The sequence below is a fragment of the Staurois parvus genome, unplaced genomic scaffold, assembly GCF_062004578.1.
Source record: "Staurois parvus isolate SC_StPar_1 unplaced genomic scaffold, SC_StPar_1.0 ptg000124l, whole genome shotgun sequence".
NCBI classification, from domain to species: domain Eukaryota; kingdom Metazoa; phylum Chordata; class Amphibia; order Anura; family Ranidae; genus Staurois; species Staurois parvus.
In genome coordinates, this window is record NW_028317920.1 from 1763043 (window position 1) to 1835131 (window position 72089).

Here is a 72089-nt window from a genome sequence, read left to right on the forward strand (position 1 = left end):
TATAATCACCAGTCCTCTGACTGTAGAATAAAATATAGAAAAGTGATTCTAGTATATAAACAGTAGCTTTTCATAAGTCCAACATGTGAATAACTCAGGCAGTGGGCAAACATACAGTCCATGAAGCAATTAGGCACTATAGTTGATACAAAAAGCTTTAGCAGACATCAGTTATAATGTCTGTTCAAGATATTTGCTTATACACACAAACAGGAAGATCCAATGCATCTGCAGACCATGAGAGGCAAACAATATATATAACACCAGGTTAAATGCAAGAGATGGTAATGCATAAGACAAGGAAACCTCAGCAGGAAAAGGAGAGAGTAACTTAGTTGGAAGCAGTTGTGAAGAGATATCAAAAGAGTCCCGTGTGGACTTTAAGCATGGCTACCATCTCTAGACTCCAGTGTGCGTTCAGTCTCTCATATGCATATCCTTGTTAGTTTCCTGGCAGATCCATCAATACAATACTGCGTTGATAGGGATAGCTTGTTATAGCATATGATTCTATTGGCCAATTCTATATAGCATATGCCTCTATTGGACACTTCCGGATGTTACTTCCGGCCGTGATGATGCCATTACATTGACACGTTTCGTCCACCAAGCAATGTGGACTTCTTAGGTTCTTCTGTTTTGAAGAAGTCCGTATTGTGTGGCGGACAAAATGCGTCAACATAATGATGTCATTACGCTTCTTTTTAGCAGCCTGGTCTTTCCAGCTGCGCTATTTTTTTGCTCTATGGGATTGAGATCTGGACATATTGCTGGCCAGTTTACTACTCTCCAGTGCTTTTTCTGAAACCTTTTCTTTTTGATGGGTACTTTGGGTCATTGTCCTTCTGTAAGACCCATGACCTCTGGCGGCGACCCAACTTTCTGACACTAGGCTCTACATTGCACCCCAGAATTCTTTGGTAGTCTTTGGATTTCATAATGCCATGGACACAGTCAAGACATCCAGTGCTTTAAGCAGCAGAGCAACCCCAAAACATCAGTGAACCTCCACCATGTTTGACTGTAGGGACTGTGTTCTTTTCTTTAAAGGCCTCATTGCTTTTTCTGATAACAGTAGAATGATGGGCTTTACCAAAACGCTGTAATTTTGTTTCGTCTGTCCACAGCACATTCTCCCAAAAGGATTTTGGCTTCCTCAGATAAGTTTTGGCAAACTCCAATCTGGATTTTTATCTTTCTGTGTCAGCAGTGGGGTCCTCCTAGGTGTCCTACCATAGCATCCCTTTTCAATCAGATTGCGACGTAGATTTTGAGCTGACACAGTTGTACCCTGTGCCTGAAAACCAGCTTGAATTTGTCTGGAAGCTGACCGAGGTTCTTTATCCACCATTCGAACAATCCTTTGTTGCAACCTTTGCTCAAGTTTTTCTCCGTCTTCTTCCACGTCCAGGGAGATTAGCTACAGTGCCATAGGCTGTAAATTTCTTGACAATGTTGTGCACAGTGGACATAGGAACATTACAATCTGTTACTTGATACAGGTAAGTTTAAATACAAATTACAGGAGCATCACAAACTTGGAATGCATTTATTTTTTACAATTTTAAGAAGGTGCCAGTCATTTTGTTCAGTTCATTTTTGGGATTTTACGTGGAATATGTCAAATTTGGCTTTTTGTTTCTCTTTTTTTTTGTGTCATACAAATACAAACAAAAGAAATAAACATGAGAATGTCCAAACATTTGTAGAGCAGTATCATATTATTTTCGGGTGTGTTGCACTGATTGAATAATAATATGTACAATACATATATATATATACATATAAACTATTGCCACCAAAATAGCCCAGATCCATCGAGGCATGGACTCCACTAGACAGAGCATTACACTTGCCTTTTTCCTGGTGTCATCTCTTCCCTAGATAAGCAACGCAGGCCACTTTCTACCATTGCTCCGGGGTCCAATTCTGATGCTCACATGTCCATTGTAGGCACTTTTGGCTGTAGACAGCATGGGCACCCCAACTGGTCTGTGATTACTCAACCCCATACACAAAAAACTGCGATGCACTTTGTGTTTTGATACCTTTTCTATCAGAAGCAGCATTCATTTTTTTCAGCAATTTGAGCTACAGTAGCTCTTCTATTGAATCAGACTACATGGGCCATCAGTGAGCCTTAGCCACCTATGACCCTGTCGACGGTCCTCCGGTGCTCCTTATTTTGTAAATTTTACAAAATTGCAGTTGATTTACATCAAACTACTCAACACCCTCAGCTGTCAGTAGATCTATTGCATATCCCAATAAACCTTAGTCCAGAGCCTATAGAAGAGAGGAGCAGAAAGGTAGAATGTAATGCTTGTGGGATGTCAGCCTAGACAAATAGAGCAACAGGGGCAAAGCTAGGCCCAACACAGAATTGAATCAACAGTGATTTCTTCTTCAATGGGTAATCCAAAGCAGCCAGTGGCTTCTGATGAACATCCTGACTAGAGATACGGACAACGAAAAAATTGGTTTAGCTTTGGATTCATTTGTTAAGTAAATAATTTTGTTTTATTCATTATGTTAAAATAATTTGTTTTCGGAATTCGTTTCGTATATTCAGATTTGTTTCTTATATTTGTTCTGATGCGAATCACATTTTCGGAAGTTATTTCTGAATATTGACTATACTCATTTTAACGTGGTAATTCGTTATTTTGGGAGATTACTTATGCATTCTGAGTCATCCCTGCTAGTCCAACCCGCAAAGAGAAACGGAATGAGCTAATTGGATATTGAGGGAAATAATGAATGGAACAATAGGAATTAATTTGTTATGTTGTGATTTGGAGTTTCTCATGGATCCACCTCCATCCAAACCAAACACAATACATATGAATCATCTTATTTCACTTTTATAAAGAAAATAATAATTGGCTCTGGAGGGGTGTTAGTTATGTTTTAAGTCCATATATTAGTCCATGTGGGAGACCATTGAAAATCCAAGAGGGAGAACAATAAGCGGCATCAGCGGCAGCACCCTTAGAGCAAAGCTGAAACTCTGGAAGTAGAAGGAAGCAGATGGTCACCAGACTAAGTGCAGGATTAATAGTGGAGTTTATTAAAAAACATACAATTTCCAACTCACTGAAAAGTATACAAAGACAGGCATATCAATGTTATGTCTAGATTCCCTATGGGTACTCAATATCAGGTGCATAGTTGAGTTGTGGAGCAGGAAGAGCATCCTGGTGGCCAACCACCACATTAACCAGCGTGGAATGCAAGATGGTTCCAAACCGGATGTGATGTCAGCAGAGAACGTGATAAAACCGAGTTTCTTGTCTTCCCCCCAGCCCAGACCCCACCCCCTATTGACTTCTCCATCACATCCAACAACGCCAATATCAAACCCGCCCTGCAGGCCAGAGTACTTGGTGTCATTCTGGACTCCAACCTATCCTTCCAGCCCCAAGTCCAATCTTTAACAAACTCGTGCAGACTCCACCTCCGCAACATCACCAAAATACGCACGTTCCTAACCCCAGAAACCACTAAACAGCTCATCCACTCCCTCATCATATCACGACTCGACTACTGCAACTCCCTCCTCACTGACCTGCCTCGCCGCTGGCTATCCTCGCTTCAGTCGATCCTGAATACAGCTGCCAGACTCATTCACCTTTCCAATCGCTCCGTTTCCGCCACCCCCCTCTGCCAATCCCTCCACTGGCTTCCGATTGCGCAACGGATCAAATTCAAAATCCTAACACTGACGTACAAAGCTGTCCACCATACTGCCCCGAACGACATCACTGACCTAATATCAAAGTACCACCAAGCACGCACACTCCACTCCTCACAAGACCTCCTTCTCTCTAGTTCCCCGGTCTCCTCCTCCCATGCCCGCCTCCAGGACTTCTCCAGGGTGTCACCCATCCTCTGGAATTCCCTGCCCCAACCCATCAGATTATCACCTACTCTCCTCTCCTTTAGGCGCACCTTGAAAACCCATCTCTTCAGGGAAGCCTACCCCACCCCCTGCTAACTTGACCGACCTCCTCCACTCTTCCTACCACTCCATCCCCCACAGCTATCCCCTCCTGTGCCACCATCCCCTCCCTCCTAGATTGTAAGCTTGAAAGAGCAGGGCCCTCAATCCCCTCATGTTTTGCATTGTATTGGTATTGTTCTGTCACATGTTCTGTCCCCCTTTGTAATCTACAGCGCTGAGCGAACTATTGGCGCTTTATAAATACTGTATAATAATAATAAATAATAATAATGTAAATGGATGGTAATGCGTTTCAAAGCTTCAAAGCTGAAGAAGAAGCGGAAGCTTCTAAACACGTTACCGCCCATTTACATCATTACGTTCTCTGCTGATGTCACATTCGGTCCAGCGCCATCTTGCAGTCCACGCTGGTTAATGCAGCGGTTGGCAGCACCAGGATGATCCTCCTGCTCCACAACCCGGCTACGCAGAGACCACCTGGTATTGACTACCAATAGGGAATCCAGACATAACATTGACATGCCTGTCTTTGTCTACTGTTCAGTGAGTTGCCAATTGTATGTTTTTTAATAAACTCCACTATTAATGCTGCACTTAGTCTGGCGTCCCTCTGCTTCCTTCCTTTTATTTCACTTTTTTACCTTACTATGTTTATTGCAATATGTTTGCAATTCATATGTAGTGCATTTTTTTATAATAATGAAAAATGTTAATGCAAAATTAATCAGCAGATTATCCAAGGGACAAATACTGCCACGCCGCTCTCATGCGAAAAAAAAAGCATGCATATCAACTCGGATCATTCCTTATATTGCTATGTTATTTCAGATGCTTCAAACATTACCATAAGGCCCAAACTATTGCATCTTGTTGTCCGAATGAAACAAATGAATACAAATGAATTAGCTGTTTTCATTATAATTTATTTTGGGTTTGTTGAAATGTGTTACCATTGTGATTTGGAGAATCAATACGTTCATTTGTCCGAATTTCGACTCCAAATCGCATGTCTAATCCTGACTGTGGTCAGAGCTTAATAGTAGGCAATGCCTCCTCAAAATTAATTATGCCCCCCAACATATGCTTTAAATAGCATTTCCTTTTATTTTTTTTACAGAAATTGACCACTAATTAAAGAAAGTATTCCCCCTCCCTCCATTGTCAGTGTCTAGTGCCAGGTGTGGTTTAGCCTCTACCCTTCTCTTTATCACTGAAGTAATTACAAAACTTCCCTTTCTGAGGACTTCCAATAACCAACACAGAGCACTCTGTCAGTGGTAAAAACCATTCCTTTCCCAACTAGCTCCCCTGAATCACTCAGATCTTCCCAGGTCCTCTACAGTCACCAGGTAATCCACCCCTCTTTTCTTTTGGACTTTTTACACTCTTTTTTTTTGGCAAAAACACAAAAATACGACACTCCCAGAACTTGTTGCTTGACATGCAACACTTTGCGGAAAGCCAGGTTTTATATAAGTGAATGGCTTTTTCAGCATAACATAGTTTTTGAGTTCCTAAAATTGCTTCCTCGAGTTGCATCAAAGTCCCAACAAAAGGAACATTAAAATCCACCCTTACAATGAATCCCCCCGGCTTCCCACTGTAAGGAGTAATTGCTCATTTATTCTGGGGGCAGAGGATTAAAGTGGTTGTAAAGGTGGAAGTTTTTACCTCAATGCATTTCCAGCATTAAGGTAAAAAACCTCTCGTGGTCAGCTCCCCCCCAGCCCCCTAAAAACGTACCTGAGCCTGATATTGATCCATACTGCATCTAAGAGTAGCGGTGCTGCTCTCTCTCTTCACTGAACATAGAGGAAGCAGCAGGAACCATTTGCTCCTGCTTCTGTCAATCAAATCCTGTGAGGAGGAAGCAGGGGTGGGGCCAACTGGCTCTCTGTGTATCAATAGCTCAAGATTGAGCTTGAACAGATTTTACAGGGATTACAATTGAGTACTGTCCATGATACTTTTTTTATTTGCACTAACACTAAGTGTTCCCTTCTTCAGGTCCAAGCAGTACTGATCACAAAGGTATTGCAGAATGTGAGACAACACTCACAGAGGCAGTCATGCTTGAGGTGATAAAACTGTTGGATAATGATTGAGGAATCCCATGTCCAAATTCAGGCCATTATCTCTTCAAATAGAAATGATCATTCTTAGTTCAAAAGTTTTTCTTTCCTGAATGGATTTGTAATTTCATTTAAGAACTAAAATATTGAGGTCTCCCAAACTGTGGTCTGGTTGTGCGAAATGGTGTCCCACAGGTGTGCAGAGGTCATCTTCTTTATGTTCCTTGATCGTATGTCTGTGCAAATCACAAATTACAGGGATTACAAATGCAATTATCAAATCAATTTCCGATATTTATGTTGTTTGCATAAAATACATTTAATGATGTATGAATTCTTACAGAGTTGAATTAATTTGTGCCTGAAATTCAGCTTTAAAGAAACCATTACCAAATGTGAACTATCCCTACATTATTGAAAGTCTGAGACTGAGACCTGCTGAGCGGCAGTCAACAGCATGCAATGGGTGGGTCCAGATTCTTTGCTCCATAACATACCAAAGGTAATGTTTTTCCACATTTCACTTTACAAAGTTGGGAGGGCAGCATAGACTATTGATATTGTAGACTGTATGAATATAATTTTCTCATGCTAGGGCCACTTTAATCACAGTTATTGTAGTATGTTACTGCTGTCTTTGAGATCTCGGGTATTTTTGCTCTCAGGAGGGGAGGCGGCCAAATTTCTTAAAAATCAACACTCTAGTATTCTCCTAGGGAACCTTAGCAAAGCTTACCCCATTTCTCTGCTTCCCAATGCTACTTTGATATGTATTGCTTCAATGGAATATTCAAGAGAGACATTTATAGAAAAGGCATTGAGATACGAATGTGAAACACATGACATCTGGAGATTTATTTGTAAAGCTCCCCCCCATCAAAGCTTACTCCAGATCACACCATATTAACTGTGTTTTTCCAGTTCAGCAGATTCAGGAAGGCAACCACAGACATCCTTAATAGAAAACACATGAAGACCTGAGCAAATTGCAATATGTACTTGGAACGAGCTTTTCAAGTAGCATAATTTAAAATAATTTTATAGCAAATGTGCAATGGGTCATTGTTTGGCAACAGGCTTTTTATTTCTTTCTAAATGTTATTCTTAATTCAATTTAGACTTTTGGCAGCTACCTCTAATGTCATTTGTGCTTGCATGCTTTTGATGGGTTCGGCATTAAAGGGGTGTTCCATTTTGACCGCAGGCTTACCTAATCCCTTTTCGATAATAAAAAGATAAAGGGTCCATGTCCTCCAGAAGTCAGGTTTTCATGCCATCACTCAATGGAAAGAAGCCTTTTTTTTAGTGTTTCGTGTGGGCAGCTCAGGTAGATTATCTTTGGTCCCAAGAGTTTAACGCAAAAAAAGACTTTACTAATCATGATGTCGTCTCTCACACATCATTAGGAAATTTGTATTGCTGGTCATGATTGATCTGTATAGCTTTATATTATCTAGTCCCGTGGAAGAAAGAGGCAAAAGTTAAGGATGAAGACAGCAATGATAATGATGATTACATTGATTGATCATATATCTCAATATCCGCCAGGGGCGGACTGACCATTTGGAAACTCGGTCAGTAGGGGGCCCCATGAGATGCCCCTGGTACCTTTTTTATAGGCTTTTTTGAGTTTGGGCAAGGGCACAGGGGTCCCATGATCCCCTATTGCCCGGGGGCCCCATGAGTTGTACCCCTGATATCCACTGAGTTTTATATATGCTACTTTTGTTACTTTTGTATTGTTTGAAAACAACATGATGCAAGCTTAAAAGAAAACTGAAGACAATTTTTTTTGTAGAAAACATACATGTACAGTAGTGATGGTCATCTCCATCTAGCGGCCAATATGCGCACTACTTAGTTCAATGTTACCCCACTAGAAAGCACGTAGAAAAAAACTCCAAAAACCTCCAAAAACCTGTGAGACAGGCCCCAAGGTATCGACTACATAGGGGCCTCCATAGAGTTTAATCTGGCACTGGTTCTCCATCACTGTTGTTCAGGTCTATTAACACGCACATGTAGGCACATGGAGTCTACATTCTCCATTGCAGGAGGCACTCATCCAGAATGGCAATACAACTGGAGGAGGAAGTCAAGAGAAACTGGGTTTCCTCCTTTTCCTCTGGGGCATTGTTCCGGTTGGCTTTGCTGGCTTCAGGCAGGGTCATATTTACCACAAGGCAAACAAGGCATTTACCTAGGGCGGCATATTTTAGGGGGGCAGCACTGCCCCCTGGAAGAAGGGACATATGCAGCATGCTGACCAAGTGGGACCCGAGAGAGGCTGAGGGCTGCTTAATGGTGTATACAGAGCCCAACTGTTATTCCCAGGGATGTCCAGAGCTGTGAAGGTGTGTGTCCACTTTCGTTGGGGGTCGGGGGTGGTGTGGGTGTGTTAGTGGAAGGCTCTCTCGGGGGGGAGGGACTGGTGTTGGTCAGTGTCAGGCTCTCTCCGCCGGGGGTGGGGGGGGGGTGGGTGTCCAATTTTTGTGTTGCCTAGGGCAGCACAAAACCTAGATACACCCCTGGCTTCAGGTGACCCTGTTGGCCATCTTGGGTCACACAGAGTCTTTTTAAGTCCCTGCCCCCTGGGCTTGGCGCTCCTTTGCAAAGTAACTAGAATAGGGACAGCATACCTGTCTGTCAGGGACAGCACTGGTGGCTGGAAGAGGTACCAAAGGGGTAGGGAAAACTTAGGGCCGTCTTGTCTATCTTCAGAATGCTCTCCTTTGGGTTGGACTTGCCAGGCCGCATTATGTTCTCCTTGACAGGTGCTGTCTTCAGTTTGTGCCTACTCATCATTGACTCTTCGCTCCAATTGTTGTAGGCTCCTGGGCAGGTTACCTTCCCCACCAGGCTGTTGTACTGTTTACTAGTTCTGCAATACATTGTTTCCTGCTTTCCAGGCCTGTGTTAGTTTACTGATGCTGCACCACGCTGGACCAACCAAACACACACCTAGCTGAATGAGCCAAAAAAGGGATATATCATCTTACTTCTGCTTGGATATATGACCCTGTATGGATTTTCAAAGTAAGTCAAAAAGTGAGCAGGCAGCACCCAAGCTGGAGTCATCCACAAGGCAACCTAGGAAGAAGACCTGCAACAAACCAGGGAGATAGTTGTGGACTTGCCTCTCACTTCAGTGAAGATTGACATATAGGCAGTTGGTGTCTGATGGATCCAATCCAGTCAACACAATGCAAATGGAGCAGCTTCCCTGTGCCTATTGCAATCTTTATTAATGTAATTTAATGAATGGGGGTGGGGCGTGGGAGTGGCAAAGCTGCTACCTTGCCCATTCTGGCTTAATCCTCTGCATACTGCTAGACTTTCTGCAAACCTGAAAGTACCTGGCAATAAATATTTATTGATAAATAGATATTATACAAGTAATGGAAACGATATAAAAGATCAGTTTGTAAACTTATAAATCAAAAACAAAGAAAATAAATATGGCTAAAAAAATATTAACGTTCTTCTTTAAATGTCTATCTCTCTTTCCTTCTAATGGGACACACTGACCGAAATACCTTGCACGTGAGGGATTTTCTACAGAGACTAAGTTCATGGTACACTGAACCCAACACAATGTGTATATAATACACAAGCGACATCACGTATGAAATATGCAGCCAAACTTCTGGAAGCTATTAGAAGCCAAATAAACAAATGAGATTACACTTCAAAGAAACGTCATCACGTTTTCTCTCCTGGAACAGAAACGTTTTCTTTGCTAAAATCCACATCTGGAAATGCCTTGCCTCTTTACACTTTTCCAATGCTGAACTGATTTATTAATTTAGTGAAATTACTGCATACATTTAATCAAATATTCAGTGAGAGACCTGCCCTGTGCCGTTTAGTATTTTTTTTAGTCTACAATTGCTCTATTGAGGGTGGGATGCCTAGAGCATTATGGGAGGCCAATTTTGTTGCTGTAGAAAGTTATGTATACTAAGAAAGTATAGGACCACGACAGGCTAGTATGAGAGGCTAGGTCTCATTTACCTAAGTCGAGGTGGGGGCGAGGAGCTGGATACAAATCATCTACCAATAAAAAGTGGTTTTAAACCTCACACATGAAATACGAACAAACCATAACCCTTTATGGTGTGTACTTGTCTCAGTCCAGAGCTCTAAGTATCACTTGATGAGGAGGGAGCTCCAGCACGCAACCTATTATTGACAGCCACAGCTCTGTTCCTATGTGCTCTGTGAAGGGAGTGTTTCCCTTCCGTCCAATCAGCTCTCAGAGCTCTCCTAACTAAGCTCTGCCGTGAGTAATTTCAGCTCACCACCCCGTTTTCTGACAGCTCAGACAAGCTGTATAAATTCTGGATTTGGAATGGATGTAGAGAAGAAAAGACTGCAGATAAAGAGGTACAACTTATGTAGAGGAATTTGTTTCATTTCTGTGTGTCACCTGAGGCCAGTCACTTCACTGGGCATAAATAAATTTGAGAGCACTTGGGATCCATGCATTCAGTATACTTCTGCTATATAATGAATTCTTGGCTGGCCCTCTATCTTATTTATTTTCTGGGTTTTATTCTTTATTTTCTTCTTCAGTTCTTTCCTCATTTTTTGTTCTCTATATTTTTGTCTATTATTTTAACCTCCCTAGCGGTCTGATTATGTCCATATTTCTGTGCTCAAAGCGGTACATTTTTTTGCATGGAAACGTATTTTTTTTATTGTAGGCCTGTAATTTTTAGGAATAACTCCCTGAAATCTGTCCGAACAAGAGTCTAGTAAACATCCCGGGGATGTTACAATTTGAAACACGAAATCATAAATTATAATTTAATAAATAATCATAAAAAATAATAATATAATAATACATTTAATTCAATAATATAATCAAACCAAAAACACTGAAATTTGAAATTGAGCGCCAAGTCCGTACATCACTGAGCAAAGTCACAAAATCATTTTCAGTGTCTGATGACGAATTTCCCCACGAATCATTATCACTCAATTCTGCAAGTGGTTCTGATTTACTATCGCTGTTCTCTAGCCGGTCTAAAACCGCTTTTGACCTAAAGGGACGCTTTTTGGATGCCATGGACGTTTCTCAGTTTCCAGGCAGAAAGAACAGTAAAAATGCAGGCAGGGCGCCGGACAAAGCACTCGGGACAAAATGTATGTGAAATGGTTTGATACAGGAATGTTATACTATGTGATTTTAGTGTATTTAGTGAATGTCACTTTTTGTAATTTTCACATTTCCTGCCAATTCCGTCCCCGTACGTCCCGACACTCGCAGAGGACGGAACCCAGAAGACAGATGCCGGCATCTGCCGAATTACATTGCCGGGGACACTGCAGGAGGGACATCGCGGGAGCGCAGGACAAGTCAAGTGATCGAGGAATCCCGGAGCAGTGCTGCATGGTAATCCCAAGTATAGCTCGGGGTTACCGCTTGTGGTACTGAAACTTTACCCAGAGCTACACTCGGGAATACCTCCAGGAGGGTTAAGTCGATAGTGGTGCCACATGGTTTGGATTCGTCAGTCATCTACATAGTGGGGCCTTTCAAAAATTGGGGGCACCCAAACTGAGTAGTTTTTATACAGTTTCGCTTGAAAAACTGCTAGACATATGATCCATGAGCACCAAAGCATTTCAGGGTGCCATAGATCTCCTTATTTTAGACTCATTGATGTCATTACTGAGGTTGCTGTGCTTTTTTATGCAATGAACTCAGCTCCGGAAGAGTTGCAGAGGATTATTTTCTAAAGTATTTTACCGACAGCTGCTTGCAGCCAGGCCAGAAGGTATGTGAAAGGGGGCACTCAGGAGGAGGAGGATGACATAAGAGAGCACTAACTTTGGGGCACTCTGGAGGAGCAGGACATAAGGGGGAACTAACTTTGGGGGCACTCTGGAGGAGAAGGTGGACCATAAGGAAGTACTAACATATAAGGCACTCTGGAGGAGCAGGATATAAGGGGGCACTGTGGAGGCGTAGGAGGACATAAGGGGGCACTAACTAGTGTGCACTCTGGAGGAGCAGGATATAAGGGGGCACTGTGGAGGTGTAGGAGGACATAAGGGGGCACTAACTTAAGGGGCACTCTGGAGGAGCAGGACATAAGGGGGAAGATGTAAAGTGCCTCCAGAGTGCCCCTTTACATCCTCCAGAGTGACCCCTTAGTACAGTATTACTAAGGGGGTACTCTAGAGGATGTAAGGGGCACCCTGGAGGCACTAAGGGATGCACTCTGGAGTAGGAAATATGGGGTCACTCTGGAGGATATAAAGGGGTACTGTAGAGGTAATAACTTAGTACCTCCAGAGTGCCCCCTTACGTCTTCCAGAGTGACCCCATACATCCTCCAAAGTGTCCCAGGTCTTTCATAATCCTAGTCCTAGATAATGTCCACATGCGATGGTGAGCCTCCATGACTGAATGAACTGAAATCCAAGGAATGAAAGAGGTGGGCAGAGGACAGTTAGGTTGGGGAGAAAAGGATAAATGATGCTGCACCTTCTCCAGCCAGGACATAAGTGCTCTCTCTGATTTGCTGCAGCTTCTAAAGAACACTGTGAGAATCTCACAGTGTGCAAAGAAATCCCAATAAGAAGTTTCAGTACATGAGAGGAGCCTGTACAACCGTGCTGGCCTGAAAGTAAGGCTGGAGTGCAGTTTTAATGAATACAAACTGGATAAATTGGCGATGTTATATCTGCATGGAGTGCACCTTTAAATAAATCTGGAGTTTGACTCCAACATTCCGATCCCAGAGCCCCATTTGTTAGACTTTCACACTTCAAACTAAATAATGATTCCAAAACAGAAGTTGTGGAAGAAAGCGGAGTAATGATCCGATGACTTGGAAGACAGACAAGCCTGCGGGGGATAGAAGACTGGGACAGCTCTGGATGATGTAGATGGATCTTGTAAACTGTAATTATGTTTTCAAAACATATTTAGATGCAGTGGTAAGCGATTAGATAAAGGTTTATAGAGGATGAACATGGTGCTCGGGGATTTACTACTTCCACTTCAATTTGCTCATAATGGGCCTCATTTATCAAAACGTCTCAACGAACAACAGCCTTGGGTTTCGTGAAATCAAACGGCGATGTGGACGGCACGGGTGTCCCCTAACAGCCAATCAAAAGAAGCATCTGTCTGTGATCTAACTACAGTAAGGGAGGAATGTGATTGGTTGGTGTAGGCTTTTGCACTTTACAGCATTGTTAGGCTTGGCCTTTTATTGTTTTATTAAAGTGGATGTAAATCCAAACAATGAACTTACCTTATTTATTTCAGGTACTTATATAGTGCCATCGATTTATGCAGCACTTTACATATATATTGTACATTCACATCAGTCCCTAACCCTCAAGGGGCGTACAATCTAAGGTCCCTAACTCACATTCATACATACACATACTAGGGACAATTTAGACAGGAGCCAATTAACCTACCAGCATGTCTTTGGAGTGTGGGAGGAAACTGGAGGACCTGGAGGAAACACACACAGGCACAGGGAGAACATACAAACTCCAGGCAAGTGGTGCTGTGGTTTGGATTTGAACCAATGACCCTAGTACTGCCAGGCGGAAGTGCTAACCATATCTGTTCCCTTTCAGTCTGTATATACTGTATATCAATAAAAGGGTTTTGTTATATCTGTTCAATCAATGAAAAAAAAAATATCTGTTGATCCTGCCAGGAATTGTGTGAGTGGAAAACTCCCTATACTCTGTGCCTATACTGCTTCTGAACTATTACTAGGACTATTTATTTCAGGTACTTATATAGCACCATCACTTTACACAGCGCTTTACATATATATTGTACATTCACATCAGTCTCTAACCCTCAAGGGGTGTACAATCTAAGGTCCCTAACTCACATTCATACATACACATACTAGGGACAATTTAGACAGGAGCCAATTCACCTACCAGCATGTCTTTGGAGTGTGGGAGGAAACCCATGCAGGCACAGGGAGAACATGCAAACTCCAGGCAGGTGGTGCCATGGTTGGGATTTGAACCAACGACCCCTAACACTACCAGGCAGAAGTGCTAACCACTTAGCCATTGTGCTGCCCAACTACAGAACCTCTCTCCTCTATGTTATGAAGATGAGGAGAGGGGGAGGTTTCTGTAGTCCTGTCCTAGGGTGACAACACTTCTCCTCCATACTTACAGTACGATGAGTGAGCATTGCCATCCTATGACAGGAAGAGTGTTATAGACCAAATTACCAAGTAACAAAGCTCATCTAAGGACTGGAACGCTGCAATATATTACATTTTTTTTGTTGTTGGATTTAGATATGCTTTAAAGACTTGATGTCCTTAAACCATTTTAAGTGTAGTGGAATTCAAGTGATTAAAACCAGCTCATGGCTGCAAATTGGTGTCATTGCTTGTAGTTGGTGATCAGCTGTTCAGTAAAAGTGATCCAGGCGGCTTTATAGCCACCTGAACATGCTTATGATAGTGAGAAGGGCTGCCCCATCTCCACAGCCACCACCTGTGTGGGTTCCTGGGCTCTGAGTACAATGAGTGAGCATTGCCATCCTATGACAGGAAGTGTATTATAGACCGTGTTACCAAGTAACAAAGCTCAGCTAAGGACTGGAACGCTGCAATATATTACATTTTTATTGTTGTTGGATTTAGATATGCTTTAAAGATTTGATGTCCTAAAACCATTTTAAGTGTAGTGGAATTCAAGTGGTTAAAATGAGCTCATGGCTGCAGATTGGTGTCATTTCTTGTAGTTGGTGATCAGCTGTTCAGTAAAAGTGATCCAGGCCGCTTTATAGCCACCTGAACATGCTTACAATAGTGAGAAGGGCTGCCCCATCTCCACAGCCACCACCTGTGCGGGTTCCTGGGCTCTCCAGTTCCTCCAGAGAGGAACTGCAAGACTAGTAAACTGGCCAGACAGTAAAAGCCAGAGAAGATCAAGGAACATTTGAATTAAAAAAAAAAGTGTAAAAAATGTAATTGTAATAAAATTGATTAAAATTAAAAAAAAATGTAAAAGCACCTCCATTCTGAAAGAAAAATGCATGCACAGGTCCCTCACATATATCTAAACAGCGACTGCACCATATTCGCCAATAACGAGTGAGAACAATATTTGTAGGGCCATGATTCACACTTAAAGTGTTACTAAACCCACAACAGTAAAATCAGTCTGTATATGCAGTAAAGCATGCTTGTTATACTCACTGTGGATAATCCTCCGCATTGTGTAAAAAGGTTGTTTGATCCTGACTTCTCTGATCCTCCCTTTCTTCCACAGTCCCCAATCCATCTGCTGATAGTACAGATCTCTAGGAGTCACTCTGCACATGCTCTGTTTAGTGTGTATTGCTAGAAATTTTTTCTTTGGGAGGGTGCATGTGATCAGCACAGGACCAATTAGCACTGTCCAGAAAGAGGGTCAGGGGTCATGCAGCCTCACAGGACAGTCAGAGGGGAATGAAATTGCCTTCTGCAAGCATTTACCAGTGCTTGGACGGACACTGAGAGAAGTCACAAGATTGCTATATACTGCTTATGAGTAAAGGTATTTAACAGTTTATATTTACTAAAATAATTGCATTTCCATGTTTGTACTGTGGGAGACCAGATATAGTGAATGCAGGGTCCGGGGAGAGTAGATATAGTGAATGCAGGGACCGGGGAGACCAGATATAGTGAATGCAGGGTCCGGGGAGACCAGCTATAGTGAATGCAGGGTCCGGGAGAACCAGATATAGTGAATGCAGAGTCCGGGGAGACCAGATATGGTGAATGCAGGGTCCGGGGAGACCAGATATAGTGAATGTAGGATCCGGGGAGACCAGATATAGTGAATGCAGGGTCCGGGGAGACCAGATATAGTGAAGGCAGGGTCCGGGGAGACCAGATATAGTGAATGCAGGGTCCGGGGAGAACCAGATATAGTGAATGCAGGGTCCGGGGAGAACCAGATATAGTGAATGCAGGGTCCGGGGAGACCAGATATAGTGAATGCAGGGTCCGGGGAGAACCAGATATAGTGAATGCAGGGTCTGGGGAGACCAGATACAGTGAATGCAGGGTCCAGGGAGACCAGATATAGTGAATGCAGGGTCCAGGGAGACCAGATATAGTGAATGCAGGGTCCAGGGAGACCAGATATAGTGAATGCAGGGTCCGGGGAGAGCAGATATAGTGAGTGCAGGGTTCAGGGAGAACCAGATATAGTGAATGCAGGGTCCGGGATTTAGTAACGCTTTAAGCCCTGGTTCACATCAATGCAATTTGTCATGCGATTTGAGAGTTCAAAATCACATAAGTTGCACTCCATTTGTGGCAATGGATCCGTTCAAATTGTTGTGACTCAAGACTCAATGACTTTAAAAAGGTTCCTGCACTACTTTTCTGTGATTTCATTGGAACTTGCATTGACTTTTGTTAAATTAAGTTTCCAGCCACAATGAAATCGAACATCCAAATCGCACTGATCTGTGGTTTTAAAATTGCGTTGAAGTAGCGTGATTTCAAAGCCGTACTGGTTTGAATCTTGGTTAACTCTAAACGGATAACCTGTAAAGACTTTTAAAGGGTCACCTATGATAGGTACTGTAGTTTTTCATCATTTCATGGATACATGCAGATTTGAGTCTTGACGTCTTTGGTATCTATTTACTCGAAGCAACCTCATCTTTTAAATTTTTCCAGAACCATGGGTATTATTTTGTGCTTGTATTCACTAAAATTGATTTTAGTGTATTTCTTCCAGAAAATATGCTTTGATAAAAAGTTGTGTGACTATTGTGCTACATAAAAAAAATAAAAATTGCAACTGCCATCATTTTATTCTCCAGGGCCCCTGCTTTCAGAAAATATGCAATGTTTGGGGGGGGGGGGGGGTGAAAAATAAAAAATTATCCTGGATGCAAATTGGTTAAAAAACTCTGCTCTACTTAAAGTAGAAGAAACCTCCAACTATAACTATGCTTAAATATTGTCCCTCCCTCCAGCTACTTATCCTGCCTAAAAAAGATTTGTGTACTTATCTATTTTGCATCTGAACGTGTCTGGGCAAGTGATCTGGTCAAGGTGATTGGTTTATTGTCTGTTTGGAATTTGGAACCCATTGCATTAACACTGGCTAAATGGTTAGTACTTCTGCCTAGCAGTACTAGGGTTGTTGGTTTAAGTCCAGGGGCAGACTGACAACTCATGGGGCCCCCGGGCAATAGGGGATCATGGGGCCCCTGTGTCCTTGCCCAAACTCAAAAAAGCCTATGAAAAAGGTACCAGGGGCATCTCATGGGGCCCCCTACTGACCCCATTGTACCTTAGATTGTACACCCTTGAGGATTAGGGACTGATGTGAATGTACAATATATATGTAAAGTGCTGCGTAAATTGATAGCACTATATAAGTACATGTAATAAATAAATAATAAATACATTTGTAAACGCTATAACTTTCACGTAAACCAATTAATTTACACGTATTGGGATTTTTTTTTTAGCAAAGATATGTAGTAGAATACATTTTGGCCTAAATTTATGACAAATATAGATTTTTTCAATTTTTTTACTGGACATGTTTAATAGCAAAAAGTCAAAAATATTGTTTTTTTTTTATAGCAAAAAAAATAAAAACCGCACAGGCAATCAAATCCCATCAAAAAAGCTCAATTCGTGGGAAAGAAAGGCTGTAAATTTAATTAGGGTGCAGTGTTGCATGACTGCGCAATTGTCAGTCAAAGTAATGCAGCGCCATAACACAAAACATGGCCTGGACAGGAAGGGGGGTAAATCCTCAGGAGGACAAGTGGTTATTAACATAACACATATAGCCAATCTTCTGAATTAACAACAGAATAACAGAACTTCCAAAAATACGAATCGATTTGGAACAACGAATATATACTCTTCCCAATTAACAAATCGTTTTGAAAACAAATAATTCCGACACAATAATTATGATGAAATTAAATTATTTACATATTGAATTAAGCCGAAAAAATTAAACAAAACAAATTTTTCCATCGTGCACATCTCTAGTTAAAGATGCTTCTTTCACAATCTTGGACTTGTTTTTATACCTGAAGATGGCTCTTTTTTTGCCTGGTTATTTTATGTTTTTTCATAAAAGAAAAAAAAACTGTGAAAAAAAACTAAATTTAAAAAGCTAAATCCACATAAATAGCAAATAAGTATACGTAAAATGACAAAGAAAAAACACACAAGCACTAAATCAGACTAACCTAAATACAGCCCCAAAAAACACCCTTTAAATATAGATAAATATAGATTTTTTTTAAAGAAAATTTTAATTCTAAGCAGACTATTGAATGAAATAACATTTTTTGGATTTAGTCAAAATTTCTGACAGTTAAATTGTAATTTTTTAGAGACATCAATGGTGGGAGGGACTCTGTTGCTCTATGCGCTACGTGACTTAAATTGCAGTTTTGCAGCAAAATCAATTTAACTGACATCACTCTGCTTTAGTAGGAAATAAGCAGTTGTGTTTGTTAGAAAGAAGACTGGCTTAAAACAGAGATATGTGGAAGGTTTGAACTAAAGATAACTCCATAAGCCAGACACACAACTAAAAGTTGGTCCAACTGTTTCATGGGAAGAGACAGCTCTAAAATAATCGATCTTGGCAAATAAAATATCTTATATATGCAATAACTTTCATCATACTGATTGATGAATGCTTGTTTTAAAAAATGACAGATCTTTTATAAATTAATCCAGATGTTCCTGGCAGGAAGAGATGCGGGGACACTATGTAAAGTAAGCTTTTATTTTCTAGGAAAGGGTTGTGGTGTTCCAGCATGATGATATTTTGCTGTGCAGCTGTTTTTGAACTACACATTGGGGTTGATTTACTAAAACTGGAGAGTGCAAAATCTGGTGCAGCTCTGCATAGAAACCAATCAGCTTCCAGGTTTTATTGTCAAAATTTAATTGACCAAGCTGAAGTTAGAAGCTGATTGGCTACCAATAACAGCTGCACCAGATTTTGCACTCTCTAGTTTTAGTAAATAAACCCCATTGGCTTAAAGTGAAGCCCAAAGCAACGGGTTCACTTTACGGACTCAGCAATGCATACTCACCTTCCTACTGTTCCAGTTTAGCCGGGCAGGAGCACAATGAGGAAGGCTTATGTAAGTCATAAGTTCGAACTTTCACAGGGCTGAAGACTCTCACCCCAGCCCCCCATGACAGTGCTGGGTGCCTGAAAGGACAAATGCCAGTTTCATTTATGGTGTTCAGTCCAGGAGAAAGGACTACCCACCACTGATGAAGAAGAGGACGTCACTGGACCAGTTTGAGGACTGAAGGAGACAGGTAAGTATAGTTTTCTTTAATGATTTGGGGTGGCCTGTGGCAGAGCAATGGGGTGCTTGGGTATGCTATACCCCTAAAACAAATTCTGCTAGCACTCCAAAAGTACCCCAATCAGATCAGCAGCAAGTACGAGCAATTTCCATTATGCATGCAGACTCTGCTTTGCACAGTGCCCCTTCACCTATTACTGTGGTCTTGTGGGTCTGCAGACTATACTAATACTGTAGCTTAGCAGCTCCCAACAAATACATTATAGTTCCGGCTCTGCTAGGACTCAGGACTGTCCCCTAGTTGATATACAACTGCTCAAGACTCTAGCCCAGGGGCAGACTGACAACTCATGGGCTCTCCAGGCAATAGGGGATCATGGGGCCCCTGTTTCCTTGCCCACACTCAAACCAAACCCAAAAAGCCTATGAAAGGTACCAGAGGCATCTTATGAGGCCCCTTACTTACCCCGGGCCCTCAGGCAGTTCCCAAGTTCCCAAATAGTCAGTCAGCCCCTGCTCTAGCCTAAGGACTAGGGTGGATGCATGTCAATCTACTGGGGACAGCTCTGAGAAGGTGTAAAGATCCCAGTGTTCTTAGTCACAATATGATCCATTGAAAGATGGTGTGCCGAGACTGCTGAACATCCACCTGCTTCCTGTTAAGGTAAGTCACCATGCAATGCATTTTGAGGGCTTCCCGCGTTGTCATTCTTCTGGGATCTTTCCTGTTGTATGGCTGTTGTGGTGAACGGATCATGTGAGTACGATATTTATTGTTTTTTTTTTAATAAATACTTTTGGGATAATACCTAAGGTTGGTTCTTGGGTATTTTTATATCAGCTAGATCTCGTGTCTGCTGTTTTTTTTTAGAATTTTGGAGTAAAGCATGGAAGAGCAGTTTTCTACACCATCAACTTGTGGCAATACACATTAATTGCATTAATGCTATGCAGTGCCATTCATTCTAAATTCCACTCCAACACACTTGGTGATGAATGTACAGTGTCAAAAAATTAAGTGCATGTAGAATTTTTTGGTAGTGCACCACAACACACATTATTGCATTGCCATGTGTAGTCCTGTGCTAGAAGGCATGTCCATTGAAAAGTGAAATGCCATTCAGAATGTATGGCAAATCATTACACCAGTGAACCTAATGTGTGCTGCCGCACATCATTGGAAAAACATGGAGTGAATGGGCCCTAAAGGCCGAATGAAGGTTTTTCTGAGATCTATTTTTGTGCTTGGGGGGGTTAACGTGGTCAGTGTTATTACTGTGCTGGGGGTTATTGACACTTGCTGGGGGTTATTGCTGAGGTTTATTATTGCTGGCCCTGAGACTTACTAGTGGTTGCCATTGCTGGGCCTAACATTTGCAGAGGGTTATTGCTGGGATTGTAATCACCGGCCCTGACACTTGCTGGGATCACTACACTCTGAACGTTTTATTGTACTTAAAAAGGGCTCAAATCTGTGTTCAAATTAGACTGCGAATTGCATTGTTCATTTTGTGACTAAGCATTTCTTATTATGGTATGTCTGCTGTCATTATAATATGAAATTCCAGATCTAGGACTTAGCTCCCCCCCACTTATACTCTCAGCACCATCACAGCACTTACTTTGGAGGGTTCGGAAGCTAAAGTACGTATTGGTACCTGATAGTTTTTGTAGCTCAGGTGGTGCAATTATTTGCTCTGCTGATAGACTACTGAGATAACAGATACATATCACCTTCATTTTTTGTTTGATCCGTGGAAATATATAGGTAAGGTCATTCTTTGTTAACTAGCAATACAACTATTTGATGAAAATGTGATGACGAAATGCGTTGGTAGGTGGAGGGTGTTTCCAGATATGAGCCTAGGTTGTAATTGAGTTACAACATTATGTGTGATGCACTAATGTAATATATAACACCTGTAAATATGATACTTTGTTTAATGTAATGATATTTTGTTTTAACTTGGAATTTGTAAAACAAAAATGGTAACACACTATCAGAGCTTTTATATTACATATTATTATTATTAGTATTATTCAGGATTTATGTAGCAGCAATAGGTTGTGCAGCATTTTACAAAATGATGGCAGACAGTACAGTTACAATATGATTCAATACAAGAGGAGTAAGAGGGTGCTGTTCATTAGAAGTTACAATCTAAAATATTATGTAATGCTATATTATATTATATTATTTTACCCCTGGAGAGTACTTTGGAGATTTTGGGATCAATTCACTAAGAGTTAAATAATTACTGCAAAAATGCGGTAAAATAACGCATGCGGAAAGTTTTTTTTCAAATGTGCAATTCACTAAGAATATTGCAGTAAATAACTCATGTGGTAAAATATCTGTATTGCGGTAATTACTGCATATTTTCATACGGTAATTTTGCACACGGTAGCTGGTTGTTAAGGAAGCCAGCCGCAGTGTTCTTAACAACGGATGACTCATCAGCTGTTAGCGGGTGTTCCACTGACAGCTGAATGTACACAAAACATACCAGCAATTACAAATGATGAAAAAAACAGCGTGGGGCTCCCCCTCCATCCATACCAGGCCCTTTGGGTTTTTAATGGATTTTAAAGAAAAATCCCACACCAAAATGAAAAAAAAGGCTCTTAGGTCTGGTATGGATTTTGGGGGAAGCCCAAACCAAAATGAAAAAAAAGGCCCTTAGGTCTGGTATGGATTTTGGGTGAACCCCACACAAAAATGAAAAAAAAGGCCCATAGGTCTGGTATGGATTTTGGCCCACACCAAAAAAAAGAAAAAAAGAAAAATGGCGTGCGGGTCTCCTCACAATCCTAAGGGATTTTAGGTCTGTTACGGAACTGGAGGGGACCTCACACCATTTTTCTTTACATTTTGGCATGGGGTTCCCCTTAATATCTATACCAGACCTCTGACGGTTGGGGAGGGTGACCCCTTGCTGCATCTGAAAAAATACTGCATGTGATACTACCAGCTAAACCCTGGTGATAAATATTTCATTTTTTTTACTTTCTGTTCTGTTTGTGAATTGAACGTAACAGCTTTTTTGCGGTATTTACTGACACATTTTTAATTTTGTGTTAAATACAGTAGAATCTATTTTTTTTTGCGAATTGGACATTTTGTTACCGCATGCAATAATTTATGAAAAAGAGTCACAGGACCAGAGGCGGACTGACAACTCATGGGGCCCCTGGGCAATAGGGGATCATGAGGCCCCTGTTTCCTGCCCAAATTCAAAAAAGCCTATGAAAAAGGTACCAGGGGCATCTCATGGGGCCCCCTACTGACCCCGGGCCCTCGGGCAGTGTCCGAGTTTCCAAATGGTCAGTCCGTACCTGCACAGGACAGTGTTATCGCATGCGGTAACCTTTAGTGAATTGGCCCCTTTAAGAGACAGAGATCTGAAGTGATCTGGAATTTAAAACTGGTCCTGGGTTTGAATGAACCATGAAGGCTGTTTGGAGCATTTCTGGACCATTTATAATATAAAGTATATCTATACCCAACAACAAGAATATAATATATTGCAGCTCACCAGTCCTTGGATGTGGCTAGTTATATTAGTTTTATACTCTTAATCTTTTTTTCTCTTTATGTTTACCTGATTATACCATCAGTCACATATTTATCATCCTAGGACCGTCTAGAAATAGGTTGATTTACTAAAACTGGAGAATGCAAAATCTGGTTCAGCTGTGGATAGAAACCAATCAGCTTCCAGGTTTTTTTTTCAAAGCCTAATTGAACAAGCTGAAGTTAGAAGTTGATTGGCAACCATACAGAGCTGCACCAGGTTTTGCACTCCCCAGTTTTAGTGATGAACCCCAAAGTATTTAAGAACTACAGTACAACTTCCCATGTCCTCCTCTCCATATCATAGGTGGGAAGAGTTATTTAGAAAATAGAAAGGGCTGGGTAACAATGCCTACTGAGAGAACACATGAAGTCCAGCTCACAATTTTATAGGCATTTTTTTTTATATTTTGGATGGAGTGGAGAAGAATTGGAACACCTGCCAGTTTATTATTGATGTTTGTGTTATTTGTCCTGTTTATTGTTATCACCAAGAATGAAAGTAAAAGAAAATCCTAAATTTTCGGTTGTCACCAGAGGAAGAAAAAAAATCTTTCAATGGGAACAGTTCTGGTGACCCTGCTGACAATCAGGGATGACCTCACTTTGGAGGGGTCTCCCCTCGCTTTCTGTTTGAGTATGAGACAGGAAGTGAAGGGGAATCTCCCCAATGGGAACACTAGTTCTGGTGACCCTGGTGACAATCAGGGATGACCTCACTTTGGAGGGGTCTCCCCTCGCTTTCTGTTTGGGTATGAGACAGGAAGTGAAGGGGAATCTCCCCAATGGGAACACTAGTTCTGGTGACCCTGGTAACAATCAGGGATGACCTCACTTTGGATGGGTCTCCCCTCACTTTCTGTTTGGGTATGAGACAGGAAGTGAAGGGGAATCTCCCCAATGGGAACACTAGTTCTGGTGACCCTGCTGACAATCAGGGATGACCTCACTTTGGAGGGGTCTCCCCTCGCTTTCTGTTTGAGTATGAGACAGGAAGTGAAGGGGAATCTCCCCAATGGGAACACTAGTTCTGGTGACCCTGGTGACAATCAGGGATGACCTCACTTTGGAGGGGTCTCCCCTCGCTTTCTGTTTGGGTATGAGACAGGAAGTGAAGGGGAATCTCCCCAATGGGAACACTAGTTCTGGTGACCCTGGTGACAATCAGGGATGACCTCACTTTGGAGGGGTCTCCCCTCGCTTTCTGTTTGGGTATGAGACAGGAAGTGAAGGGGAATCTCCCCAATGGGAACACTAGTTCTGGTGACAATCAGGGATGACCTCACTTTGGAGGGGTCTCCCCTCGCTTACTGTTTGGGTATGAGACAGGAAGCGAAGGGGAATCTCCCCAATGGGAAAACTAGCTCTGGTGACCCTGGTGACAATTAGGGATGACCTCACTTTGAAGGGGTCTCCCCTCACTTTCTGTTTGGGTATGAGACAGGAAGTGAAGGGAAATCTCCCCAATGGCACAAAAACAAATTATAACTGTATGACTATAATATTTATATACACAAATATTTTTCAGAAGTATTTTTGGATTTAAAGAGGTAAGAAAAGTATGTTCTACATCACACAATGTACAGATACCGTATACATTTAAAATCCTTACAGAAAATGTATCATAAAATGGAAGTTTAGAAAAATAAAATGAATACATTCAGCCCTGGTTCACACTGATGACATGCAGAATTTTCAGCGTTTTCTGTGTGAAATCTGACGCACCCCATTCATGCGAACCTCTGCGGATGTGTATGTTAAGTTAACAACACAAAGCGGTCCGCAAAATGCGGTGCGATGTGCAGAACCGGATCGCATAGGTGTGAATACCCATGCGATCCTATTCTAGTGTGGACCAAAAAAAAGGGTCCTACGCATTTTTGGCCTGGGTACGGTGCAATTAGAGCCATACAAAATGTATGCCTCCAATCGCACCGTACACAAATCGCATGTGAATGCGGTGCGGTTCCTGTGTGAATCACATACGATATACCGCACTGCATATATGTGAACCGGGGCTAAGTCTAAGAAAGGCACAAATGTATCTACACAAATAAATAAATAAAAAGCATTAAATGGCTTTTAACCACAATGCAGCAGGTATGAGTCAATGGAAAACCCTGGAGTATAATGCTAGTTACACAGCTGGAAAAGAAAAAGGGTGGCAGTTTGAAGGTCGATTAACAGCAACAGAACAGTTACATTATAAACAAATATATTAAGTATACATCCAGACAATTAGCACCATGTTTATGAAAGCAGACCTGTTTCACACAGTTTTCTTGGTGAACTCGATACATCTTGTAAATCGCCATAAGATAACATTATCTCCTTGCTAATTAGCTCCTTGATGAGAAGGCAGTGCACTCTAAACATCATGTACAGGGTTATTAGTACCTTTTTTCGGCTTCTTGTGTATTTGACTGTTACAGTGAAAATAATCACCAAAGCACTAGCATATTCTAATTGAATTAATTATATCTGTGTGTACATATACGGCGTGTATGATTTCAGCTATTTTTCACACATATAATGCGCCTCTACATAGGGTTCCCCTTGGGAGAAGAGTTTTATTCCATTATGGTGTGTGTTTCTTACAAGGGTTTTTCACTCCTGATGTTGTGTCTCAGCACAGGTCTGTAGGAAATTATTACATTTAACAGTTTCCTTCACTCCATTGCAGTGGATCATATAGAATGATTTTTTTAAAAGAAATACCCAGTTCTTCAAAGTTCAACTGCTCTATTGTATGCAAAAAAAAAAAAACATGTCTAAGTACCCGGTCATATCGATGCTATTTCGGGTGCGATTTTCAAATTGAAATCGCATCTAATGAATGTGAATGTCAGTGTCTTAACATGTGTGATTCGCTGCAGCGTGATTTCTAAAGTAGTTCTTGCATTACTTTTTCAGCAATTTTGTTGCAATTTCACATACATATAATGGAAGTCGCACTGGAAATTGCAAGATATTAGTTGAAAATCTTCACAAGTAGCGATAAAGTTTTTGGAATTCGCACCTGAAATCGAGCTGAAACTGCACACAAATTGTAAGATTTTAACCTCTTGGCGCGAGGTGCCTCGCAGCCCTTTAAGAGTTTCAGAAGCCGGGAGGCGGGGCGGGGTTTTAGGGTCATGTGACCGCCGTGATTCACCATCATGGCGGTCACATGATCGGAAAAGATCCCAAACGAAAGGAGAGATCGGGACCTTTCTGGCAGTAGCAAACATATGTGCTGGGAGTGTGCAGAATGCACGTTCTCAGCACATATCTATTTTTTAATTGCACGCAAATATGCGGCCACTTGGCATCAAGCCCCAGACGCCGAGGGGCCGCATATTTGCGTGCGATCGGTGTCAAGGGGTTAAATTGCAGCAGTGTGACCAGTGACTTAGGCATGTTTTACTTACCCCATTCTACTTTTACATTGCCCCTTTCAGCAATGGAGAAAAGTGATCCAGAATTGCATCCATATCTTGCTGTCACCCTTTATGTCCTGAGGTTAGGAAGTCAATTCTTGAAAACTTCAGGACCTTGTGAAATCACCAATGGCAAGCATTCATGTCATCTGGGGGTCCAGAAGAAAGAAGGCTTGTCATGTGACTGCAGGGATAGACTGGGCTGCGGGGTATTTGCCTCTCTGGGTTAGTGCCGATAGGAAATGGTGGCCTTGAGTGGAGATACATCACCATTTAGACATCAATTTGAGCATGACCACAGTCAGTGACACATGGTAGGCTTTATATAACTACATGCTTCACTGCGTATGACAGAAGCAAGTCTTCCAGCATCCACTTCCTTTACGGCTCTGAGATATCATGTGATCAAATTCTGAGGGCCACAAAGGAAACTGATGCCCAGATGACATTCAAAGATTTGTCACAATAAACCATGTCCTTTAGTAACACCCACCTTTCGCCATGCATGCCAATCACTGCAACACACTTTGCATGGTACCTATTCTTTAGCCCACAGAAATCTCCTTTTCCCATAAAAGGGCCCTCTATGGTGCCCCTTTGATGAAAAGGCCAATTGGATACATTTGCCACCCCTGGTCCAAGGTTTACCAGTCCTCCTCTGTGTGACTGAAAAATTAGGGTCAAAATGGAAGGTATTCAGATTAAATAGAGAGTGTAAAGGGCAGCCAAGCTGGGGGGGAGCTGGGCATTCTAGAGGTGGTCTTAAAATCAAAACGGAACCTGTATGGTTATAGAATATTTCTATATTTATATTTGAACATATGGCTGTCCCAAACAGCATAATTAATGGCAGGAGTGTATAGGAATACCCAGGAACTTGAATGTGGACTTAATTTTGAGGATAATATATATATATATATATATATATACTGTGCAAAATGCCGTAAATTAAGAATGCTTTCAGAAATAGAAGTGTCAATAGTTTATTTAGAAAAAAGAAACAAATAGTGTTGCGCTCCCCTATACAGTGCCTAAATATACTAAAAAGACATAATATTTACATACATATAAATCACAAATAAATAAAAATGTTATACACATCAAACAGACAATACCATGTGAATGAGTGCAGCCAATAAACATATATGTGTAGACAACAAATCACACACTGATGAAAATTAGTGAAACACTGAACATGCGGCCCTTAAATCAAGGAAAAATTGTGACTTCAATCACAAATAAAGTGATAAATTAATGGCATAAATTAAGCCTGAATTAAAAAGTGCCGTGTCCAAACGACTCACAACAAATGTGAATAAATTGAAGTGAAATTGTCAGGATAAAACCTGACTACAAAGGCACCTTTAGGACCACACAAAGTACTACCACATAAATGTGTTAAAAATAGTGATAAATGACAAATATTGTTGTCTAACTCATTTGATTAAATCCCTAATTGGGATTAAATTGTGTGAACAAACACAGAAAAAAGGTGTTAAACACCATACCACAATGTGCTGAAAAAAAAATTATTTTTAAAAAACCACAAAAAACTTTTAAACCATGTAATGCCACAAATGTGCCACTAAATAATTAGTAATGAACAACAAATGTCCCCTTGTGAACTCTTCAAACGAGTGGAAAATTCAACAGTGGTATAGGTGGGAAGTGGTTAATGACATGGGGTCCTTTCACATGGGTGTTTTTTTCATCAGTTCAGTTACGTTTTTTTTCAAAGAAAAAACAGATCAGTTTTTATCAGTTTTTTCAGCCGTTTTTTATTATCTGTTTACATCTGTTTTTTTTATCTGTTTACATCCATTTTACATCCATTTTCATCTGTTTTTAATCCGTTTACGTCCGTTTTGGCCATTTACACCTGTTTTTCATCTATTCCGGTTTTTTTTTACGGAGATAAAACAGGGTTTTCTTCCATTCAAAAAAACGGATGTTAACAGATACAGACATTAGGGGATGTAAATGCATGATTATTCGTTTACATCCGCTAATCCATAGAAATACACGGGTATCCGTTTTTCATCCGTAAACGGACAGATGAAAATCGGACATATAGAACGCCCGTGTGAAAGAGGTCTTAGGCTGTATATTTGGGGCCAATCACATGCCTTTCTGATGGCATGATGGATAAGTATCTGTCTGTATTTCTCAGCATTGAGGACACCATTGATCCTGACAACATCTTCAACTCCATTTGCAGAAATGCAGCCCAATTTTGCAGGGAGCCTCCACCATGCTTCGCCTACAGACACTCATTTTCCATTTTTCTATTACTGCTCTCCAGCCATTTTAACTCATCAGTCCATCTGCTGGGACTGGGGTGCAGAAAAATGGCAGCTGGTGCTCTGGATTGACGAGTCAAAATTTGAAATATTTAGCTTCTATTTCTGAAAGCATTCTTAATTTACAGCATTTATTCACCCCTGCTTAAAACTTTTGCAAAATGTTTTCCTAAAATTGGAGTTTAAACCTAATCTACTGTCACCATAATACTGTATACTAAGCCAACTTACAACCAATATAGTAAGGAAAATACTGTGTGATCTTAGCAGGGGTGCTGCTTTAGACACCAAAGTCTCCGTGCTTGCAGGTTCTTGTGATGGGAATCTGGTCCTGTGACAGATATTTCAGCAGTCTGACCTCAGCCTCGTGTCTATAGGTAGCTACAGAATCTTCCAGCAAACCGAAGAGTCCCATTGAGTAAATGTTTGGCTATAACGTAGCACTTGGCTCAGTATATGATTCCTTGAGTGCCTGTGGGACCTTCAGTCTGAGAAATTTATCAATAGCAAAGTATGTTAACAATGGCCATCTTGTGGGGCGCATTACAACAGAGCAGGTTAGTCACGAAGAATCCTTATCTCAGACCAACAATAAAATTTCATTTAATATGAGATATCTCTTTCCTTTGTTGTGCAGGGAAAGTTCAAATAAACATACCTTCCCCAATTAACTGGAAACAGACGCTGAAAAGAATTTGGCAGATTTACAGTATGTCTTATGGAAGAAAAAAATAAGAAAATTTGATTCAATTAAAAACATATAGCTTATGGTTCATTTTGAGAACATACTGTTTTTTTATATGTTACATATTAATTATACATTTTTCCATTTAATGTTAACCATAGCTTATTCAGATGGCCGGCAGCAAATGCTTTATTCTGTATGTCCCTGAAATGGATACAATCCTGAAGTTACTTCCAGCACGGTCATTTCATCTTTGTTAGGCATATGCCTTTTTTTGTCATTCTTAAAGCGGAGTTCCACAAGGAAAAAAAAAATAAACGTCAGCAGATACAAAAAACTGTAGCTGCTGACTTTTAAAAAACAGCCACTTACCTGTCCCTCGGTCCAGCAGTGTCCTCACCACCGCTGGTTTCAACGGCCGTCTTCTCTCCCTGCTGCCGGCATCTTCAGTGTGGGCACCCGGCTGTGATAGTGTGCGGCTTCACAGCCGGGTGCCCACTGCGCATGCGTGAGAAGCGCTGTGCTTTGAGAATGGTCCCGTAGTCTTCTGGGACCTGTCATGTGTCACAGAAGACTACGGGGAGGGAGGGGGGAGGACAACTTCCGCTTCGATCGCCTAGGCGATTGCAGCGGAAGTGGGAGCGGGTACCTGTCAAATTAGGGTACCTACTCCCCCCGCTGCTCCCCAAAGGTGCCAATCCTTAATGGGGAGCAGGAGACAAAGGCTTAAAGCAGAACTTCCCCTGGGAGGAGCTCCACTTTAAAGAGTAAAGCCTAGCAATGAACTTCTGTGCTCCCTTTTGGTCTGTTATACTGTATATAAAATGAAAAACATATTCCTATATCTGTTCATTAGTGATGATTGAATCTGCCTGGGTTAGATTCACAATGGTTTCAGTGAATCTTAGTTACATTTGAATTGGGGTTACAGATTAATAATCCCTTGTTGTTATATTAATACTTTGAATGTTTTAAAAAAATGTTTCAATAAACTTCTTATGGAATAAAAAAGAATCATAGTTACATAGTTGGTAAGGTTGAATAAACACACCAGTCCATCAAGTTCAGCCTGTGTGGATGTATATGTGCATTTATGTCATTACTACTTCTGATATCCCTGTATATTTTGTTCACTAAGATTCCCATCTAAAAGGTTTTTTTAAAATTATCGACACCTCCTGCTGACACCACCGATTGTGGAAGGGATTTCCACATCCTTACTGTTCTAATATTAAAGAATGTTAGGGGTGCTCAGAATAAGGTTAAGCCACTTCTCATCCAAAATCATTGAGTGACCTTGTCTTCTTTGGGTCACTTGAGACTGAATAGATATTTAAATATTGCCATCACATCTCTCAAACATATCTTCTCCAGGGAGAATACGTTTAATATGTGTAGCATTTCCTCATGACTTGGGTCCTCCAGGCCCCATATTAGATTTGTCGCCCTTCTCTGGACTCTCTACAGCTCCATCACATCTTTCCTAAGGATACTCTCTTCAGCTCCAGCACATCATTCCTGAGGATTGGTGTCCAGACCAGGACAGCTTACTCAAGATGTGGCCAAACCAACTTTTTTTAAAGTGGTATCATTGTAACATTGTAACATTGTAGTCATTGTTGTCTGCTGATCATGCGTGCAGTTGTTGAATCTGTCATGTACTAGGACCTCCAGATCCTTTTCCATCCTCGATTCCTCCAGTTGGTTCTCCCCCTACAATGTAGCCTGTGTTCATATTTTTAGCCCCAAACGCATTATTTTACAAACGTTGCTGAGCTCAAGTATTCACTTGAATCCCACTGAAGTCTATGGTGGGGTGGTGGTGGTGGATTTCTTGGTATTTAATTTTGGCAAGTTTTATGACTAATATGTAAACTATTAAAAAGGCTTGGGAAACTGGGCAGCACGGCGAGCTCCCAGCACAAACACCAGGGTGTCACTGAAAGCCCCAGGTCCTGTTCTAACGGTCGAGACCCGGGATGCCCGATTCCGGGTCACATGATCGCTGTGATAGACTCTGATTGGCTATCACAGTGATCAGTCACTATACAGCCCGGCCCCCTTGTTTTTTTTTCTCTCTATGAATGGAGGAGAGAGATATATTGTATCACTCTAACTCCTGGCATAGAGGGAAAAAATGTTTGTAAAAAAAAAAATTGAAAAATATAAATAAATAATAAATAAATAAATGTAAAAACAAAAAGAAAAGAAAAAATACCTACATCAAGGTTTGATCTAGTTCAGTGCCAGGGTAAGTGTTTGGGTCAAGGTCAGGGTCAAAGGTCAGGATTAATAAAAAAAAATTGGTATCAGTGTCAGTTAGTGTTAGTGTGTTTTAGGTAAAAAAAAAAAAAAAAAAAAAACCCCAAAAAACAAAATGTGCACTATTGTTTCTGGGATGTACTACGGGTACAAGCAACAAATAACATACACATATATGGTATCACTGTGATCGTCAAGAGCTGGAAAATTTATTTTGGGTTGTTTTGTTGTGGTAGGTTATGGTAGTAACAAGAAGCACACATCTAAATTAAAACATTTTGTTGTACTATTTTGAGTAGGTTTTCCTTTGATAATAAAATCAGGAGATATCCATTACCATTTACCACCAAATGAATGCCCAATTTGTCCTGAAAAAACAAGGTATAATCCACCTGAATGTACAAAGTAGTTGTGACTATATGTACGGTTTTACTAACACATATCAACGTTGCAAAATTGTGCTTAGGCATTAATATTTGTTTTACCCTTAGGCGTGAAGGGGTTAAAGGGGCCATATCAACCTAACAAAAAAGATGAAAGAAATGAAACCCCTAAAATACTACCTCTGAAATAAAAGCCTTGCAGCAATATTAAATAAATAAATACATAAATAAACCCTCAAATTTTTCTAATGGATGGGATAACAGCCAAACCAGGGGCGGACTGACAACTCATGGGGCCCCCGGGCAATCAGGGATCATGGGGCCCCTGTGTCCTTGCCCAAACTCAAAAAAGCCTATGAAAAAGGTACCAGGGGCATCTCATGGGGCCCCCTACTGACCCCTGGCCCTCAGGCAGTGCCAGAGTTTCCAAATGGTCAGTCTGCCCCTGAGCCGAACAGGACAGCTTGTTATCAGGTGCAGTTATTCTGCCACTAAGTGCCTTGGTTCCAAAATAGTGCAGTGCAGGGAATTCTATAATTAGGTGTTGGGTCCCTTTAAGAGAAAATCTTCTGTTAGTGATGTAGTGGGTGGAGTTAGTGCCTATATAAATGTCAGGTTGGGAAGAGCCTAATGAGTTGTCACATGGAAGCCAAACACCCCAGAGCCATGTGGATGTGGTCAGCTAATACCAGGAAACCTAAAGCCCCGGGCGAGGTAGTTCAGCACCCAGGAGGACCAGCTGAACTTTTAAAGCTACAGTACTTACTTTCAAAGCTACAGTAACGTGCAGAATATATCGGATATTGTGGATATTCCTTTATTTTATATTAAGGCCTATGACCAGGGATGTCGTGAGCGAACCTATGGTCAGAAGTTTGACACAGTATGGTGAAGGACTACAGCTACCAGCAGGTGGGTAGCTGTCCTATCCAAGAAAATTGGGGTAAGGACTTGAGCAGTTGGGTGCAAGCACACAGCCCATCATAGTCCCCCATACATTATGACCACAAATCAACCACAAATTAAAATGTAAAACAAAATGCTCCAATATAAAAACAACTTAAAAAAAAAACAGCAACAAGGTTGACTGCCCAAAGAACTCACATTCACAATTAAAATACAGTTTACTTACTGACCCTAATCTCTCCCTATGCTGATTATCAGCTATCCCTACAACAGCTCCCAATACACTAATATTCCCACTCTAACCTCTTTTATAGTGAGAGGGCGGGCTTAATAAAAAGCCAACATGTCACTTCTTCCAGGCCTGCTGGCCATAGTTCAAATATAACACAGTGAGTTATAATTAAAAAAAATTAAAATCTGCACAGGTAATCACCAGCAATGCGAATCTGGCACCAACATGATTCACCTCAAACCCATGGTAACAGCAAATTAGTAGCTTGTCATTACTGTTCAAAGGGGGACCATTGATCCAGTGGTTACATTTATCGGCTTATTCCCTCTAGTGTTCTCTAGAATGATTACATTGTATCTCTTGTTACAGTTACATATGTATTTCTTGTGCTCTTCAGCTCCATCTACAGGTCATAATGAGGTATTATACTACTGCAGACAGAGAAAACTTGCTGAATCAATGGCTATGCATGTGTCTGTGTTTTTTACAGATATATATTTTTGTGAATTATTTTGGAATGATAGTATGACACTAGTTTGGTAACCAAACTCCAGGCAAACAGCTAATTGAACACATGAGGGCTGTTTTACTTGCCAGTAATTTGTATTTCTGCCCATTCAGTTCTGAGGTTTACACAGCCTGCCAGATGGCTCAGCCCTGCCTGGCAGACCAGAAGACCTGCTTTCTTTCTCTACTGTAGTTCACAGCTTCCGCGCTGCCCTCGGCTGTTAATCACCGGCCCGGTGATTACTCGCCGGCACCCGGTGATCGCCGATGGGGGAGCGACCTGTGTATAAACAACACAGATCTCTCCCCTGTCAGCTCCTGCACACTGCTTTGTATGGCTCTGCATAGCAGAGCCATACAAAGCAGTGTTCTTACAGTGAAGCACACAAACAGCTCCCATAGCGAAACAACACGCAGTTAACCCTTTGATTGCCCCTCATGTTAACCCCTTCCTGCCCAGTGCCATTAGTACAGTGCCAGTGCTTTTAATTAGCACTGATCACTGTATCGGTGTCACTGGGGATGTCAGTGACACCCAGTTAGTCCCCCCCCAGTGTCAGAATGCCCGTTGCAGTCCCGCTATAAGTCGCCATTACTAGTAAAATAAAAAAAATTCAGTATATGTACCGCCATTTGTAAACGCTATAACTTTCACGTAAACCAATTAATTTACATGTATTGTTTTTTATTTTTTAGCAAAGACATGGAGCAGAATACATTGTGGCCTAAACTGATTTTTTAAATTTTTTTACTGGACATGTTTAATAGCAAAAAGTAAAAAATATTGTTTTTCTCTCAAAATTGTTGGGCTTTTTTTGTTTATTGCTCAAAAAATAAAAATTCACAGATGATCAAATACCACCTAAAGAAAGCTCAATTTGTGGGGAAAAAAGGATGTAAGTTTAATTTGGGTGCAGCATTGCATGACCGCGCAATTGTCAGTTAAAGTAAAGCAGCGCCGTATTGCAAAAAATGAACTGGTCTGGAAGGGGGGTAAATCCTCTTGAGGCCAAGTGGTTAAGTAACACGTGGGCAGCACAGTGGCTAAATGGTTAGCACTTCCGCCTGGCAGTACTAGGGTCGTCGGTTCTAATCACAGCCACGGCACCACCTGCCTGGAGTTTGCATGTTCTCCCTGTGCCTGCGCGTGTTTCCTCCGGGTACTCTGGTTTCCTCCCACGCTCCAAAGACATGCTGGTAGGTTAAACAACACAAAAACAGCGCAAAATCTAAAATGAAAATAACACAAATAGATAAACACTAAATTTATAATAAGTGTCTGTGAAAAAAAAAAAATATATATATAAGTCCTTATTCCCATGAAAATCAATCAAAAATCTTTCAAATGTGCTTCCACCTTCCACCACGTGAGAAATAATGTTGACCGCACTCACCAGATGGAGGTGAGTAGTGAGCCTATAGGATATAAGGGATCCTATAACCCCTCCAAAGGAACTCAAATCTCCTTCTTCACCCTGCTATGGTATAGCCATCATCTCCACTCTATTTCTCCATGGATTCCTCAATAGTGTGCAGAGAAAAAAACTACATAGTGTAATACTGCCACTCCATATAGAATAGAAAGATAGAATAAGGCCACTCACATGTTTAAATAAAATTAAAAGCCTTGTTTAATAGCCTCAATGGCTTCAAGATAACAAATTTTCAGAATGTAGATATAGGGATCTCACGCTTCTATAGTCACTGCAGAGGATGAACAGCCTGCCACCTCCAAGATGGCCGCTTGAACCGCATAAGCTGGCGTGCGTTCCAAACACCGGAAGTGACGTTAACCAGAATGACGGCGGACCGGAAGTGCGTCAACGAGTTTTGCTCCACCCACAGGGCGTTCTCAAGACTTCCGCCTGGCAGCACTAGGGTTGTTGGTTCAAATCCCAACCACAGCACCACCTGCCTGGAGTTTGTATGTTCTCCCTGTGCCTGTGTGTGTTTCTTCGAGGTCCTCCAGTTTCCTCCCACACTCCAAAGACATGCTGGTAGGTTAATTGGCTCCTGTCTAAGTTGTCCCTAGTATGTGTATGTATGAATGTGAGTTAGGGACCTTAGATTGTACACCCCTTGAGGGTTAGGGACTGATGTGAATGTACAATATATATATGTGTGTAAAGCGCTGCGTAAATGGACGGCGCTATATAAGTACCTGAAATAAATAAACTTACAGGTCTTGTCCCTCCCCGAACTTATCACTGGACAGAAGAATCAGCAGGATCAGAGAGGCTCATCCCTCACTCTGCTCTCACCTCCTGTCAGCACAACTGATTGGCTCTTTGTGATGCTTTTCTCCCCACAGTCTGAGCTCTGCTGTACAGGAACTGTAAGAAGCTGATACCAAGACAAATGAGGGTACTTATACTATACATATATATATAATGTAATAACCAATACTGAGCTACATTATTTTGTGTATTTTATAGTTCCCCGGAGATCAGCTTTAATAGAGTCCCTCTTTAAAACGATTACTTTCATCTTCCCTGACAGCTATCAAGTCCTGCGGTCTTAAAGCACCTTGTCGTACATGATTGTAAATGATATACGTACGGCGGCCAATTCCCACAAGAATCGCTAATTTGATTGTAGTTTATAGTTAGCTTAGCAGTAGCGCACATTCTCTCAATAGGCTGCCAAACACATCATACTTCTGGGTCCATACCAAGTGCGGAGGTCTGAACAACAGACTTTTTTTTTTTGCGATCCAGAAAAAATTAGCGCACGCAAAACAATAACGCTTTTTATGGAAAAATAGTGAAACGGCATTTTATTTTATTTATTTTATTTTCATTTTTTTTTTGGAAATAGCAGAACATTGGAGCAACGGGTAGAATTTGTTTAAACTTGAAGGGAATTCAGTTTAAGCGTACAGTAAGTGCTTTGTCTGTATTCAAATAAAAAATGAAAATAAACTTTAATCCGACGGCTGCAGAATAGGAGGGGGGGGGGGGTGGAGGGAAGGGGAAAAAAAATCGATTTTGTTTATTTAGAAGTGAGTAACAAGTAGATTCCTTCGCTGCAGCTGAACCAGGCAGTAATTATAAACACACGCTGTTTAAATTCCCTGCATTTTATCAAAGGAAATGAACTTGATGCTTTTTCCAAACACTGTCATTTGTTTATGAAGTTCTTGCGGGCCGGGTTTCACTGAAAAACTCGGCAAGTTCACATCTGTAACAAACACAATGTTCACCTTGTTGAGTTGATTTAGGAAGGAGCTAGGCAGGAAAAAAAAAATTCCATCTGCCGTTTACAGGCAGACCATATACAGAAGGAGGACTTAGGGCTGCTTCAGGGCTCTTTATTATATTTAAAGTGTAAGTACAAGTAAAACTTTCTTTTGGATTTTAATGAAGGATTTAAAGTGAGTTTTTTAACAATTAAAATAACAAGCATGTTAGACTTACCTGTTCTGTGCAATAGTTTTACCTAGAGCAGCGCCAATCCTCCCCTTCAGGGGTTCCCCCACCGGCTCTCCTGGCTCTTCTCCTCTGCTGAGTGCCCCCAGAGCAAGCAGCTGGCTATGGAAGTGCTCCTATAATCTCAAGCTGGCTCTGTGTGTCCATTGACACACTGAGTGTGGCTCAGTCCTGCCCCTTCCTCACTGGCTGTGATTGACAGCAGCAGGAGCCAATGGACATTTGATAGTCGTAAAAACCCCACACCCCCGTGCTCCTGGCTCCTTGCCGAGTGCCCCCAGGGCAAACTGCTTGCTCTGGGGGCACTCGTGTGTGCTCACTCCTGAGCTGCCCCCCCATCAAACACTATACATGGCTCTGTTCTGCATGTGCCGCTCTGAGCCAATGAGGAGGGAGAGAGCTGAGAGAGACGCTGCTCTGTGCAAGGGTTTTGCAGAGAGCAGCCTTGATCTTCCTCTTCTCAGCCCCCCCCCCATGCTCATGGCTCCTTGCTGAGTGCCCCCACAGCAAATTGCTTGCTCTGGGGGCACTTGTGCCTGCTCACTCCCGAGCTTCCACTGCGTGTCTATGGGGCACAGAGAGCGTAGCTCAGTCCCGACCCCACCCCTTCCTTACTAGCTGTGATTGACAGCAGCAGGAGCCAATGGACATTTGATAGTCGTAAAAACCCCACACCCCCGTGCTCCTGGCTCCTTGCCGAGTGCCCCCAGGGCAAACTGCTTGCTCTGGGGGCACTCGTGTGTGCTCACTCCCGAGCTGCCCCCCCATCAAACACTATACATGGCTCTGTTCTGCATGTGCCGCTCTGAGCCAATGAGGAGGGAGAGAGCTGAGAGAGCCGCTGCTCTGTGCAAGGGTTTTGCAGAGAGCAGCCTTGATCTTCCTCTCAGCCCTGGGGGTTACTCGTGTGTGCTCACTCCCGAGCTGCCACTGTGTGTCAATGGGGCACAGAGAGTGTGGCTCAGTCCCGACCCCATTCCCTCCTCACTGGCTGTGATTGACAGCAGCAGGAGCCAATGGCCATTTGATAGTCGTAAAAACCCCACAACTGTGCTGTGTTTACACCACCCCCAATTGCCACCCCCTTTAGCTGTAGCAGCACAAGCTGTGGCCATGTTTCTTTGCTGCCTCAGCAGGAGTTGCCCCCCCCGTCAAACAATATATATGGCTCTTGTCTGCATGTGCCACTCTGAGCCAATGAGGAGGGAGAGAGCTGAGAGAGCCGCTGCTCTGTGCGATGGTTTTGCAGAGAGCAGCCTTGATCTTCCTCTTCTCAGCCCCTCCCCCCCCCCGTGCTCCTGGCTCTTTGCTGAGTGCCCCCAGGGCAAACTGCTTGCTCTGGGGGCACTCGTGTGTGCTCACTCCCGAGCTACCACTGTGTGTCAATGGGGCACAAAGAGTGTGGCTCAGTCCCGACCCCATTCCCTCCTCACTGGCTGTGATTGACAGCAGCAGGAGCCAATGGCCATTTGATAGTCGTAAGAACCCCACAACTGTGCTGCGTTTACACCACCCCCAATTGCTACCCCCTTTAGCTGCAACAGCACATGCTGTGGCCGTGTTTCTTTGCTGCCTCAGCAGGAGTTGCCCCTCCCCCATCAAACACTATACATGGCTCTGTTCTGCATGTGCCACTCTGAGCCAATGAGGAGGGAGAGAGCTGAGAGAGCCGCTGCTCTGTGCGACGGTTTTGCAGAGAGCAGCCTTGATATTCCTCTTCTCAGCCCCCCTGTTCTCCTTGCTGAGCTCCCCCACGGCAAATTGCTTGCTCTGGGGGCACTTGTGCGTGCTCACTCCTGAGCTGCCACTGTGTGTCTATGGGGCACAGACAGCGTGGCTCAGTCCCGACCCCATTCCTTCCTCACTGGCTGTGATTGACAGCAGCAGGACACAATGGCCGTTTGATAGTCGTAAAACCCCCACAACTGAGTTGTGTTTACACCACCCCCAATTAATACCCCCTTTAGCTGCAGCAGCACATGCTGTGACCATGTTGCTTTGCTGCTGCAGCAGGAGCTGCCCCCCCCCCATCAAACACTATACATGGCTCTGTTCTGCAAGTGCAGCTCTGAGCCAATGAGGAGGGAGAGAGCTGAGAGAGCCGCTGCTCTCGTGCACAGAGCTGGATCGAGATCAGCATAAGGGGGGCCGGGGGGAAAGCTGCATGCAGAAGGTTTTTTACCTTAATGCAGTGAATGCATTAAAGTGATTCCATTTTTTAAAAAACAACAACCATGTTATACTTACCTGCTCTGTGCAATGGCTTTTCAGAGAGCAGCCATGATCTTAGTCTTCTCAGTCACCCCCCCCTCCATGCTCCTGGCTCTTTGCTGAGTGCCCCCAGGGCAAACTGCTTGCTCTGGGGGTACTCGTGTGTGCTCACTCCGGAGCTGCCACTGTGTGTCTATGGGGCACAGAGAGAGTGGCTCGGTCCCGACCCCATTCCTTCCTGACTGGCTGTGATTGACAGCAGCGGGAGCCAATGACCATTTGAATGTCATAAAACCCCACAGCTGAGCTGCGTTTATACCACCCCCCAATTGCTACCCACTTTAGCTGTAGCAGCACATGCTGTGGCTGGGTTGCTTTTCTGCCGCAGCAGGAGTTACCCCCCCTGTCAAGCCCTATGTATTCCTGGTTCTGTTCTGCAAATGCTGCACAACAGTGAGGATATCACCTCCTTACCTCTTATCAAATGCTCTCTGAAGAGTGTTCTGCACCTACATTGCTCTTCAGTGTGAACGAGCCGTTAATTTTTTTTTTCATTTTTTTACATCCCTATTGGGGGCTTTGGTGAACTATAAATAGAAAATATATTCTAACAAATTAAATATCAATAGAAATATAGATTCCTCCATCCCTCAGCTCCCTCAGCCTCAAATGGGGTGCAGGAACAGGAACAGTAACAGGAATAGTTCTCTACATCGGGTTCCTGTTCATTTACAAAGTGAAGCAGTGAAATACAGTTTTTCTGTGCTGCAGGTATGAATGAACACTGGAGCAATTGGTACCAATTGCTTGCTGTGTATATTCAGGAAAGAAATAGGACAGTTATATGACATATGTTTGAATACAGTGTTCAACTATTTTGTGCAACAACTACATCAGTATTCAGTAGAGACATAATATTCAACCAGTAGATGGCAGTGTTTATATGTTTGTAGATGCATCTATGGTATGTCTATTGCATGCCTTTTCTCTGAATAAAGTTTACTGTTTCCTTGTTGCAGTGAAGCAGAAAAGCACATGTGGACTGTGCACTGTTTGTTCTGCAGGGCTCTATACAGAATTACTAACAGATTATTGGTCCAGTCTTAGCCAACTACAGCAAACAGGTGTAAGATACATCAACAGAAAGAAGACTGCAACAGAATAAAAGAAAATGGCCAGTAACACAGCTGCAACAAAGCTTTCATTTGCAAACGTTAAAACAGAACTACCAGTCTTGGAAATTCAAGATGATAATGCTACTAAGAAAAGATATGTAGAAATGTATAAATTAAGTCAGGCTAGAACACCCTTCAGATGAGTGGACAGAGAAAGATTAGAAAGCTTAGAGCACAATCTCTCTTAGCATGGAAGATGATCAAATCATTTCTATATGTAAGTGTGAAACTGCTAAAGAAATGTGGGAAGGGTTACAAAAGGTGCAAGAAAGAGCTAATCTCAGCTTGGTTTGGTATAGCTTTCTAATCAAATATAGTTTATTGCTGTGTGGTTATGTCAATTGCTTGAAGATCTTGGAGAGCCAATGTCCCAGCCTACAATCTTATAAGAGGTCAATCAAGGATGTATCCAACCTGCCATCAACATGATTGCAGATGCTTCGACAAAACCACTTACAAGAAACAGATATATAGAACTGAGATCCAAAATGGGGCTAAAATTAGGAGTAGTTGCTGAGTGGGGGTGTTAGAATGCAATGTTCATGTATTTTGTGCAGCAACTACATCAGTATTCAGTAGAGATATATTATTCAACCAGTAGATGGCACTGTTTATAAGTTTGTAGCTGCATCTATGGTATGTCTTTTCTCTGAATAACATTTCCTGTCTCCTTGTTGCAGTTAAGTAAGCAAAAAAAAGCACATGTGGACTGTGCACTGTCTGTTCTGTAGGGCTATATACAGAATCTCTAACAACATATTTACCACCCCCCCCTCTCCATCCTGAACCATATCCTTCTCTGGCAGTGCTGCAGGGGGAATGTGGGGCACTGGGGGATCAGAGCAGTGGGAAGGGAGGGTGGTCGGAGCAGTGGCGAGGGCACAGATACTTCACCTAATCCCCCTCCAGCAGCTGAAAACCAGCGGGAGAGAGATGAAGAAAAGTCAGCTGCACTGCAGGGGAAACCATGGGACACCACTGCCAGGCCTCCTGCTCATCAGGTACCCTGGGAACAACTAACTGGTCTTCAAAATGCTCCCTCCTCAATCTATTCTGACTAATCTGGGTAAAAAAGATCTGTACACTTACCTATTTTAAAGCCGCTCTGGTCCGGTCACATAATCTCCCCTGTGTCAGCTATAGGAGCTGCAGGAGAGAGCCACTCTGACAACACTAGTAAACCCTGGAGGGGTGACGTCACCCATAGGTTTATAATGACCTGTCTGTTGTCAGCCCTCCTTCCTCTCCACTGAAGCCCTGCAAGCTGACACAGAGATCATGCGATTAAACCGGCACCAGGGACGGACTGACCATTTGGAAACTCGGGCACTGCCCGAGGGCCCGGGATCAGTAGGGGGCCCCATGAGATGCCCCTGGTACCTTTTTCATAGGCTTTTTTGAGTTTGGGCAAGGACACAGGGGCCCCATGATCCCCTATTGCCTGGGGGCCCCATGAGTTGTCAGTCCGCCCCTGACCAGCACCCTGAAAATATGTAGGCATACCTATCGTTCTTACACAGGTTAGACAGGATAGGTGTTGGGAGAGGTTAGAGCAGGAGCAGACTGACAACTCATGAGGCCCCTGGGTAATAGGGGATCATGGGGCCCCTGTGTCCTTGCCCACACTCAAAAAAGCCTATGAAAAAGGTACCAGGGGCATCTCATGGGGCCCCCTACAGACCCTGGGCCCTCGGGCAGTGCCCCAGTCTCCAAAGGGTCAGTTCGCCCCTGGGTGACAGTGTTTCTAAGATGCGTTATGTGGTGCCTGGAAGTCCAGTTTAATTCTTATAGCTTTGCACCTGTTTAACAAACTGCAGTTGCAGTGATCGTTCGGCTGATTCTTTTACATTTTCAAGCAAATTCTTTGTTTAAAGTGACCCTATCACTATATGGTCAAAAATTAAACATAGCAAACCTGTAAAACAGAATGCTGCAAATGTATTGTTCCTGCAGCCTGTATCCTAAAACTCCATAACCACTGAAAATAGTTGCTGGAAGAAAATACTACCACACTAAAGACCCTGTTGCTGTGATAAAGAATGTGGATACTTACCTCTCTGGTTGGGGGGCAATTGCAATATACTTTTTGTTTACCTTTAAGTAAGTTGTCGCTTTTTCAACATCTCTGGGTGTGTACCCTGCTGCTACAAATTTATTGTATCCTGTAGTGACATAGCGGCTGTTTGAGAGGGACCTTAGTGCCCAGAGAAGGACGAGTTATTCAACACACCTGGAAGTTTCAGATGGAAGTGGTACCCATAACCAGGGGCAGACTGACAACTGACAACCGGGCAATAGGGGATCATAGGGTCCCTGTGTCCTTGCCCAAACTCAAAAAAGCCTATGAAAACGGTACCAGGGGCATCTCATGAGGTGCCCTACTGACCCTGGGTCCTCGGGCAGTGCCCAAGTTTCCAAATGATCAGTCCGCCCCTGCCCATAACTGTGGAAAATAAAGAAGTATCTCTAACTTTTAGCAGATGTTGCAGGCCAAATGTTATCATAGTTGCAAAGCTGTTTTAAAGTCTTGCCTGCTCCCCCCCCCAAAAAAAAATATATACAAGTGTTGTACCAAAAGTAATGCAAAAGCAGACATAACTTTTGTTATGAACTTACATCGGTTGTTCAGATTTCACAGAGTAACTCTTCCTCTATATTAACTGTTCTTTTTTTTAATTGCATGTAAATAATGGATTCCAAGCCGATTCCAAGCTGAAGCAATATGCCACCATTTAGTTCTTGATGAAGAAAGGGTGCAGACTGTCCGACATCCCCAGAAGGCTTTACCATTGACAACAGCAATGGGGGATATTTACGAAACCTGGATAGTGCAAAATCTGGTTCAGCTCTGCTTAGAAACCAATCAGCTTCCATGTTTTATTGCCAAAGCTTAATTGAACAAGCTGAAGTTAGGAGCTGATTGGCTATCATGCACCAAGTGCTCCAATTTTAGTAAATCCCCCCCAATGTCTTTTCATTGGTGACTCTTGTCAATGGTGTTATCCCTGAGAACATTCTGAAGGCTTCTGTGGCCTGTACCCCTCCTTCATCAAGAACTCAATGATGGCACATCTGCTCCTGCTTGGAATCCATTATATACCTGCAATGAAAAAGAAGAAGAGTTACTATAGAGGAAGAGTTAATCTACCAACATGTAAAATTTGAATGACTTAAGTAAGTTAATAAAAAGGTATGGCCACTTTTGTATTACTTCCAGTACAACCCTCATACAATATATCAATAAATAACATATAATAGGTATATAATGGGACACTGGTCTGTGCCACAAAAGGTAAACAGCCTTTTCTCCTGAAGTGGTTAATGCTAATAATTATAAAACTTCCCAAGGCTCAATAGACTCCCTATCACATTCCCTATCACATCCTCAAGGTTTGCAAATAATTTCACCACACCACTGTGCTGGACTGTAAATCCTAATGAAACAGATTCTTCCAGGTCTATAAGACCACTCATGCCAGGAGGGGCTTGACACTTCCCCTCAACTGACTGCACTCTGATTAATTGTTCTGATATCTGTAACAAATTATTGGCATAAATCCTGCCCTGGACTTCGATAGTTTTCATTCGCTTCATTTGGAGCTTCCATAGATTCTATAGATATAAGGCATCAAGCCAAAAATGTGTTTTCACCTACTTATGGGTCTAGCCTACACAAATCTGAGCAACACCGGGGAGCTCTGCTGTTATGTAGAGTCTGCAATGGAGCAGGAAGATAAGGCTTCACTTTATTTCAACATTTGTAAATTTCACAATTGGGTGGACTGGATGGATAGAAAGGGAAATTCTTTGGCAGGTTCAACGGCTCTCATATATGTATTTCATATGTGTACCTAGCAGTATGCCTGGAGTTCGACTTTTAGATAAATACAGTGATAATTACTCAGTATATATTAATTGAAAATACACTGAACTTTCCATTAAACTCATTGGGGATTTAAAGCCCAGTTGAACCCTCACAAATTATTACTGTTATGCAGTCAGGCTGTAGATACAGTAATAAATATGGACCCCGGTTCTTTTTTTACATTCTAAGTTCTGGATGGTATATTATAGACTGCATTGCACCTCATCCCCAATTAACAACTCTAAAGAAACCATAAAAATACTATGGGACTTTGCTGGTACAGTATAGGACAGGCTCATATTCATAAAATTACAAATTTTATTAGGTAAGATATAAAATATGTTTGTTGAAAAACAATACATGGCTAAACAGTATATATCAACAATGTTCTGTCTAGCACTATTTCCTCCAAAAGGTCAACACGTTTCGCTTGTCAGCTTCTTCAGGACCCTAGAGCTTGGAGGAAGAGAACCAACTGTCCTAACTAGAAAATATGTACATAAAACATCAATACTACAAACAAAACAAATTGATTCTCAGGAGCAGCCAAAATAAAAAATATTATAAAATTATATAAGTATTATTACACACTATATCAACTTATTCAGTGAGTGTAACTAAATAACTACAAACCAAAAAGCAGCTCACGCTTACACATACTCATAACATGTGCATAACCTAAATAAATGAACATATAGTGCACAGATTCCTCTAAATGCCCCCAAAAATATCACGTGAATACAAACAAATAAAATCAATTATAGTGAACAATCCTAACTTCAAAGTCTATTAATAATGATGCTTCTTCAGCTTCAAAAAAACCTCCAATATAGCTAAATGTCTTCTTAAGATTAATCCACCACCACAAACACCAGATGTGCCCTCCCATATGGGAGAAAAATATATCTGAAATATATCTTAAAATATTCTTCCCAAATATATTGACATATATCTGAAATGCTATAATTTTGGCCATATTCAATATATTTAGAAATATATATAGTTCTTTAAATTTATTGAATACCAAATATTATTTTGATTAGGGTTTTGTATTTATTTTAATTTGATTTATACAACTGCACATTGAAGACTTTACTTTATGGAGGTTTAGTGTATTTTTTAAAATGCAGCTGCTATAAGTACATACTGTATGTTGTTCTTTATACTAGCTTCCAATAATCCCCTAAACAGCAGCACCCTGGGAGAAGAAGGGGCTAAAATGTGGATATGTCAGACTCAGCTGCATTGAACAAGGCTGTCATTCTCATATGGGAGTTTGCTGAGGACCTCAGTGCTGAGTGGTGACCTCAGTAGGGTACTTCTGTATCCCCATTGTCTAATTAACAGAAAAGGGGTGGTTTGGTGACCAAGCTGTTATGCCTGTCTGCAGAAGGGAAAAATGAGGTCACTAACTTAGCTACACTGTCTTGTGGGGTGGCTTTGCCAAAAGACTGGCTGGACAGAATTACAAATCCTATGGCTTGTAAAATGATTTACATGTATTAGTTAAGGTGTGTGGCTTTTCTAGCCTGCATGGACACCTGAGGAGAGCGTAAGCAGAGGATATTCCTGGTGACTTTGAAGCATGTTTTTCAGTCATTTTACAAGTGTTTTTGCATGTCTATCATGCTTCAGATGTTTATTTCCTGAGCTGGGCAAGGGGAGGACAGAAGGTTTATAGGAGGAGAGAAGTAATTCAGGTATAAAAATGTAAGTTCAAAATGCACAGGGACTCTATTGAAGTTCATGGAGCCAAAGAATGCCTGACTACACTTAAAAAGCTTATTTTATCAACTTCAGTCCAGCCAGGGAAGTGCATTTTCAGGGCTTTTAGCCAACTTTTATTTTAAAGTTAGGTTCAAAACAACTCACAGGATTACCCTTTGCAGGGGTTTTCAGCATCACCATGACAGAACATACATTTTTCAGCCTCCTGGCCATCGCAAAACGTTGGGTTACACCAGTGTTTCTCAACTCCAGTCCTCATGGACCCCCAACAGGTCATGTTTTCAGGATTTCCATTATTTTGCACAGGTGATTTGATCAGTTTCACTGCCTTAGTAATTACCACAGTTGTTTCATCTGAGGGAAATCCTGAAAACATGACCTGTTGGGGGTCCATGAGGACTGGAGTTGAGAAACACTGGGCTACACAGGCTTTTGCCTAGTTGCACACAGCGTCTTAGTATAATTTTCAGGCCACAGCTTGGCCAGATCTTGTTCAGATCTTGAGGTCAGGGTAGAGACTGCCCTAGTGTCTCTCTCCACACACATGCTGTTCCAGCAGCAGAGAAGCAGAGGAAGGAGCCCTGAACCACAGACAGGCCCTGAACAATCAGGCTGCAGGCTTCCAATAAGATGTGGATACAAGTTCCTCTAACTCTGCATCCACGTCCTATTGGATGCCAGCAGCCGGAGGCTTTGAAGAGTATGGAGAGGGATAAAGCCTTTCATCCCTCCCAAGACTCTTTGAAGCCTCCAGACTCCAGAACCTAATTCAGGAGACACCAATCCTGGGGAAAACTGCAAAAACTGTTTTCTCCACTCAAAAAAAGACATCTTGGTGCCCCTCACCCTGCATCAATGAGAACACTGTGTGACATACACCCCTTCTGACACCATGATAAGACGCAGCACTGTCACAGTGTGTACAGGCACAATTAGAAATAATGGGATTCTGCATGTTGAGCGCAGTCAGACATATGGAAAGGAGCTGAAAATCACCAAAGCGTGAATGGGGGCTTAACATAAGGAATTGCCTAGCTCAGTGAAAGCCAGAAGGTCAAAAATTGAGTTTCTCTGCAGCCTTCTAATCCTGTGTCAACTTCTTGCAAATCTACGGTTGGGTCCCTTTTGTTGGTGGCTCTAAAGCTAATGGCTTTTTTGCCCCATCATTAAAGCAGTGCAGACGGTATGGCTAATTTGGCATTCGATGAAGAAAGAGAGGACCTCACAATATTGTCTGCACAGACCCAGAAAACATTACATCTATGATGTATGCAAATGAGGAGCATTTTTACATATTGTTAGATGGAGATTAAACACCTTTTAGCGGTTCCAAGTTTCATTCTCTAGGCAGAGGTATAAAATCCTGCCCTCCCACCCCCATATCACCATCTTCTCTTTTCTGTAATACATTTGTATAATCACAGCAGTTGGCAAAGGCAGGGAAACCTTCAAAAGTACGGGATATAAAGCTAATGTATCTTTTGATTGCAGCCTTTTCAACACAGAAAGCACTTAAAAGTTTATTAGGCCAGTCATGCTAGACAGGGCTGAAATGATGCGGAGTCAATGTATTCGCTGCGGAGAACAATATTTAAACCCCTAACTCGCTCCCATCTTGCACAGGTTTTCAAGAGTTGCTTGTAATCCTTGATTTTCTCACCACCTCGCTGCTTCCCAAATAAGAGAACTATCCACTGTTTAATACTAAAGTATTTTCCTGACAGCTTTCATCAATTTCATTCAGTCCCAGTCATTATCAGCCTATCTCTTCTGTCCGGTGAAATACACAAGGTTTTCTGTTGGCATCCCAGCTCACAGATGGTCAAGTTACAGAATGAGAATGAAACAAAACTGTATAAGAAGTTTAAGTAATCATCTCTTTAAGCCAGGTCTGTTTTTGAGCAGCATTTCTCAACTTTATTACATTATGTACTCTTTTGTCACAGCAACATTTGAACTTCTGGTCTGCCTTTGTACCTCTGAAAGCAGACTTATACTCAAAGGTTAACATGAAGCTTTTTTTTAATGATCTTCTGGGTTGGATAAATAAAGAGTAATGGTAGAGCTGAAATACTTATCATTCTGGAAAAAAAAAAGATGTTTTAGGTTTACTTTAGTGATTTCTATGGGGTAAAGGGCTAGGCACTTGGTCATGTGATCGAAGTTGAAGGACAGGATTGGAATTAGGAGTAGCTAGTCTTAGCATTCAGCAGAGGTCATGTGACCAGGTGACAAGGCTTTTAGACATGTGAAAATAATTAAAGAGGACCAGTTACATTTTTTCAGAAAATATAAGTCATTCAGCCGATCTGTAACCCTTTATTTCAAGGCAATCTTTTTACAGTGTTTTATGTTAAAATGTGAACATAGAAATGTGAACATAGAAAAAGAAGATATGAGTTTCACTCTAAAGTTAGATTGTCTTGATACTTTATTCTGTTGACAATGAAAGCATCTGCATGTATATAGTCTCCACCCCAGAAAAACACACCCAGTTGAGGCGTTTCACCCTTGAACTACTCTATCCTGGTCAGCAAACCCATTCGGGTGAAATGCATCAAGGGGGTGTATTTGTTTTTTGGGTGGACTACATGTATGCAACTGGTTTCATTGACAACCAAATAAATGATCAAGATGAGCTAATTTCAGAGTGCAACTTTTTTCTTCTCACATTTCAATGTTGCAGCAGAGAGCATTTTTGCTTGCATGTGATTGGATGATGGAAGTCAGCAGAGCTTCACCACATTTACTAAGCTCTGGAGCAACTGTACTTTGCAAAGTGCACAGTCTATTTGCCTTTGGTAAAGCAACCCCCTATAATCTGCTGTATGTTCTGAAAACCAATCCCAGCCTGCACTGAAACATACCAGATCTTGGAATATACTGATTTCTTCTCTAAAAAATGTCCATTGATTCAAAAGTCAGTTTCATGTTTGCATAGCTCTGTTTTAGAGCAGGGAATTATTTAAAGGCCGGTTCACACTATTCCTTAATCTGAATCACACAAGAAACCGCTGTGCGTTCCTGTGCAATTCATATGTGGGTCTATGCGGTTCGATTTCAAGCCCATTCATTTGAATGGGCTGAAATTGCACCATACCTCTCTAAAAGTAGTGAATGCACTACTTGTTCTAAATGCAGGGCAACCGCATCTCGCTTTGTACCATGCAGTTTAGAGTGGGCCGGGGCGGGCAAATGCAATGCGTTTGTGAACTGCATTTGGGGTGTCGTTAACTTTCAACTGACCCCCGCAGCAGATAGCAAGGGCATTACAATTGGGAATGCGGTGCGGGAAGCCGCACGGGAACGTGGCTCTCCTGCACCACATTCTAGTGTGAACAAGCCCTAAAGGATGTCGTTTGGCTTTTTTTAACCATTTTTTTAAAAATAAAAGTGCTTTTCTGGAAGTCAGGTACACCTGCTCTCTCATGCTCACCCATGTCCCATACAAATAGCCTACTACATACATCAGATCTTCCACTGGTCAGAACTAAGCTAGTTTGGGGAAGTTAATCAATATGTGATCAATGTGTGCAAAAATCAGCTCTTAACAAACCCTAAACCAGAAATTTACAATTTCAAACATGGACAAGCACCCCTTCACCTCTTGGGCTCCATTGCATCTGCATGGGCTTCTATGGCTAAAGATATGTCCTTGTTCAGAAGGAAAGAATAGACTTGTTTTCCTCTGTAAATTTTAAACAATTTTTCAACAGGAGGAAAAGCACAACCCCTACATGACGAATTCTGAGCCGACCACCTACTAAAGTTCCGACATGTGGTGGGAAAGTTGAAAAAAGTTTTCTTCCAACTTGTGGTTGCGTGGGAAAGATATAAGACTTTAAGAGACAGGTTTATGTTCTGTGTGGAAGTGTCCAAGGTTGTGTTAATGGTGATATAATGCAGCAATTCAGGGAAAAGGCAGGATGCATTGGCTGCCTTGCTTTAGAAAAACATGCATGTGCTGGTTCCATTGACAAAACCTAGCATGATTTTGCAGCAGGTATAAATTGTCGAGTGTTAAGTGTTGTGCCAGTCCTGTTTTAGAGGGTATATAGGAATGTATTTTTGTCAATCCCTATTATGCACTTGATAAAGGGCCAGTTGGCCTCAAACTTTGTGTTTTCTTATAAACTGTGATATGAATCAAAGAAAAGGCACTAGTCGAGTTTAATTACCACCTTAATCAGTGACAGAACCTGGGTAATTAATATGTGTTCGGTTTTAAAGGGATGAGGTGGCAACCCTATTGTTGGTGTCAGTAGCAAGAATTATGCCGTCATTGTTGGTGTCAGTAGGAGCAATAGTACCCCAAGGGCCGGATAAAGGCAAGCAAAGAGCCACATCCGGCCAAAGTATGGAGACTCTAAGAGTGAATTAATAAAAAATGTATGTCCACGTTTGCATTACGTTCCGTACAGCCCTTGTATATATGAACAGAAAGGCAGCCATATTAGGCTTGTCACATATACAAGCTCTACTTCATACTTTTCATTGCTATGCAATGGTTGAGCTTTACTGCACCCTCACAGCATTCAATTTGATGAGTTGGCCAACTCACTGAAAAGGTGCATCCCCATGGGGTTGCTGACAGAGCTTACATGGCGTAGTCTGGATTAGTTTCGTTTTGATGCATTTTTTGGACGAAAATTTCATTTTCAGAGATTTGGATGTACTTGAATCTCCGAATAGACACAGAAACAAAAGGCAGCAAATCTGAAAAAATTATAACGAAATTAACAAACGCAATAGTTTCATTCAGATGACATCACATGATGCGATTGTAGTTTGGGCCCATGGGGAAATGAATTGAATTTTTTACTTTTTTGATAGTTTAGATTCAGATAATGAATATATCTGAATTTCGTCTCATTCATTAATTCAGATGACTCAGATGCCAGTCAATATTGTCCAATCAACTCATGCCATTTCTTTTGGTCGGTTGGACCAGCAACTGAATATGTCGAATCTGCCCTATTTGATAATATATTGAATATGTATCAATCTTCTGGAAAAACTGCAAAATTTTTTTAATCTACCCAGACCAATGAATATATGAAATGAATGCCGAAGATATAAAACAAATTCAGAAAACTAATCAGTTCAACATAACGAATATGACAAAATAAAATTTCTTCAATTAATGAATATATTCAAAAACGAACAGAAATTAAACTTTCCAACGTGCACGTTTAGTCTGGATGACTATTGTTTTATGATTTTTAAGGCAAGGTCTTATTGCCTTTTAAATAAAAGTCAATTGCTCTATCAAAGCGCACTTTTTGCTGCTCTGTCTACCCGTGTATGAGCATTAATCATTTTGTCATAATATAAAATATTATTATGGTTATTATTATTATTACTACAGCTATAACTTTAATCCAAAGCACTTTTCCCTATAGTGTACTGACTATGCTGACAGCTCTCATGATACCTGTCTTAGATTTAGGCAAACTTTATGTTAAGATCAGTGACACATAGGGGTTTATTTACTAAAGCCGGAGAGTCCAGAATCAGACTCCCTTCTGCATAGAAACCAATCAGCTTCTAACCTCAGTTTGTTCAATGAAGCTTTGGCAATGAAACCTGGAAGCTGATTGGTTTCTATGCAGAAGGGAGTCTGATTTTGGACTCTCCAGCTTTAGTAAATAAACCCCATATTGTCACAGTTGACACTGCCAGCTGCTACATATATTTAGCTGTGGGGTCCCATCAAAGTTTTGGTGTGGGACCCTATGATAAAAAGTTGTGCATCTGCATGCATCTAGTAGCTGACCTGTGAGTCTAAAGCTGGGTATGCTTGCCCGGTCAGTATGTTGAAAAAGTGCACAAATTTCCATGGGGTGTACCCAGGGCTGGTGCTAGACTATTTGCTCCCTAGGCAAGACCAGCTATTTGTGCCCCCCCCCCAAGAAAACCCCCAAAACAAAACAAAAAAAAACAATAGAAAATATTAAATCAGCAAAACATGAAACTGCTAAATTTACTTTAATTTGCAAAATTAAGTAATTTAGGACCAATTCAGTGTCACGGATGGAGTGTATCTGTGGCTGGCAGTGGCATGGTGACAGTTGTAGTGAGTGGAGGGTGATGGATCCACACACTGACAGATCCCAGGCTGGAATTCCCCAGGAAATGGGGGAAGATAAAATGCTGTGACAGCAGGCAGCCCAGTCCCCACACACAGAGAACACCTGAACTGAGCAATCCCACACAGTGACAGATCCGACACAAAACATCACCACCAACACTGACACAGATCAGCAGGCCCAGCAGACATTAGAAGAGCAGGCTGGGGGATCATGATGATGTCATCACTCACTAACCCATTGCACATGTGATGGATGGCCGGCTAAGTCACACTCACACAAACACGAGACATCAGAGTCATACCTTCCTCCGCAGTTGTAGCTCTGCCTCCACTGATGAATGGGAAGAGAAGGGCTGGAACTCCACAGTGACCAGCAGCTACCAGCCGGCTTGCAGCAAGGGACTGAATCTGAGAGGAACACTGGAAAGAATGGCAGCTCAACTGCTACATTTGCCCCAGACACTCAGCATCTTCCTCTGTCCTTTCTTCCACCCCTCTGCCACTCCTCCCTTCAGTTGGAAGATCATTCATGATGTAGCAACGTCCCACACACAGAGAGTGCCAGCCTGTGCCGCGCCCAGGTACCCCTAGGTGGCAGTGCGCTCTAGGCAGCCGCCTGGTTTGCCTAGTGGAAGCACCGGCCCTGGGTGCAGCGAAACTTTAGATGACTATACATACAGTATTATTAATTATGTTAATATGGTTTTGTAAATCTACTGTCTCCTCTCTTTCTCCTGAAGAAGCATATATTTTATATTTGGGAAACTAATGAGAAGATATATCAGCCAAACAGGAAGTTTCAGCAGGCCATAGACGAGTTGAAAACTGAACGGAAATTCTTGTCGATAGTCAGATCAATTTTTGGATCATTAGTGTGCCAGCTGCACCGAAATAAAAAGTGCCTGATCCAACATGCTGGATTTTTTTGGAAAATCAAAAAAATGATGGCACAATCATATGCACCCTTTTTGTTTTTCCAGTCGATAAAATATTCTGTTTTTGACTTGTCTACGGCTGGTCTGTGGAAGTTTTTGCATTTAGAGAGCATATGTATGCAGAAAAAAAGAACGTTGGGAACAGGGGCGGACTAACCATTTGGAAACTCAGGCACTGCCTGAGGGCCCGGGGTCAGTAGGGGGCCCCATGAGATGCCCCTGGTACCTTTTTCATAGGCTTTTTTGAGTTTGGGCAAGGACACAGGGGCCCCATGATCCCCTATTGCCCGGGGGCCCCATGAGTTGTCAGTCCGCCCCTGGTTGGGAATGGCATGCAACTCTTTATTATAAAATTTTAACAATATTTGTTTTAAACCAAATTAAAAGTCTAGGAATGCACTAATAGTGTCAAATACCACAAAGAATATATAAATAATAAATACAAAATAATGTCCACAAATCTTATGTAAAGTCCAACCACCATAAAAGTGACAATCAATTCTGAAGTCTTGTATAAACCAAATGACACCGTGAAAAAATCCACCACCGAATGAAATGAATAAACTCACCAGAGCTATATGCTGATCAAATTATAAATCAGTATACTTGCTATTGCTCTGGGAGCGATGATCTGTAGAGATATCCAAGGTTTGGGAGCAATACACTGCAATCAGCCAATCAGCACGGATGGAGAACCCTTTTAATCAGATGGTCATCATCTCTCCATGAATAGTGGCAATACTTGGGGAATCAAGAAAAGATATGATGGTGCAGTAAATTTTTTTAAAGCCATAAACTTTATTACACATCAGATGTAAACTCACAAGAAAGGTGTCTAAGCCGACACCAGCAATGACAGCCTCTGAAACAGCAGGGACGAGCCTCGCTCACCGCGGTGACCCAGCCGACAGTCTCGAGGAACGTCCTGACGTCACATCCATTGATGGCCGCTGTGCCCTGGATCATTTTATGTACGATCATGGCCAAAATGATTGGCATCCCTGCAATTCTGTCAGATACTGCATGACCTTGACAAGAAAATAGTTGCAATCACAAATGCTTAGGCATTCTCATGTTTATTTCTTTCATTTGTATTGGTATGCCACAAAAAAATGGAGAAAAAAAAGCCAAATGTGACACATTCCATGCAAAACTCCAAAAATGGACTGAACAACATGATTTGTTTCCTGTAACCATCAATGAGTTTTTTCCACCTCTCTACTGGTATTTTGTACCACTCTTCTTTCGCCAACTGCTCCAATTCTTTCAGATTGGAAGGGTTCCCTTTCCCAACTGCTGTTTTGAGACCTCTCCACAGGTGTTCCTTGGGATTGAGATCTGGAATCATTGCTGGCCAGTTCAATACTCTCCAGCACTTTGTCTGAAACCATTTCTGGGGGCTTTTTGATGTGTTCTTTGAGTCATTGTCCTTCTGTAAGACCCATGACCTCTGACGGAGACCCAACTTTCTGACACTGGGCCCTACATTGCACCCCAGAATTCTTTGGTAGTCTTCAGATTTCATAATGCCATGCACACGGTCAAGACATCCGGTGCCTGAAGCAGCAAAGCGACCCCAAAACATCAGTGACCCTCCACCATGTCTGACTGTAGGGACTATATTCTTTTCTTTAAGGGCCTTTTTCTGAAACCAGTAGAATGATGGGCTTTACCAAAAAGCTGTAATTTTGTTTCGTCTGTCCACAGCACATTCTCCCAAAAGGGTTTTGGCTTCCTCAGGTAAGTTTTGGCAAAGTCCAGTCTGCCTTTTTTAAGTTTCTGTGTCAGCATTGGTGTCTTCCTGGGCCTCCTACCATAATGTCCCTTTTCATTCAGATGGTGACATATGGTGCAAATTGACACACTTGTACCCTGTTCCTGAAGGCCAGCTTGAATTTGTCTGGAAGTTGATCGAGATTCTTTATCCACCATTCGAACAATCCTTTGTTGCAATCCTTGATCAATTTTTCTTTTGTATTCACACCCTGGGAGATTAGCTACAGTGCCATGGGCTGTACACATCATGACAATGTTGCGGACACAGGAACATTAAGATCTCTGGAGATGAACTTGTAACCTTGAGACTGCCCATGCTTTTCCACAATTTTTGTTCTCAAATCCTCATACAATTCTTTTCTGCTCTTTCTCTTCTCCATGCTCCATGTGGCACACAGAGACACACAACAGAAAGGTTGAGTCAATTTTTCACCATTTTAGCTGGTTGACGGTGTGATTTCTATATTGTCAGCACCTGGTAATTGATATTGGTGAGTTTCATTACGAATTACAGGAGCAACACAAACTTGGAATTCAATTATTTCATACAAGTTTAGGAAGGTGCCAATAATTCTGTCCAGTCCATTTTTAGGGTTTTGAGTGGAATGTATCAAATTTGGCTTTTTGTTTCTCCACTTTGTTGTGTCATACCAATACAAACAAAAGAAATAAACATGAGCATGCCTAAACATTTGTAATTGCAACAATTTTCTGGGCAAAGTGGTGCATTATCTGTCAGAAATGCAGGGGTGCCAATACTTTTGCCCATAACTGTAGGTGATCCAGCATTTCCAGCACCCACTGCTCCATCTATGCTGTCATTCAGTATATATTTTTATTTATTTATTTCAGGTACTTATATAGTGCCATCAATTTACACAGCGCTTTACATATATATTGTACATTCACATCAGTCCCTAACCCTCAAGGTGTGAACAATCTAAGGTCCCTAACTCACATCCATACATACACATACTAGGGCCAATTTAGACAGGAGCCAATTAACCTACCAGCATGTCTTTGGAGTGTAGGAGGAAACTGGAGTGCCCGGAGGAAACCCACGTAGGCACAGGGAGAACATGCAAACTCCAGGCAGGTGGTGCCGTGGTTGGGATTCAAACCAATGACCCTAGTACTGCCAGGCGGGAGTGCTAACCAATTAGCTACTGTGCTGCCCTACAGCACACGTCAGTCAGCAGGTCCTGGCCAATGATTTATGAGCAGGACCTGCTGATAGGCTTAGTGGTTTACTAACAACACAGAACTCTGAACAGAAAGTCGTGATGTGGCTGCTTTTTTTATCCCTGCAAAGCAGGGAGATAAAATAGTCACATCGCTTAGTAAAAGCAGCACACTTTACATACTGTTAGGCAGGGGCAGACTGTTCCACTGGAGATGTCAGTGTCAGTTAGTCAGTTCCCACCAGCATCAGTCAGTGTCAGATTGCCTTCCGCACTATCACAGTCCCACTATATGTTGCTGATCACCACCACTGCTAGTATTAGCCTGGAGGCCAGCCCCCCCTAGACCTAGGGGACCCTTCCCAGGCCACCTACAGCCGCATCAGCACTCCATCTTCCACCTGACTCCAAGCCTGAGTGACTCTCCCATATTTATGGGTTGGCTTCACCACTGTACCAGAAACCTGGGATTGGTTAGACTCCCATAAACATGCAGATTTAGGTCTCCACCCCTTCTGCCCACTGACTTCTGGAAGCTTTTATGGTCTTCTAGAACCAGTTGTAGTCAACAGAGTTCCAACCTGTTAAGTCATCCAGCCTGACCTGCAGTAACCCGACCTAATTACAGACTCAAACAGTTACCATGAGTAATAATTTACCTACACTAACTATAGTAACACACTAGAGCAGTGGTTCTTAACCTTGTTGGAGGTACTGACCCCCACCAGTTTCATATGCGCATTCACCGAACCCTTCTTAATTGGAAAAATAAAATATGATTTTTAAAATTCAAAACATAGGTATATATTTAGGTATATATTTATACATAGGTGCACAAAATGAACAAAACCGTTAAGAACAAAGAACAAAACCATTAAAACATGATTTTCACACAAAAACAAAAACATAATAATGAATATTTACTGCACAAATCATATGAGTCGGGTGTGGGTCTTCACCTCCGCCGAACCCGCGAGACTGACTCACCGAACCCCTGGGGTTCGATCGAACCCAGGTTAAGAACCACTGCACTAGAGGGTGCTACATATAATAATAAAAAAAACAGTAGTGATCAAATACCACCAAAAGAAAGCTCTATTTGGTAAAAATAATTATATAAATGTATTTGGGTACAGCGTTGCATGACCGCACAGTTGCTAGTTAAAGTACCACAGTGCTGAATAACCATGGTCATGAAGGGGGTAAAATATTCCGGAACTTAAGTGGCTAAAGACCCATATTTGAAAAATATATCCAACTGGTGGGTTGTATAATTGGGTATGTGTTACCTGGAGTAAATAAATCAGGATTGAGGGTTAAGGGATATGTCGTCAGCACACCAAGGGTCTTTGAACTAGCATCTAGAAGTTTATTGAAGCGATTACATCACAGCATAGAGTAGCAATGTTTCGGGACCATGCAGGACCTCTTCTTCTCATACCCAAAGAAGGGATCCTTCACACTCCCGAAACATTGCTACTCTATGCTGTGATGTAATCGCTTCAATACACTTCTAGATGCTAGTTCAAGGATTCTTGGTGTGCTGGTGACATATCTGTTAACCCTTTGGGTTCCCTGACAGTGGTCACTGCAACACCCACTTAGGGCTCATGTACACTGGAGCTGCTAAACAGACGTGCAGGAGCTGTTGAGCGTTTTTTTCAGCAGCCCCTGAACTCACCCTAAAGTTTTCCTACGTGTCCATGTACACATCGTCGTTTACAGTCGTTTACAGGCAGTTGAGTTTACAGTCGTTTTTTTGAACGCACCAAACTTGAGTTCAGGAGTAGATTTTACTGGAGTTTCAAACACCAAAAGCTTGTAAATGCGTGTAAACGCTGTTAACCGTGTTTATAAGCGTTTGTGTTTAGAAGCGGTTTTTAACTGTTCCATATCCAGATGCTGTCCAGAGCCTTTTTTCATCATCAGAAATGCATGCAAAGCGTTTTCCATGTATTCAAATGGACCCGGTACACCAGCGCAGTCAGTTCCAGGTTTCACATGAAGGAAACAATGGTAGAACGGGCCGCATTATGCTCATGATGGGATCCATAGTGAATACAACCAGAAAAGACAGCTAATCTCAACACATACTGCTCTCTCTGCTTCTGCTCTCTCTATTTCTCTCGAAATGTCTGAAATAGTTAATTATTTACTATTTTTCAGTGCATTCGGGGTATTTTGGAAAGTCTCCTGAGGTTATCTTTTAAAAATGCTTCTAAACGCAAACGCACATAAATGTGGTATGCAAACGTGGCTAAACTGACGTTTTTTAACCTACGTTTTCCAGCAGTCAGTTTCCATCGTTCAGAAGAGTTTTCCAATTGCCCCGTGTACATGAGCCCTTACCCTAAAGGGAATCTCCAGGAAAGTATGCATTGGGAATATTTCACTGGAGTATAAATCAGTCCAATTGTATAATTTTTACTTTATGATTTCAGGAAGAGGCAGCGTGCCCTGTGGCTCTTTGCCAATTCCAGGTATGTGATTTTGGAACTTTTTTTGAATTATGGGAAATAGAATTAACAGTAGAGTCCTCCTTTAAATCTGGATTGTCAGCACTGACATAGGACGCTGAAAAACACACATTTCTCCTCCATCCATTCTCTTGTGGTAAAATGTTAGAAAACGCAGAGTTTCTATTTGACATCTTATTCCTTTGTTCAGACCTGTTAATATTTTGACAGCGTAGCCTGTGGTTTGGATATCAAAGCCAGCAAAAGAAAATTATTTCCCGCTTGCATGGTGACTCTGCAGCAGAAAATCAAAACGCAAATCAACTTTTCAAGTTAGAAGTCCACATCTAGCTGTTCTAATCTTACAATACACTTACACTGCTCATCTAGAACGGGTCTTAGGGCCGGTTCACGCTATAGAAACGCAGTCAAGATGCGTTTCTGCATGAGCATTTTTTACACGTTCTGGTGCATTTTTGATGTGTTTTTGGAACGTTGAGGTGCATTTTTGATGCGTTACAGTTCATTTTTCCCCCTCTCTTTTTCTTCAATGTAAATAGGGACATGTGCATTCCAGTGCGATTTTAGTGCATTTTGGCATGCTCCGGTGTGTTTTTGATGCGTTTTACTGCATTCGCACCTGTTGTACTTTTTTTTGCATCTGGAACACATTGCAACTACAAGCACTGATGTGAACTATGACATTGACAACCATATAACCTACTTTCTGTGCATTCTGGATGCAGAAAAAAGCGCAACTGAAATGCATGTAGTGTGAATTGGTCCTTAAAGTGGTTGTAAACCTCAAACATGAAATATGAACAAAGCATATCCCTCTTAATTAAGAGCACCGAGCGTCATTTCTGTCTGTCTGCTGACTTGTTCATCTGCTATCAGCATGAATCACTTCTAACAAGTTTTTCCTGACACCACAACATAAAAAGGTGACAGAAGAAGGGGCTCCAGCACACAGCCTGTGATTGACAACCTCAGCTCTGTTCCTGTGTGCTGTGTGAAGGGGGGTCCCTTTCTCCAATCAGCTCTTAGAGCTCTCCTCACTGAGCTTTGCAGAGTGGAACTTCAGCTCCAGGGCCCCTGCTTTCTGAAATCTCAGACAAGGTTTATAAATTCTGGACTTTTACGGGAAATAGAGAAGAGAAGACTGCAGATAAACAGGTACAACGTATGTGGGAGGAATTGTTTAATCTCTTTGAATCACCAGTCACACCAGTACGTAAGGGTTTACAAGACACTTTAATAATAACTTTGAACTATAATGGTAGTGTGTGGCTAGAACAACCAATCCAAATCCTTTGTTCTGTAGTATGCTGACATCTAGTCGATGTTTTGGGGGACTATAACTGTTTCATTATGCCAGTTGGTATCTCCTTCTGTTCTTCCCTCCTGTTTAATGCTAGGTGGTCTAGTCCTAACTAGACACTCCTTATATTTTCCATGTTCCCTCAGTTATTGTTAGTTCTTCACAGAGACAGGGCTTAGGAAAGTCATTATCTTCTTACATTTGAAATGACCAGAAAAACTTCTCCTGTATTGTGATTATCTAAAGCAGGTTTTCTCAATAATGGTTCCATGGAATCCTAGGGTTCCTCCAGAGGTTGCTAGGGGTTTCTTGAGCAATGAGCAATTTCTGCCTCTCAGATAAGTTCCCACTGACACCATTGATCTTTTTAGCTATCTGTAAGGTGGAATTCTTCCCAATGACCACAAGTGTAAGGAGCATTCTTCCCACCGACCATCACACCAATGTATCAGGAGTTGTACATATAGTAACTTTTATCAGGGGTTCCCTGAGACCGGAAAGTTATTTCAGGGGTTACTACAAGTTGAAAAGGTTGAGAAATGCTGATCTAAAGTAAAAATCAGTTGTACTCAATTTCTGAGTCTTATTGAAGGGTTAGGCTGCCTGTGGATTATGCCAAGTCAGCAGGTGACCATACTGTCTGGGCAGACTGGGTCTAAGGAGGTATGTCAATGCGCAACCCAGAATTTGAAACAGAATACTGTGCACCTGCATGCCTGGTGTCTGATGGAAACTAGAAATGACCATGTAAATGAAACAGCTTCTTGGTAGCTATTGCAATCATCATTGATCACAATCGAATGGATTGTAGGGTCAAATGTGCCACCTTGCCAGCAACAAGCAACTCTAAGATTGGGTTTTATGCAGACTGTTCATTCTGTGTTTATTTCTCATGCAGTTCACTAAAGCAACATGTAGTGCTTTAATGATATGCATAAAGAAAAAATAAACTTCTTTATACTCTGTAATCTCTCCCAACATAATACTAACACTTATTACAGATAAAATCAGGACCTAAAATTGTGTGTTTAAAATGTCATGACCCCTATAGAAGATGCAAAAGTAAAGGAAAAATGTGGAATAAAAATCTAAACCCACTCCATCCCCAGGTATCTTGCCTTTATTTACCTTACCCAATCTGTGCTACAGCTCTGGTGAAGATCCCAATACTTCCCATATGGGAAGCACAGTGACTAAATGGTTATCACTTCTGCCTGACAGCACTAGGGTCATTGGTTTGAATTCCAACCCTGGCACCACCTGCCTGGAGTTTGCATGTTCTCCCTGTGCCTGCATGGGTTTCCTCTGGGTACTCCGGTTTCCTCCCATGCTCCAAAGCCATGCTGCTAGGTAAATTGACCCTAGTATATGTATATATGAATGTGAATTAGGGGCTTTAGGTTGTATGCTCCTTGAGGGTTAGGGACTGATGTAAATGTACAATATATGTACATTATATTGCCAAACATTTTGGGCCAGCCCTCCAAATCATTGGATTCAGGTGTTCCAATCACCTCCGTGGTCACAGGTGTATAAAATCAAGCATCTAGGCATGCAGACTGCTTCTACAAACAATTGTGAAAGAATGGGACGCTCTCAGGAGCTCATTGAATTCAAGGTTGGTACCGTGATAGGTGGCCACCTGTGCATTAAGTTCATCGGTGACATTTCCTGGCTACTAAATATTCCACAGTCAACTGTTAGGGGTATTATAACAAAGTGGAAGCAACAGCAACTCAGCCACCAAGTAGTAGGCCACGTAAAATGACAGAGCGGGGTCAGCACATGCCAAAGTGCACAGTGAAGGGAACTCTTAAGGCGTCAGCATACCAAGACATTTTGGACAATTTCATGCTCCCAACTTTGTAGGAAAAGTTTGGGGATGGCCCCTTCCTGTTCCGACATGACTACACACCAGTTCACAAAGCAAGGTCCATAAAGACATGGAGGAGTGAATTTGGGGTGGAGGAACTTGACTGACCTGCACAGAGTCCTGAGCTCAACCAGACAGAACACCTTTGGGATGAATTAGAGTGGAGACTGTGAGCCAGGCCTCCTCCCCCGACATCAGTGCCTGACCTCACAAATGTGCTTCTGGAAGAATGGTCAAACCTTCCCATAGACACCCTCCTAAACCTTGTGGACGGCCTTCCCAGAAGAGTTGAAGCTGTTATAGCTGCAAAGGGCGGGCCAACCCAATATTGAACCCTACGGACTAAGACTGAGATGCCATTAAAGTTCATGTGCGTGTAAAGGCAGGCGTCCCAATACTTTTGGCAATATTGTGTATGTAATGCACTGCGTAAATGGACAGTGCTATTTAAGTACCTATAATAAATAAATAATAGGGCACATGTGCCCATTCTCCCTATCCTATTAAGCAGAGGTCAAATTTCCAAATTATTCCCAATTAATGTGCCAAAACATGATCACATGAAGAGCGTGACCATAGGGTATGGTTATTATTTGCATAGGATATTTGCCAAGACTGTAGTGGGGGGAAAGGAAAGCTGGTTTCAGGAAGGTAAGTGGAGACATCCGAAGGTACACAACATGAAGCTAGTTTGTACGTTTTGTTTTAATACAACATTTTTAACCTATACCAATACACTTTATATATGAATATATGGTCCTTTTCCTTAATGTCTTAATGAGCTTTGTAACTTGTAAGTATAACATGGTTGTAGTAGATAAAGAAGAGTCTCAATAATGTATTTCCTGCAAAAACGGAGAATTACGAAAAATTCTCTGGAACTCTGTATCCAATATACACTCCATAAACACTGTAAAAACAGCCCTTTTAATTTAAAAGCTTTATTATTTGTTTACATTGACCAGATATGCATTTAAGTCCACTAAGCTGTCAGGATTCGCATATAGCAAACATTGCCTTATTTGTATGCATAAGTAGTATAGCAACTGAATATTACATTGGCTTTATGTTTACATAAAACTGGCTTTTAATTAAAAAATGCTCAGTTTATAAACAGCAAGCCAAAGAGGTCTATTTACTTTAATATAACTTGTACGCTCTTTGTACACTCACAAGCATAATGTATAAGTTGATTGCTTGTGACTGCCATTAGCTGAGTACATACAAGGCCAGAGTGACGATGGTTCTTGTTCATGATGGTGACAGTACATGTTATCCATAAAGATTTGCAGGTTTTAGCTACAATGTAGGTGTTGGAGAGCGGTGTGTAGTAAAAAGGGAAAAAATGGATAGATTCATCACGTTTCAATTGTAATTTGTAATAAAGGTTGGGTAGTAAAGTGCAAGGAGCTGCTGGTGACGTGCTCCCTGGGGGTGGTGTCCCAGGAGTGCCGTAAAAACACTACAGGGGAGATTTACTTAAACTGGAGCACTCAGAATCTGGTGCAGACGGGGGCAGGCTGACCATTTGGAAAATCGGACACTGCCCGAGGGCCCAGGGTCAGTAGGGGGCCCCATGAGATGCCCCTGGTACCTTTTTCATAGGCTTTTTTTGAGTTTGGGCAAGGACACAGGGGCCCCACAATCCCTTATTTCCCGGGGGCCCCATGAGTTGTCAGTCCGCCCCTGGGTGCAGCTGTGCATGGTAGCCAATCAGCTTCTAACTTCAGCTTGTTCAATTAAGCACATGCCACCCAGCCACTGTATAAATATGGCGGCAGGGCGGCACGGCTGGGCAAAAGCACGTTTTAAAATGTGTCCCACCGATCACGGCTATGTCCCAGCGATCAGCGGCAATCGCTGACAGAGTACACAGCTGCAGTAGGTGTGCTTTCTGTCACGTCCCTGACGCTCATCGGGGCAGAAGAGTTTCTCTTTCCCGGTCAGTGGTGTTCCCTGCAGTACACACCCCCGCCCCCTAGTAAAACACTCCCCTCACACAGTTAACCCTTTCCCTGAATAATAAACTTAACCCCTTCCTGCCTAGTGCCATTTGTACAGTGTCAGTGTTTTTTTTTTTTGTACTGATCACTGTATTGGTGTCACTGGGGATGTCAGTGACCCCAAGTCAGTACCCCCCAATGTCAGAATGTCCACCGCAGTCCCGCCATAAGTCGCTGATCACCGCCATTATTAGTATATAAAAAAAACTAAAAATCCCAGTATCTTTCCCGCCATTTGTAAACGCTATAACTTTCACGTAAACCAATTAATTTACACGTATTGGGTTTTTTTTTAGCAAAGACGTCGCAGAATGCATTTTGGCAGAAATTTATGACTAAATTTGATTTTTAAATTTTTTTTTACAGGACATGTTTTATAGCAAAAAGTCCAAAATATTGTTTTGTTCCTCAAAATTGCCAGTCTTTTTTTTATAGCGCAAAAAATAAAAAACGCACAGGCGATCAAATACCACCAAAAGAAAGCTCAATTTGTGGGAAAAAAAGGATGTAAATTTAATTTATGTACCGTATTGCATGACCGCGCAATTGTCCGTTAAACTAGCGCAGCGCTGTGTAGCAATAAAATGGCGTAAATTGCAGTATCTATACCATTGTTTGTAGACGCTATAACTTTCACACAAAGCAATCAATATACACTTATTGGGATTTTTTACCAAAAACATGTAGCAGAATAAATTTTGGCCTAAATTTATAACCAACTTTGAGTTTACTATATATTTTTTATAGCCGAAAGTAAAAAATATTGTTTTTCTTCAAAATTTTTGGCCTTTTTTTTGTTTATAGCGTGAAAAATAAAAAGCGCATAGGTGATCAAATACTACCAAAAGAAAGCTCTATTTGTGTGAAAAAAAGGATGTAAATTTCGTCTGGGTGCAGCATTGCATGACCGCGCAATTACCAGTTGAATTAGTGCAGTGCCGAGTAGCAAAAAGAGGCCTGGTCATTAAGGGGGGTAAATCCTCAGGAGGGCAAGTGGTTAAACGTTTAAATTAAAACCTGGAAGCTGATTGGTTTCTATGGAGAGCTGCACCAGATTTTGCATGCTCCTGTTTTGGTAAATCAACATCTATGGGTTTGGAACTCCAACGAATTTCACACTATATTATTTTGCACATGCATCTTGGGCAGGAAAACAAAACAGAGGGAGCACCGGCCTTGTGCATTACATTTAAAAGTATGTTTATTAAATATAAAAAAGTATTCTACTCACAATAGTAAATAAATATAAGGCACATCATGAAGGGACCGCTTTGTCCAATTCGTACTGCGTTTCTGTCTTATAATGAGAATGATGGACATCCAAAAGGCTGACGCGTTTCGAGGACTAGCCTCTTCCTCAGAGCCTACTAGTATTATAAGACAGAAACGCAGTGCGAATGGGACAGAGTGGTTCCTTCATGATGTACCTTATATTTATTTACTATTGTGAGTAGAATACTTTTTTATATTCAATAAACATACTTTTAAATGTAATGCACAAGGCCGGTGCGCCCTCTGTTTTGTTTTTCTCTATTAGTACTTTTGGACTCCCCGGTTCTTTGAGGGCGGCAAGGCGTGCATATTCCAAGATTTTCGTTGTGTGGTCCTTATGACATAGAGCCCATCCCTAAGTGCAGGAGTATCTGGGTTTTTCCACTTCCTCAATCTTGGGCGGGAATTCTGGCTAGCATAGCAATTTTTATACCGGCAAGAAGATGTAATGTACATGGCACTTGTTAAATCTCAGGACTGGCTAAGCAGAAATTTCAGGACTGGCTAAGCTGTTTGTCTGGAGTTCAGCTTTAACCTTCTCAAGTTCAGATCTGTTTTTTGTTTACATATTTAAAAAATCATTTTATGACTCAAGGTTATATAAAACCTCCTAAAACATTATACATTTTCGGAAAACATTATACATTTTTAGAGAACAAAATATTGGTAGTTCTAAGGTCACATGGAATTAGTGCAATGGTTTAGGAAGCACAAAAATTTCAGATACAAATATGCTTAAATTGGGGCACATATACACAATAAATTACCAAATTTTGGTAAAATAAAAAAGATGAGATTGCCTGGGAAAATAGATACCTATCATGTCAAACCTTAAAACTGCGTGTGTCCATGAAACGGCAATAACATTTATGTATCCTATATTTTCAATAGGCGATGCTTTAAAAACCCCTACTGTTAATCATTTTAACAGTTTTAATTTTAATTAGTTTTAATTGTAAATAATGGGCCTAGAATTTTTGCTCTCACTCCAGCATGCACAACAATATGTAAAATGCATGTCGCAATCAATGTTTTTGCGCAGAGGTCCTGCCGAAGCTTGTATTTACATTCTTATGTGTTTGTATGGGGGAGTTTTTGGTCCAAAAATATTTTTTTTGGGGGGGGTGTGGATTTTAAGTGCTTGGGTGTAACTTTAGTTTTTTACACTTTTTTTAATTTTTTTTTTTTTTTTTAACAAACTTTTTTTAATTACATGGGGACAAAAAGTCCTCTATGTGATACATTTTTGGTGACAGGTTTTCATTAATTAGACATTAGGGGGTTTATTTACTAAAGCTGGAGAGTCCAAAATCAGACTCCCTTCTGCATAGAAACCAATCAGCTTCCAGGTTTCATTGCCAAAGCTTCATTGAACAAGCTGAGGTTAGAAGCTGATTGGTTTCTATGCAGAAGGGAGTCTGATTTTGGACTCTCCAGCTTTAGTAAATAACCCCTAGGGGTCTAAAAAACCCCATATGTCTCACCTGCCCTCCAATGAAGCTAATGGAATGCAGATCATGTTCTATTAGTTTCTTCTCCAGCTACATTGGCCAGAGGGGCGGTAACACCAAATTAAATTTTACAAATCATTTCTGTGTCTTTAACAGGAAGGGGAGATCAGGAAATTGATGCAGTAAAAGGGTTAAGCAGGTAGATACCTTCCAGATGTCTGTTCAACAGATCACTATATATCCTGGCTCTCTTTTAGCCAATTATTGTCCATGCAGCATCTTGATTGATTTTTGGCCCACTTCATCCCATCCCCCACAACTTCCTTTTGGCCAGTGATGCTGTACATCATATTTGACAAACAACAGGAAGATGAAGGGGACTCGGAAGATAAACCAAAGTTGACGAATTGACCAGGGACCACATACCAAAACAAGAATTGAGTGGGACTTTAATTATGCCTCAGAGAGTGAAAATAACAAATCATTACAATATTTTATTCCATGTTAAAATACGCCCAAAGGACATACAACAAAAAACAACTATTAAAATACAATACAGCTTAATTGGATTATGATTAATGATAAACTTACTAGTATACTTAACAACAATACTTCTAAATTTGAGAGCACTTGGGATCCATGCATTCGGTATACTTCTGCTATATAATGGATTCTTGGCTGGTCCTCTCTCTTATTTCTTTTCTGGGTTTTATTCTTTATTTTCTTCTTCAGTTCTTTCCTCATTTTTTGTTCTCTATATTCTTGTCTATTATTTTAACCTCCCTAGAGGTCTGATTATGTCCATATTTCTGTGCTCAAAGCGGTACATTTTTTTGCATGGAAATATGTTTTTTTTTATTGTAGGCCTGTAATTTTTAGGAATAACTCACTGAAATCTGTCCGAACAAGAGTCTAGTAAACATCCCGGGTATGATAAAACTTGAAACACGAAATCATAAATTATAATTTAATAAATAATCATAAAAAATAATAATATAATAATAAATTTAATTCAATAATATAATCAAACCAAAAACACTGAAATTTGAAATATAGCGCCAAGTTCGCACATCACTGAGCAAAGTCACAAAATCATTTTCAGTGTCTGATGAGGAATTTCCCCCACGAATCATTATCACTCAATTCTGCAAGTGGTTCTAATTTACTATCGCTGTTCTCTAGCTGGTCTAAAACCGCTTTTGACCTAAAGGGACGCTTTTTGGACGCCATGGATGTTTCTCAGTTTCCAGGCAGAAAGAACAGTAAAAATGCAGGCAGGGCGCAGGACAAAGCACTCGGGACAAAATGTATGAAATGGTTTGATACAGGAATGTTTTACTATGTGATTTTAGTGATTTTAGTGAATGTCACTTTTTGTGATTTTCAAATTTCCCGTCGTTCTGTCCCCGTATGTATCACAGTAATAGGTGCAGCGCTAATAAATGGATATATTATATATACTGTATAATACAATATCAGCAAGTGCAAAATGAATATCACTTAATGGTGATTATTAGTGACTGAACAGTTCAAAGTGATAAAATCGTGTGGATCCTGAGGGATCACAATTTCAGGTGCACGGATGTCTTAGTCCAAAAGTGATAGGTGATGTGACTCAAATGAATGAAATACGCACTCACCAGAAGTGCGTTTAAAATACGCAGTATGAAATCCTGCATCAAGCAATGAGAAGGTCATCTGTTTCCAGGTCAGATCACATCATAAATCACCATCCAGGTACATCAGCGTGTAGGATTCCCTGGTCCGTTAGCATGTATCACCCTCTGGGATCATCTTTTGTTGTATGGGCACTGCCAATGAAGGCACTCACACGGAGAGCCCAATAAGAGACCACATAGCGTGATACTGTATAAAGTACCTTTATTCCAAATAATGGGTACAATCAATAAGATAAAAGGAAAGGTACTGACCATGTGTTCCAGATTGCCACCTGTGGTGGTCAGATGTCCAGTTGCTGTAGCCCCTCTGACGCGTTTCGTGCGATGCACATAGTCATAGGGAGAAAGGGCTTACAGCAGGGACATCCATTGCAGTGCTATTTATATATTTGAATGGCGCCATTTTGCCGTGGATCGCGGAAGCGCCCACCAGTCACTGTGTTCAGCAACTCGGTATGTTATGTCCCCGTATGTCCCGACGTCGCAGGGGACGGAACCCAGATGACAGATTCCGGCATCCGGCGGATTACATCGCCAGGGACACTGCAGGGGGGACATCGCGGGAGCGCAGGACAAGGTAAATGATCGAGGGATCGTAGAGCAGCGCCGCATGGTAAGCCCGAGTGTAGCTCGGGGTTACCACTTGTGGTACTGAAACTTTAGCCCGAGCTACACTCGGGAATACCGCCAGGGAGGTTACTGATATTATTCATACCACCTTGTTTATGGAGCAATTTGCTCATCGATCAAACTTTGTGCTACCAGTGTATTCCTCATTACACTTTATTGGTCGATTTTGTCGTTATGTTGCTACACATTGTACTTGAATTTACTGTTTTATTGCTTATGATCATAACTTGTCATGTTGGTGGGTTGCGTCTCCTGTCTTTCTGTATACTGTTCCTAAAAATCCTTAATAAATATATTGAAATATAAAATACAATACAGTATAGTTCAGGTCAATATATTGGTCTACGCATTTCACGGAATGTCCTACTTCATCAGGATATTTAAAAGCCTCAGATATGTCTGTATTATCTTATAGCATTGTACACTGTGCAGCTCTATGTCATTGACACAATCTAGGGATCAGGGCAACCATCGAGACCCACCCAGCCCATGGGGGTACTCTCTAGGCTTTACAAAAACCCTCTGGTCAGACCGAGGCATGCCAAAAAAAAAATAGGGCTGTATCTCAATTTTCAAAACTCAAAATGGCAAAATCTTCATATAATTATCTAATAGCTGGGATAATGGAAATACCGGGGACCACCTTACAAAGTGAAGTATTCTCACAGATTCACTTTAATGACAATATGATCAAATTATTTTCCAAAGTATTATGTTGCTCAGTCTGTTGAAATTCTACTTTCCTTTTATTTGTGTGAATGTGTTCACTATAAATAAAACAATCTGCCTCAAATAAATTCAGCTTATTTTATTCCAGTGGTTTTGGGAATTTTATTGCCTTTTAGAGAATTCATGCCGTCCAAGTTTGCTCTCAGGGGTCTCTGACCTGGCATTGGTTTTTGAGGATTTCCCCAATTAGCACGCAGTTAATCAATTAACACTGTTATGTATTCAATCTGTTTTCCTGAAATTTGGGCTGTTGGCTTTTCCACAAGGAGTAGAATTGGAAGACCTCAAAGATGAGGTCATAAGGCCAAAAATGTCTTTATTGAAATAGAAGAAAAACAGCAACAGTGGTATTAGATATCCTGTGAATCTCAGATACATGAGGATCTTTCCTTCAAAATGTAACAGCATTAAGGGGTAACTTCAGTAAAAAAAACTAAAGTTTTTTTATAGCTCAGTTAATACTTTTTTTCTAACTGCCTGTGACCCAGCTGGGCAGTTTCATCTCATTGCAGACCCCTGTGACTGCAGAATAAGAAATAAGGGGAGTAGTTGTTACTGGGAATACACCCAGAGAGTAATAATATTCTGACAGAAGTTCTGACACTTTCCCATTTTACTTGATATCCCAAGTGGAGATATTCTTGAGGATTAATTATTTCATAGTACCTGCGACTACAGAGGTCAGTGAGGGCTTGGTTTGAAGCTTCTTTACTTCTTGTTAATTTTGTGTAGATATTTGAATGTTCATAACCTGGCCACATTTCTACTTTAACTTTCTGTCGCCCATGTAATGCATTTGTACAGCAGCAGAGAGGGTAGGTTTTAACACTCACATGCTGCAAATATGCGTCCATGGGTGGCAGAGGCTTCTGTTCCGAATGAGCTCAAAGACAGCTCCTGGTCTCTAGTCATGATTGGGATCCAGGTGGATCAACTCCTGATCATGTGACCACTGTGACAGCCACTCACCGTTATCATGTGGTCAGGCAGACCTTCCTGTCCCCAGGCATAATATCTCAGTTTTAAGGATGCCAGGGCTGGGTGGAAAGGGGTTAAAGGGTAAAAAATGGAAGCCTTGTTTTTGAGGGTGTATGATAAATGGATGTTAGGAATATTACTATTGAAGAATAGAATCAGTAGCCAGAACCTTTAGATGGGACTGATGACAACAGCTGAAAAGCAGAATCCGGTTCAGGCAGCAGTGTGAAAAGCCTAGGTCAATATCCGGAAACAAACCAGAGTCCAGGCAGTGAAGATCAAAAGTGTGTGTAAGCTCGGAAACCAAGAACAAACAGTACAGCAGAGGGATAGTAAGTTGGACATGGAACAATAATAAGGTAGTGGAGCGGGGAACTGAATGGACTTTCAGCAAAACCAAAAATGTAATACATTGCACCTTACCAGTCTACAGAAGTAGTGGCATTAGTTTTTATCAGTCTTCTTTCCTTTTATTTTCACATGGTCATTCTGTGAATAACACACATCCTGTCCTGTCATGGCTACACTCACTACTCCATTGTGTCTATGGAGGGAGCCATGGTTGTCACACAGGCTGAACTTCAACATGTCTGGCTTTGATCATTTCCATTGCATAGGAGATTAATGGGACTAGGACCTGTTTACACCTTTGCCTTGCATTAATTGCTATGCAGAGTCATACAAAGCAGCATGCTGTAGCTGACGGGGAAAGACCTGTATTGTTTACATACAGACCTCTCCCCGCCAGTGATACTCGGCAATCGCACGGTGATGGTGGGGAATCTCCGTCCGGGACCCGGTAATCGACAGCTGAAGCCGCTACATGGAAATGCAAAATCACATATATATACGTATTTCTGCTATAGGGCTGCGGGAAAACGGTTAATGATGATTAATGAATACAGGGCTGTATTCATTTGTGTTGTTCATATGTGCTTGGAATTCAGATTTAGCCCTGGTTCATACCGGTGTGACTTGTCATGTGATTTGACAGTTCCAAATTGCATGACAAGTTGCACCTCATTGTGCCTATGGAACCATTCTAATCAGTGTGACTCAGAGGCGGACTGACAACTCATGGGGCCCCCGGGCAATAGGGGATCATGGGGCCCATGTCCTTGCCCAAACTCAAAAAAGCTTCTGAAAAAGGTACCAGGGGCATCACATGGGGCCCCCTACTGACCCCGGGCCCTCGGGCAGTGCCCGAGTTTCCAAATGGTCAGTCCGCCCCTGGTGTGACTCTAACTTTGCGGTGTGGCACTGATTTTAAAAAAAGGTTCCTGCACTATTTTTGGTGATTTCATAGACTTCTATGCATGAAGTCGCACAGGTGTCAGGCAAGCTGCACATGAAATCGCACTAACCGGCGGTTTTGAAATATCACTACTTCAAGTGAAGTAGCACCATTTCAAAGCTGCATTCAGTGTACCAGGGCTTAAGGTCCAGTTGTAAATGTATTAATATTGGATAGAATTGTATACTAGTGTGAGCTTGTAGAAGATCCAACATATTAATAACAATTGGATCATATAGTATAAAACACAGACTGGAAACTGAAAATATTTCATAAGATGTAACTAGATAGTAAAAATGTCTTCACCTGTTGTGGTCTCTAATTTCAATCCAGTTTCCGTCTATTTTTATTGCAGAATATTTTCTTTTTTGTACCAATCTGCCAAATTGGA